This window comes from Poecilia mexicana, unplaced genomic scaffold, assembly GCF_051168715.1.
Source record: "Poecilia mexicana isolate PSO_F unplaced genomic scaffold, ASM5116871v1 scaffold_16, whole genome shotgun sequence".
Taxonomy (NCBI): Eukaryota; Metazoa; Chordata; class Actinopteri; order Cyprinodontiformes; family Poeciliidae; genus Poecilia; species Poecilia mexicana.
Genome location: NW_028263385.1, coordinates 26,915,935 through 26,988,023, shown reverse-complemented (window position 1 = coordinate 26,988,023; position 72,089 = coordinate 26,915,935). Strand labels below are relative to the sequence as shown.

General features: G+C 40.3%; 2 protein-coding genes across 2 annotated transcripts; one reads left to right on the top strand and one right to left on the bottom strand.

The window, feature by feature from the left end:
* Window positions 1–31,968: 31,968 nt before the first annotated feature.
* On the bottom strand, window positions 31,969–47,073 carry trhra (thyrotropin-releasing hormone receptor a). Its single transcript, XM_014990415.2, has 2 exons — window positions 45,299–47,073; window positions 31,969–34,410 (listed from the first exon to the last, which is right to left on the bottom strand). Exons 1-2 carry the CDS (start codon window positions 46,157–46,159, stop codon window positions 33,985–33,987), a joined length of 1,287 nt encoding a protein of 428 aa, XP_014845901.2. The 5' UTR covers window positions 46,160–47,073; the 3' UTR covers window positions 31,969–33,984.
* Window positions 47,074–65,815: 18,742 nt separating this feature from the next.
* tmem74 (transmembrane protein 74) lies at window positions 65,816–67,767 on the top strand. The gene has a single exon (XM_088013866.1). The coding sequence runs from the start codon at window positions 66,864–66,866 to the stop codon at window positions 67,722–67,724; it is 861 nt and encodes a 286-aa protein (XP_087869992.1). The 5' UTR covers window positions 65,816–66,863; the 3' UTR covers window positions 67,725–67,767.
* Window positions 67,768–72,089: the final 4,322 nt, after the last annotated feature.

The window sequence follows — 72,089 nt, the reverse complement described above, 5'->3', positions numbered from 1 at the left end:
TTCCTGACACCATGAAAAAAAATTAAAGAAAAAATTAGGAAAGTCGCATAAATGATTGGTGATGATTTATGTTGTGTGCTGGTTTTAGCAAACCTTCATAACTTTAAAAAAAAAATATTCAAGTGATTTAATAATGAAGTATTTTCCTTTACCCAGTCAGAATGTTTATTTTCTCTTGTGATATAAAAAAGTATAACATTTTTTAATTTGGTTCCAGTTCCATAAACTCTGAAACTGCATATTTCTCCCAGGAAAGTGGGTGATGTCTGAGGCTGAACTATAAGGATCTGAAAAGCTTATTGCTCTACGAATAAAATTAGCATGTGTAAAAAAATAAAATAAAATTCACATCACAATAACCTGACATTTTTACAGGGGTGTGCAAACTGTTGAGAGACACAGCGTACCATGTTACTTTAGATTTATTTTTGCTACATGTGACTCATCAGATTGTTGCAGGTTTTTTTTTTTTGTAGTCCAAGAATTAAGAAGAAGAGACTTTCTTTAATTAAAGTGAACTTTTTGAAAAGGATCAAAAATAAATAAATAGGAAAACAGGATGACTGGGTTTAAGCTGAGCGACTGATTAGCTGTCTGGTTTTCTTTTATTTCTACTTATCCTGAGATGCTAAGTGTCTTAGCCGTCCGACAGACGTGTTCTCATTAATCAGGCATGTGGGCTTCGAGGAGAACAGGGGGCGGCTAACCTTTTCGCTGTCAGGACCCTCCTACACTGCGTTCATGCTCGCTTGCGTGCTTACTCATCTTCCTACCTGCTACCTTAGCTGTCTGCGAGCCTGACTGTAGGTGGCCACGCACCAGCGGGCTTTAATGAGCCTTAAAGGACAGCGGCTCCGACACGGTGCTCCGCGTCCATCTTCCCCAGACCTCATTCTCTGGGATTTTTACCTCACTCACTCGCAAAACTACACGGTTACTCTGTGATAAACTGGGGTGACAGGCTTATAAAACTCAAGAATTGTCACAAGGAAGCAATGAAACGTTGAGGAAGAAATAAAAAGGAGTTTTACCTATGCTCTATAAAAAATGCGGAAGATCTCGGACGAGCTACCCTTCCTCTGAAGGGAGCTAACACAAAATAACACATCTCACTTCCCGAGGCGCCAACAGCAGCAGCAGCCACTGAGAAAGATGAATGGACGGGTGAGGAAAGTGAAAGCTGCTCTGGGCATAAATGCTCAGGTGGAGCAAAAAGAGAAAACCACCGACCTGAATGTTTGGGTTATTTTGTCCAGCAACTGTCAAAGCAGATCATGCCTTTACATGTTATTCCTTGAATTAAACATGAAGGGGATTTCCCCGAGGTAGGCTTCTCAGCGGTGGACAACAAGGTGATCATGACAGTACCTCAGCCAACACTCACAGCACTGAGAAACCAATTAACCTGATAGTAAGGCTGCTCAAATCCCCCCTTTTTTGGACATCGAACTAGCTTTCCTCACGATAATAATTTGTTTTCTGCGTGAGGCGCTTGAGATAAACCAAAAAAACAAAAATGATTTATTCCATCCAAAGAAGTAATAGGAGATGTGTGCAAATTAAAGCGATCATAATGAATTAGTATTAGGTAATGTCGCAATCAGTGATGATAAATCTGAAAGGAATATCAACAGAACAGATTCTGCTCGATATTCAGTCATGTCAGAACCAGAGTTTTCTCTGTTTTGCAAGAAAAGCCAAATATCAAAATGCACACTGGGACAATAAGGCCCATTATAAGTTATTTGCTGCTATGCTCATCTTTCTGATCGTCTGCCTGTCAAATTTCTCGAGTTTTTTTTTTTTTTTTTTTTTGCTCCTCAAAGTGGCTTAGCCAGTGCAAAATGGACATTTCTGACAACCAGGCTGAAGGAACCGTCCATCAGCACTGCTGCGAAAAGCACGAAATGACAATCTAAAATCAGAAAGTGTGAGGCAGCATTTATGCTAAATGAATGAAATAATCATTGAATAATGAGAAAATATAATATTCCAAAAATTTCTCTACATATTCTATACCACTGCATGCCGGAATCCCTGGCTAAGCATGGAAAGGTTTGGGAACCTTTGACTAGGCCTGTCGCTTTAAACAATAAATCAATTAATCGCATGATGAACTAAAATGAGTTCAATCATTTCCATTTGCATTATTTATCATTTTTCTCTTTTCTTTCTCTCTTTCTACTGAAAACTGGACATCTAAAGTCTTCCATCCGGTGCTTTGGTCTCAACTAGACCCTTTTCTTGAAGGACAGTTTTGTTTGCAGAGACTTTATAATTAATTTTGTTTGTTGTTTCTGTTGTTTTGTTTATTTATTTTGGACATTTAAAATGTCTTCCAGTTCCAGTGTCAGATGTTCATCAGGAATTAAAGTTTATTGATCGTAGAAAGGCTGTACTTGCATTATTATGCCATTACCATTTTATTCCTTGAAAATAAGCCTCAAATCAATATTATTGTTTATTGCAATAACTACTGGGTCAGTTTACTGTCCAGCGAAATGTGTTATCGTGACAGGCCTGACCTCTGACCTGGTCAACGTCTTTTGTCATGTAATGTTTTGAAAAGTCGTCTCTTCTGAAAACAGAGACACAACTTGAGTTAGACCGACTCCAGTTCACACAAAGACAGCGGGAAAGTACAGATGATGCAATTAGTTCAATTACTGATCTATCCGTGAAACATCTAGAAAACAAGCAGAGTCCCCTTTTATGTTTCTACATTCGACATGAATCAAAGGATCTTGTCCTTGTGCTGTCAGGCTGAATTGGGGACCGTCACTAGAAGGAGTTTGACAGCGCGGTGCGGCGCTGCTGACGGATACAGCAGGACTGGAAACTCCTTCAGGAACAATCTCTTCTCAGGTCGGCACAGAGAGTTTGATCCGATCAATTTAAGAAAATGAACCTGGAAAAATAAGTATTTTTGTCCCCCATTTCTATGAAGTTTTTAAATAACATAAAATAACAGTTCTGTTTCTGTCTTATAAAGATATCTAAGGATATAAAACTTTTGACTTTTTGACTTTGGAGAAAGTAATAAAAATGACCTTAAGAAACTCTCTCACTTCTTGTTCTGGTAAAAATCTGTAATTCTAATTGACCTAAAACAGAAAAAGTTTATTTTTCACCTCAGCGAGTTAGAAATAAATACAGATGTTGTACGTAAACTTCTGGTTTCAACTTTACATATCCATCTCATGGGCTCATTGGGTTATGTTGTACTGTATGAAACATTATCAAGGCAGTTACTGTAACAACACCAGAGACCAAAGCATTAAAGTTAATTTGATTCCAGTTGATCTAGTCAAAGTCCAGACCTATGTACAGCTGTGATCTGTGAGAAAAGGTTTTGTTATTCCCAAATATCATCTGTCCATTCTGACTGAACTTGAACTATTTTACAATAAATTGCTTTATGTTTATGTTAATTTGAATGAATTTCTGCCTGCAGGTAATAAGACATTGACTTTCTTAGAATATTGGATCAAATCAATAAAAAAAGACATTCTAAATACAAAAATGTGGGCTTTGTGAAATGTATATACCTGCCTAAGGTAAAAAAGCAAACAAACATAAAAGCCTCGTTAGAATGCATATTTTAATTTATTGGATATGTCTGTATATGGCCTCTATGATTTACACCAAAATAGTCTTAATGATCAAGTGTTTGTGTTACAATGCCATATGGATCATCAGTGGGTCATTTCATATCCATGATAAATTTGCATTTTATTTATTTTTTTACATGACACTGTTGAATGTAGGTTTCCTCCCTACAACACCAAACATAAACCTTAAAGTTTAAAGGCATCAAACAGAGAAAACACTCTTTTTTTGTCCCATTAAGCTAACACTCCCTCTTGTTTAGTGGTAAATGTTAACAAGAGACAGCCTGCTTTTTTTTTTTTTTTTTTTTTTTTTTTAAGTTGACTTTGAAATTTTCAGGTCTTTCACTTCTAAAATTCCTAATTACTATGGCAACAAGCTTTTCATGGTTACTTGCTTGTCGTAAAAGCCAATTAGCCAGCGTTATGTCCTTGCTCCCGTTCATTTCTGCCGGGTCCCAAAGCTGAAGGAAGCTTTGACAGACGAGTCCTCTGGGAGGCCGGAGCAAGGGGAAGGAGCAGCGATGCGCCGGCTGAGTCCGCAAATTGAAAGAACTGCATTTTGCTCATCAGAGGAGCACTTAATAATTTTAGTTGCAGTTTTGCAAGGAGGTGCAAGTGTCTAATTTATCACAAAGGAGCGTCCTTCAGATGAAGTCGACCATTTTCAGGACGACTGTTCCTTCCTGCCTTTTTTTTATTATTTCTAATAGTTAAGACTATCATCCTCCTTTAATAGTGACAGTCATCAAATGAGTAATTACAGCTTTTTTTCTGTAACTTAAACACAAAGAAACTGGTTTAATCACAGTTTCTGGGAATGAAAAATTGCATTTACAATAATATATATTTTTAAATACACTACACTTGTTTTGGCCTGAATTAATTAATCAACATTAGGACACACATTGATGACGCTAAAGCTCCATATGTGGGTCTGTGCTTTCTTCAGCATTATACACAGATTAAATAAAAATGAACAACTTCTTTTGTGATTGACTCCCTCAAAATCACCAATTATCGTTTTCCTTTTTTTAATTTATTTATTTTTTTTATTATGTTCAGATGGTTCACTGGTTTGTCTTGACAACAGGGGCCTTTTGAATGTTTCATGGGTCAGAAAGACAATCCACCGAAATACTAACAATTACACAACTGGGTTGAGATAAGTAAAAAAAAAAAAAAGTAGCTATTGTCCGAACTTTAAAAATCCTTCAAGCAGACCCTCAGAAATTTAGCATCAAACCATTTTGAAGGTTTCCATGACATGCGAGTGTTTTATAGTCAAATACTGTCAGCTAACCCAACTAGCAGCAACTGGATATTGCTTTCCATTAGACAGACTTCAGTTTGTTGTGGCGTTTCAGTTCCCAGGGATCTTGAAACTGGGAGATCACAAGATTCACATTATCTGGGTCAAATTTCAGAAACTTGTGCTGGATGTTTTCTAAATATTTTTCTTTTTTTTTTGCCATCAGCTAAAACAAACAATTGTGATAGTGAAAGAAAAGTCTTCACTAACCCTTGCATTGGTTACAAGTATCATAAAAAATAGATTTTAAATACTCTAATGAAACAAAAAATTTAAGACAAACAGATCTGAAATATTTAGCGGATGATATTTAAACAAGTCTGTCAGTATGTAGGTGTGTTAGAACTTTTTTTTTTTTCGCTGCCACTTTAATGAAATGTATGCACCTTGGGAAGCCTGAGCTACACTTTTCAACTCCTGCAGATTATGTAAATGCCTTTTGAAGAAACAAGGTGTTATTTCTGTAATGTCAAGAGGGATCGACTCTTAATATTATATTTTTACATAAATGATCAGTGCAGAAGCTGTCATGACATTCAGTGCATCATTAGCCGTTGTTTTCTGCACCCAGAACAGCACAGCCTTACGTAAAATCCACTTATTGTACTGCTAAGTAAGATTATTACCTTCTGTGGTAAGACACCATTTAAAACCTACTGCATATTAATAGGTTACACTGTAAGTCAAGGGGCCGCATTCAAAGGAAGGCTTCATGGGATCAGTACAGGGCCAATAAGATTTTGAACTCATAACAATATGAGTTTATGGTTTTAAATCGGGCACAGTCACACAGTGGAATAATAGTGTAAAGAAATTTCATTTTGTTCAAGTGAGAAAGATGCAAAACAAAAAAAAAATTGCAATAATCTATAGATACAATGAAGACAGCATAATGTACAGTAATGTGTCTTAGACCACTGAATAAGTCTACTGTTTGAAAAATGGCAACTCGAAGAATGCACGATTGTTAAATAGACCCAGAGTTCAGTTTCTGTCATTCAGCAGGGCGAAGTTTTCCTTCATTGTATTGGCAGCTGTGGACGGCGCTCAGAGTTATATCACTTTAAATCAGGGAGGAATTCGAATGGATGAGGAATCCACTACACTCCCATTAAGGACAGGGTCACTTTAAGAAGGAAGTCCTGCCATCTAAAGTTCCTGAAATAAATTAACTTTTCAATGATATTCAAATGTATTGAATATTATCCGTATAGCCTGAAGTATTGAACAAGAATTGAACACGTCACTAATTTTCAAAGTAAATATCGTTTGAAGATTAAATTTACATGACATTCTTTCACTGAGTCCAGGCAAGAAAGGAAATGAAACCCTAGTATTATGGTAAGAGAGTCAAAAAAGTTTTTCTGTTCAAGAGACCAAAAACTATAGGTGACTTTCGTAACCCCGGTTCTCTGAGTAGCATGAGTGAGTGTCTATCTATCTATCTATCTATCTATCTATCTATCTATCTATCTATCTATCTATCTATCTATCTATCTATCTATCTATCTATCTATCTCTCTCTCTCTATATATATATATATATATATATAGATACATAGATATATACATAGATAGATAGATATTTGTTTACTTATTTATATATATTTATATATATTATTTTTATTGAAGAATAATAAAGAATAATATTAAAGAATATAGATAGATAGATAGATAGATAGATAGATAGATAGATAGATAGATAGATAGATAGATAGATAGATAGATAGATAATTATTTGTTTATATATATATATATATATATATATATATATATATATATATATATATATATATATATATATATATATATATATATATATATATATATGCCTGAGCACTTACCTGTGCGTCTCCCGGTGCTGATGATCCATCTGCCGGTCGCTCCATGTCCTCCTGCCACCCCAGCCACCCTCCATCTCTGCGTCTTCATGGTTCCATGTGGCCATTCGGACGCCCACCTCTGGCTCTTCAGTAGTCCAGTCTGCGCTGTTGCAAGCGTCCGGACAGGCCACAACTCCTTGACAAGATAGTGGGTGGAACACGGCCCGTGTTCCACCCACTATCTTGTTGATCAGTTGTCACTCTGACCCCAACACTGTACTCGTCCTGTCCTTCTGTGGCCTTTTCGTAGATGTAGATGTACCCATTACTGCAAATGTCAGCCCCACAGTCGACATTTGCCAGTGATACCCTCTCATCTTCTGCCTTAAACACCAGCTCTCCACACATTAGGTATGTGTAAAGGCTGCTGGTGTCAGAAGTTGTTGCCTGCTTCCAGCAAATAACTGAGGACAGATGGTATATCTGACTCCCAGTTTTTACAGGAACTTCAAGGGCTGGGTCAGGTATCACAGGATGTCTTATATCGTCTGGACTGTCTGACCATGGCAGTATCAGGGTCATCACATCTGTACCATTTAAGAAGCAATCGATCTTTGTGTTGGACTTGCAGGTGCCACAATTTTCTGAAATCCTATCCCAATATCTCCCTAGAAGAGAACATGTTGTATCACCTCGTTGTTCCTTTGGAAGAGGAATGACAGGACCAAGGGTATGGATAATTTGTGAAGACTTCTGGCATCGTTCACAACTGTCAGCTGTGTACAGCTTACAGTCTGTGGTGATGCCAGACTGGGCCAGATAGTGCAACATGTAAAACATCAGGACTCCTGGCTTGTCCTGATGTTTTACATCCCTGAACTGCAGAGTTTCAAGGAGTTCATTCTGAACTGCAAACACTCCGTGTGGAGGAAAGTCTCTACCTGGATGGTGGATTGCTTCAAAGAAGAACCTTGCAAACAATGGTGTCTCAGCAAAAAGATCAGCAATCTGCTCAGGAAACTGAGCCACAAATCTTCTGACAACGGTCAAGTTCAGGACGCTGTGCGTGGTGGCATTCATCCAACAGTTGAAAAATGAGTTGGAAAATTTGCAGACGTACATAGCTGGGTCAAGATTTACATCCATCTGGATGAAATCATCTGTGTCATTTTGATTCCCATCTTCAGAGTTTTCCTCATCAGAAGAAGATTCCTCTGACGAAGAAAACTCATGCACTTCTCCAAAATGTTCCCACATATTTCCAGCATTTGCGCTTCCCGAACGACCGTCCTCATTCTTAGAGGACACATCCAGTTCTTCAGCATCCATGCTGTAAATATAGTCAGGATCATTTTGAGAGTCATTGTCTGAGCTTTCTTCATCAGAAAACCATTCTTCTGATGAAGAATACTCTGAGAGTTCATCAAAATGCGACTCAGCAGTCCCAGCATCTCCTTTATTAAAGTAAACATCACCGTTTGTAGCGTCCATGATCTCAAATCGGTCTGTGGAATTTTGATTGCCATCTTCAGAGTTTTCTTCTTCTGAAGAAGATTCCTCTGACGAAGAAAACTCATGCACTTCTCCAAAATGTTCCCACATATTCCCAGCATTTGCGCTTCCCGAACGACCGTCCTCATCCTTAGAGGACGCATCCAGTTCTTCAGCATTCATGCTGTAAATATGGTCAGGGTCATTTTGGGTGTCGTTGTCTGAGCTTTCTTCATCAGTAAACCGTTCTTCTGATGAAGAATACTCTGAGATTTTATCAAAATGTGACTCAGCAGGCGCAGCATCTCTTTTCTTAGAGGAAACATCATTGTTTGCAGCATCCATGGTCTCAAAACTGTCTGTTGAATTTTGAATTTCATCCTTATTGTTTTCATCAACTGAAGACTCTTCCTTCGTTGAAGAATCAATAAAGATTTTTTCAAAATTCATCAGACTTTCCCCACTGTCACAGCTTGCTTGAACTGCCAGGTCCGTGTGTTCATGGGGAACATCAACACTTTCAAAAACATTAAAGTCTTCAAAATGTTGTCAGTATCCCCAGCGCAAACTTCCAAGTGAGGCTCTGTTTTGATTTCATTAACACTTTCCAAATCAGCAGTGTCCTCAGACGTCAAATCCTCCTCGATGCTTACTTCCTCAACTTCAGAGGAAGTTTCCATGTCTTCTGGCATGATTTCCTCAAAACCAAAGTATTTCCATCTATTGTGCTCTTTGCTTTTCACTAAAAGTTCTTCGTTTTGTGCCGAATCATCTCTGTGGTTTGAGTTTTCCTCGACGACATCCTCAAAACCAAAGTATTTAAAACGTTCGTCAGAAGGCCTCGCGTCTGGAATGTCTTCATCTTTAGTCTTATATCCCAGGAGTTTTTCAACTCCCTTCGTCACGAGATAACCAAGCCCCCAACCGATTGTAAGAAGCATTTTTACTGCACTGGAAATACTTTGTAAAATCAGACTTTGAAATCGTCTCTCTCGAAGTGTTCTACTGCCAACCAAGTTGAAAAGCAAACTGAGGATTCTTGTATTCCAAATTATAATAATAATCTTTTGAACCTTTATGACATCATCGATGAGAACACCGACGACATGATGATGTCAAACAACCATGTGTCAGGTTCCTGTTTGTTTTAGTTGCTATGGAAACACAATGAGTTATGTATGATGTAAGACTACTGTCAATTAAAAATCCATTCGTAGACATCTAAATTCATGAATGTAAGTCAATAAATGTGCATAAATTTAGGTTTAGTATTTGTCCTATTTTCCAACTCATACATACGTGTTGAAATCAAAGATTTTACCTATGAGAATACCCATAAACAAATAAATTAATGCAAGTGTTTTTGATAGGTTTTATAGAGAGAGTAAGTATTTTTCCAGAAGTTCGACATGCATCAGTCACATTTGGAAACTGGCTCTAAGCCATCTGCTTGGTCTATTATGAACTGAGTGAGGAGGATCCTCTTAAACTTATCATGTCTTGCCTTAATTGCTTGCTCTGTTCATAAGGAAAACATTTAACAACATCTAATAATTACATTATTATTATTATTACTATTATTATTATTATTATTTTACATTTGAACTCAGTGACACGGATGATTCACTAAGTAGATCATCAGCCAAATAATTTTATGTTTAATCTCACCTTATTTATTTTATTTTTTTTACCTTTTCTCATTCTCTAACACCCCCTATCTCAGCCTCTTTACTGTGTGTTTATGAATAGCCCCTTTGTGAGATCTTCTGTTTACTCTTTACCACTGCAGCATAAAGCGACACTCACACCCAAAACTGACACCCAAAACATTTGCAATGGAGGTTTTGTTCTTAGTTTGTTTCTTTGATTCATCTCCAGCTAATGTTTCAGGCAAGAGGCAGGGTTCACCCTGGACAGGTTGCCAGGCAACACAGAGACAGACAGGACACTTTAGAGCAGTGTTTCTCAACCTTTTTCGGGCCAGCGCCTCCCTAGCTTTTATCCACGTCCCTCACTGCCCCCCACCAAAGAATTTCTAGGCCACTTTGCACTGACTATTATTTTATTATTAATATTACTATCACTATTGTAGATGTTTTGATTTTTATGCTTATTTTTCATCAAAAATAATTTCTCAGAGAACAAAAAAGCAATGTGAATAGAAATTATTTTCACAGGTGTCTACGAAAAATGCAATAAACATTCAATTTAAAATTGGTAGGCCTAACAGCAGCCAATCAGAGTGGAAAAAATATTCTTATTCTTTGCCATTTTCTAGTTGTTAAATATTGCACAAAATGATCAGATAAAAGATGAACAACATGCCAGTTTAAACTTTGATCTATTTGCAAAACGACTGAGCTCTGCAGCATTAAAACATGGATAGAACTGTAACTACATTAATCATAACTCTTCTTCTCTTCAGTGTTTCTGTCGGTGCAGCTCTGTGCTGCCTTCAGGAGAATGGGACATCAGAGTATCATCCATAAAACTTCACCCACATGGCATTTATTGCGCAAACCAGAGCTTTCAGTGGAAAAACTAAAGTTCCAGATCATTTTAATGCCATACAAATATGAGACAGAAACATGGATTATATATTTATATAGACCTGTCTATTGATTTATAGATTAATAGTTTTACTGGACAGAAATTACAAAAAACAAATCTGGTTCTTAATCAAATCTAATGAGTCAAACTGAAAGTGTCATGGAATTATCAGCCTCATGACATTAACACTGACATGAAAAATAATATTGAAGAAATAAATATATCAAACTAATTAAAAACATAAATAAGTGATAAGTTCTTTACTGTTATGATCTGTAGGATATATTTAAGGATATATTTATTCTCAGTATTAGATATGGTCTCAACATGGCACTTCAACAATATTATTTTACCTTTTATCTGGAAATAGTGTCTGTTTATTCTTGTATTAAGTTTTGCTCGAAAGGTCGACCCATACCAGTTTATTCCACTGGATTTACTTTAGTTTCTTAGTTTATTCTTGCATTTTGTTCTTCATTCATTTCCATTTAGTTTCCTTTGATTAGTATTATCCTCTCTTGGTTTATTGCTATGCCCACTTTAGTTTCTTTCCTGTTGGTAGATTTATTTTATCGTTTATTGACGCTCACCATCATTAATCTTCACTCATCACCTGCTGCGCCGCCTAATCGTCATGTGTTTCACATCATGTGTTGATTTTTTCCCCTGTTCAGCGTCGGATTCTCTGTTTTTATGCCATAATTCACATCTACTTCGTCGCTCCGTTTTATGTCCCGCTTCTCCTGTTTCAGATTTTGCGAAATGTGCGCGTTGTTTTTTTTGTTGTTTTTTTTTTTAAACCCCTAAGGTGCAGGGCGGTCGGGAAGCGTATCGATGGGGAAAAGGCAGACTGACATAATTTTTTAAAACAACGGAAACAATTTCTGCATTCTGATTATTGAAATTTAAAAGTGCCGTGTTGTTCTATCACCCCCGTTTCATACCGGACCACTTACAGCTCCGGTGTTAACGCTATAAAATGAACGCTCTCTATCGTGGTATCACCATGGAGGGATTTCTTTATTTAAATGGGTTCATTTTTCAGAGGGATACCCAGTGAGGGTATCGTGATTTTAGCTAGCAGGAGAACGGAGCTGCGCCAAGAAGCTAACAGAAGCTACAAACACTGAATAGAAGAAGAGCTGCCATCGATACAGTTGCAGCCAAGCATGGTTTAATGTTAAACAATACAGTTTTACCAAGTTGCTCAAAGTCTAAACTGGTATTGTTGTGCATATAAGGTGTAAAGTTTACCTTCGACCAAAGGCATCCCAGCGCCCCCCTTTTGTAAAAATGTCCGCCAGCGCCCCCTGCCGTCCTCTGAACGCCCCCTGGGGGGCAGTACCGCCCACGTTGAGAACCGCTACTGTAGAAGTTTCATTATGTGTGTTTTATTTCTCAGAAGTTTACGGTAAATAATAATAAAAAAAGAATAAATAAGAAAAATCTAGTTATTTCCACGCAGTGTCCAGGTGTTGTTCTGCGTGTTGCCTAACAGCTCCGGTCAGCATCCAGCGTTAGTCATGTGCTTTTTTTTTAGGACATATTCCGTGCTGTTTTCTAAAGAGATATTCAAATTTTAAAAAGGTAGATTAACTATAGGGACAAAATATCCCGCGGGAGACCAAGTTTGTAGTCAAACAGTATTTGCAGTAATAGTGACGCTAAACGGGACTAATGTCTTGTTTGCAGTATGGTAACGATGTTGGAAACAGCAAAAGTCATTTATGTTCATATGTTTGATTAACATATCAAGTTAATTAAATAACATTTACCGTAAACGTCTGAGAAATAAAACACACAAAATGGAACTTCTACAGGTATGACGGAATTCAAAGTGCTCTACATCATAAAAAACAGAAAAATAAAGGCATAAAAACAACGTACACTAGACAACTGAGAAGCCAGTGACCAACATTGATCTTCTTGTATTGACCAAGTTGATCAGACTTGTTGAACCAGCGATGCTGCCCTTCTGTCTGCATGGCTCCACTCATTATATTGAACATTACAATAATCCACCCAGAACCAGAACTTCAGGCTGCAGTTAGGCGAAATACAGGCAACAGAAAGAAATGGAGCTACATCGTTTAAAAAAAAAAAAAAAAAAACACACTCTGAAACGAACTGTTTCATGGCGCTTTGAAAATGTTTCCACTCAGACCAGAAATTATAAAGATAATTTCTGGTCTCCTAAAATGCAGGATTCTTGTGAACACATAACCAAACAAAAAAAAACAACTTTTTAGATACATCTAATCTTGCCTCTGTGTGAACTTGTCCTCAATTTAACTCCTAAAACAGAACCTTTAAAACAATGAGCTACTGTCTTTTAAGCAATGCTGTTGTTGGCTCTTATCTGTGACATTTGGGTCTCAAGTACATTGATTTTGTAGCATCAGCAACAAAATCTCTCTGGAGACTAAATTATGAATGCTGAAGTGTCACATCTTCCTGTGCCTTCCGAATGAAAGACACACATGCTGTAGAGTGAAGAGAGTTAAGTTGTTAATTTATACATTTTCACAAGTTTAGGGTAAAAAAAAAATCATCGTACTCATATTTATTGCACTCCTAATGATATGTGAAGTAAAAATGTAAAAATTCTCGCTGTGTGACTGGCATGGGACACTTTGGTGCTGTCAGAATCCGATCCAATTACAAAGACCAAGTTTAGTTTAGCATTCTGAACTTGAACTACGCCTAATGAGGTTCTGGGGGTGTTTGAAGTAAATGGGTGGATACTCTTTGGTGTAAGTGCTTCAACTGAACGTCTTCTTTTGTCTTGTGTTTCAACACTCGTTCAAAAGGGCCGCTTCGGTTCTACATATTATTGTGAGTAACGATCTTATCAGCTCTAGACAGAAAAATGACAAAAGAAGGGAATACTAATGTCTCTAATGGAGCAAAAGAGGAAAAGTGAGTCATTGTTTGAGTTGTCGCAAAGTGATCCAAACATGTCCTTAGCGATTCCATGTGAGTTGTACTTTAAAAACAAATGAAAGATGAAACACCTCCTCTGGTTTCTCGTGGCTTCTTTCATTTGGCACAAACCACACGTCTTCTCTGTCCTAAAGGTGCACAGTTCTGCCTTCGCGTGTCCCATATCCCCGAGAAGTAAATGAACTGGCGTGTCTTGAATCGATGACTTTTCTCTTTTGTGTCCGTTTTTCTAGCTGCTGTTTATTTTATCTGCTCTTCAGAGCTCTGAATATTCCTGGCTGAGCCATTAAGCGTGTTTGGGTGTTTTAACCTTGGAGTGAACCAGTCTCTGTCCGAGACGTTATAAATATGCTACTTAGCTTCCCGGATGCTCTCACTATATGTGGAATGACAATCTTCTTCTGCCTTTTCTCCTTCACTGGACTGAATGTTTGAAATCTTCTAAATCTTAACATAAACCAAGCTACGGTCCTATACGGTGAAGTGTTTTATTGATGAGTTTGTGTTCCTATGAATAAACTATTTGAAGTTGACCATTTTTCTAATACTTTCTTTAAGCTATATTTATGTTTCTAACGTTTACTAAATCATTTCCAGTCATTTCCACATCGTATTGTGCTTTTTTTTTTTTCCTTCATCCAAGTTGTTTGAGATGCTCTGAATCAGATGCTAACTTCACAGTTTACAGAATGAATGGTGCTTAGCTGGTAGCTGTGTTTTCACAGTGTAGAAAAATTATTTAAACCTTCCGCCTCTCTTTCCACCAAGCATGCATAATTCTGTCCCACAAACAATTTACAAGTAATGATGAAATATTTACAACATTGCAAATACTCATGAATTATTATGCTTGGGAAAAAGCAATCTGTTAAGCTGAGATACAGAGGATGGAGCTGAAAGCGCCCAGCTACAAATCTTCTCTTGGCAGACTAAGTCCCGTAACGACATTAACTGGAAAAGTGACATGCTTTACTTTGAAGAGAAATATTGTGATGCTGTAATTTCAGGCGGTTACTCTGGGTTTGCTGAGAGCTTTTGTTTCCAATTCCACAAACTCGGATCACTTTGACAGCTGCTGACTGCAGGTAAGACTCCAACTGCTTACAGCCACGCCACATAGCCCCACTTCAACAATGTCAAACTGCATTTAACAAGTTGTGACACATGAATGATTCAGAGGCAGCACGGCTTAAACAAGGGAGCTGCCAGCTGTAACCGTGAAAAAACGGCCTTGTTCGATTAATTACATTTAATAGTGTAGCGAAAACATGCAATGCGATACAGTGAGACAAATGTACAAAGTTACCAACCGAGAAACTGTAACTCTGTAAAGTTTCTCCACACGGAAATTAGCAACTAAGATATTCATGAATGAAATTTGTTCTTCATGGGATTCAACCTGCAATTTAACTATCAATGTTGATTGTAAGTGAGATTATCATACCTGCTTATTCCTGCAGGGAATAAGCAATTAGTAAATACAGTACAGAGTTTTCATTTGTTTCTGAATACATGGTTTGGAAAGTGATGTATCAAGAGGCGTAACAATTATTGGAAATGAATTGAATTATGCCTCTGCACCGCTCTACTGTCCGGACTGTTTCAACATTTTTATTTATTTATTTATTTTTGTAGAAAAAAATGTTGGATCCAATAAGTCATTTTGACAAATTATCACTGTGGTCATATACTCTGATGAGGTACGATCTTTAAATCCCCGTTGCATGTAGCAGACGGAGTTAAAACTTTACGGTTTAGAAAATCTTGTACATTAAAAATGATCGGTATAAGTTCAAATCTGACCACAGAAATCATAGTTTAAAAGACCTAAGTGCTCATGAGTTCAATCGTCTTAAAAATACGATTCAAAAGAGGTTGATTATCGCTAAAGAGGAAACTCTTTATGAGGAGGGAATTAATAAGTAGCCTTTACTCTGCTTTTTTTTGTTTTCAACATAAACGCAGTTAAAATAGCCCACTAAAACTACAAGACGGTGTTTTTCTAAAAGTCACAAAACTGTCATTTCCCTCTGCTGTAACAATGAATTTTTGGACATTGAAACAGTGGAAGTTATGTTTTAATCGTAACCTGTAGCGTTTTTTGGATTTGGATCCTTTTCATGTATATGCTGCCACTGGTCTTACCGATACAGAAGCAACCCGGCAGTTCTTACCCAAGAGGCCACGCCTCAACGCAACGTGCCCTAAACTTCTGATGCAGACCTTGTTAATCGAGGTCACACTCGAGCAAACTTATTCCAAACTACGGTTTTGAAGACAGAAATGGGAAATTAAAACTGTCCGTTCTAAAAAAAACAAAACAAAACAAGACCTCCGTAATTTTAGAAGTGGTTCATATGTCGTGACTTCAAGACTTACATGAACATTTGCCAAGAAAATCTTTATAAGCAACATATTATCCAGTGTTAATCACATTTTACAGTCGTAATATAATCTGACTCACTCATCTATAAATGGTTTAAAAACTCCCCAGGCAGTAATAATAATAAAAAAAATCTTTACTAACATTATAAATACAGTACAGCAGTGCTCCTGTTGAGGTATTTCTTGCCTTATTTGGTCGAGGTCATATGTTAGAGTGGATACAATCACTTCTGTTTCCTGTCGCTGATAAGCTCCTAGACTGGAATGTGATGTTTTTCTTCCTCCAAACCCGACGTTTGTGACTTTCAACAGAAACAGAAACAGAGCGACCACACGGTTGTCAGGCTGCCATGATTTGCTCTGGACTGCCGGCCGTTGACTTCCTCAACTCCTGCTGGAAATGTTTGTCGTGCGTACCTCGAAGGTGCAGCGATGCTCGATTAGATTGTGGATGATTATAAAAATAAAATTAAAAAAGTATGAAGTTACTGTGATAAAATTTAGTCAGTATGACATGGCAACCGGAGCTAATTTCCACCTGAATCATTAGATCTCAGTTATTTCACATGGACAACCCAGTTACATTGGCTTTGTTGGTTCAGAGATACTTTGACAACTTTGGAATAAGTTTAATGTGCTTTATGACAAGACTAAAAAAAAACTGCATGATTAAGTTTGTTGTTGAAAACTTGCCCCAGTGTTGGCTGCTTGTATCACAGCTGAAGGCTACAAAAGCAGAACGACGCCTCACCACATGTTGTCGTTCTCACTCTAGCGACCAACTCTAGCCTCTCTAAAAGACCCTGGGGGCCCGGAGGGGCCACACAACTGAAGCAAATCCAATACATCAGGTGGCCTAAGACCATGCAGGGGTGGCCAAGTCCAGTCCTCGAGAGCCACCATCCTGCAACTTTCAGATGCATCCCTGCTTCAACACACCTGAATCAAATGAATGGCTCGTTATCAGGCCTTTGTAGAGCTGATCCCGGTCTGTTGGAGTAAGGATACTTCTAAAACTTGCAGGATGGTGGCTCTCGAGGACTGGACTTGGCCACCCCAGTGAGCACATTCCAATCAATTCTAGAAATGGACAGGTAGTCATTTAAAAGCCTTTAAAAATGAGTTGATGTGAGCTTTCCATCTGGTCGCCGTCTGCATCGCAGCCGGATTCTGAAGCGTTAATGGAGCTGCGGTTCTTTTTGGAAAACGTTAAAACAGAGGATTATAATGTCTTCCACGAGTTAGAAAGGCTTGAGTTAAAGTCTCTGCACTTGAGGAAGCGAGAAACAGTCGCACTCTGACAATGTTCAGCGTTTTTCATTGAGGTTTGTGTGACTTAACATCAAACACGACCCTGAGGTTTTTGACCCGATTCGTCGCTGTGTTTGAAATTCCCAAATGACTTTCTCCCTTTAAATGTCTTTGATGATGAATAAAACATTCAGGATACACAGCAGAGCAGCCATGCCCACCTGGAGAACAGGAGCATCCAGGAGAATGAAAAACACCCGATAAGGGAGTGTGGTTTAAAACTATGGTTGATCCTGTCTGTCTCCAAAATGAACATTTGAAAGTTAAAGTACACAGAAGACAGGAAGTATTTAAGGGAGACAAAGCTCCGCCCCAAAGGTTCAGGGTAACACTAAATGCTTTGTCTAGATAGCAGGGCTATTTCTGACAAATTTCCACCTAGTTACTTTCTTTTCACTCTGGTAGATGCAGTGGAAAGTGGGATGTATATCAGCCACAGAAAACTAGCCTGGTTCCCAAAGTGGAAACCATCAGCCGTTCAGCTGGGAGGGAACAGTACTGAGTAAATTTAAATTACACAGTGTTTCAACAAATGAGACACATTTCCACTATTAGAACCAGATTGCTGTTTTTACTGGAACTTATTTTCCAAGGGTTTTCATTTTCCCTGGCTGTTTTTGAGAGGACTTTCCGACTGTGGATTCTAAATCACGGCCACTGAGGGAGTCACTTTTCCCACTGCAGCAGTGATGACTGATGTCCCCTCAGCTTTGCAAAGTGTGGGAGAGAAGCTCATCAAAAAGCCTGCAGCTAAAAATAACACCTTAAATATAAGCAATCAATTTAAAACTACTGATTCTGGGCATCATTTACTAATTTGTAAACATTTCACAACATTTACACGGTAAAGCTGAAACATATTATGTTGAACTCAGGATTTGCTCCATCTTTCACAGATGGAGTAAATTAGAAGTACACAATTATTATTATTTTTTTTTTTTCAAATGCGGTAAAATTCTGGCAACTACAGCTGCTGGTATTTCACTGTAAATTAGAGACTTTTTTTTTTTTTTTTTTTTTTTTTTACAGTGTATGTTCCAGTAAAACTACTCCAAAAATATTATCAAACAGATACGAGTCATGGTGTTGAGAATAAATAATTCTGTTTGTTTCTTTTATCTCTTTTACCTAGTTGCAAAGCTAAAGCTAAAGGATGTTAGGAAACGCCCTCAAAAGCTAACATTAAAGGAAGTGACACGCTAGGGAACGCCCTCTTTAGGGAGTAGCTTAGATAGACACTAACAAAGGACATTACCAGCTGCTGCTTGATGCCATTTTGTCCTGCTAGCTCCTAAAGGTAGCATGAGAAATGGACCAGCTGTATTTCAGTCTTCATAAATGGAATTCATGAATTCAACTCACTGACTCTTCTCCAACCTCACACATCAAGAACGTAGCATGGAGGATGGATAAATTCTCCGCAATAGACATTTCTATTTACCTACTTTAGCCTCATTTGACCTAAAATCTTTGCAGACCTCCGACTCTGTCAACACGTCAGTCTCACACACAAGCAGCGACACTGACGCAGTCGCTTTCTGCTCAGAGGTAAGGGAGGGTGTGGACGGACTGACTGCACCACGTCAGAGCGCTCTGGCAGACGGGAGCTAAAATGACCCCGGAAGATCAATACTCATCCATGTGACAGTTTTCACACGTGAGGACCAGAATCTGGAGCGGCGGCTCAGAAAACGCTCCGGCCCTCCTCGTAAAAGAAAGACGGTGTTGTTTTCACACCGGTGACACGGATTCACTGCTGCTATTTTATTTTTTTATTTTGGCCGTTTTGATTTATGCTGCTGTTTTTTTTTTTCATAGCCCTCGTTTTACAGGATTGTAGGCTAATGTTTTAGTCAACCCTGATGTCTAAATAATAAAGTACATGTCTGCTAGACATATTTGAAAAAAAAAGCCTTTGAATGAATTATTCTTGCTGCTGTCAGCATAAAGGGAACTCTAGAAGTCTTCTCGGCATGCGAGGGAGCAGCTGTGGGATTAGCGGCGTGGGTCTGCGGCGTGGCCGGGCTCTTCGGCTTTGATCCGCGGTGAAACGTCCTCGGCCGCTCTTTGTATTCGGGGCTAATTAAAAAGCGTTCCTCGCTAAGAAGACACAAAGCCTTTCCTCATAATGCCGCGCTCTCTCGCGAAAATCGTCACTCGCAGAAGGAAAAATGAGAGAGATGTGCAGCTCTTCCTTGAAATCTAATAGATTTTTTTTCTCTTTTTTTGCGATTGGAGACAAAAAAAAAGGAGAAAAGAGTAATGTTTTGGTTTGTGTTTCTCTTTCAAATGAACCATCAAAGCGATCGGGATAATCAGTGAAACCGAAATTTTTCATTGGATTCATCATGATGATTTTTTTTCGGAGGCTTACAAATGCAACATCAAAGAGGATTTTTGCTTGTTCTCCTGATTTAACGCCACTTGATCTTATTATGTGTTTATTCTCTGCTGTATTAGATCCTTATTAGCAGGAACAATAGAAAAGAAAAAACGATTTTTGCAACCAATTAAAATTGGTTCAGTTAATAAGCTACAGTTTCATTAGACGACTCTGATTTTCAAAATGTTCTTTTATTCTGACATCAAACCAGTGAGTCCCGTATCTCAGACCTTTACACCCCACAGGCCCCAAAAGTGCATCCCAGTTAGGATTTGTGGCCCTCATTACGATTTGTGTGACCTATGACCCCCGCTTCAACAACGGTTATAAATGTAACCTTGTATTGGTTTATCAAATAAAAACAATTTCATGGACAACTTTAAGAAACTTTTACAAGAAACGGTTGAGCATACCGTCACCTTAAGAGGTGGCACTGATCATCAGTTTATCATATTTGTTGTGGTTGACTAAAAATGTAACAGAAAAGACAGGATGGACTTACCAGTTTGGTTTTCCAGAGGAAACGTGTCAGTGGGCCTGCAGGTACCGGAGGGACCCAAGGGAGTTCTCCTTCCAGCTCCTTCTTTCAGATTCACTTATTCTCAGCCACTTCTGACAGGCATTTGAAATTTCTCCTGCAGCTCAGTCGCTTCAAGAAAACAATAGTAATAGTGCAAAATAAGTGTATTTTGTTTCCCTGATATGCATTAATTGATGCTTTGGGTCAAGCTGACTCAAACACAACAGTTTAGAGAAGACGAGTGGATTAAAATTCCCCAAATTCTTGAAAAATGAACTCTGTCTTTATTGTGGTACTTAGCAAATAAAGAACCACAGTAACGTGTTTACAAATTGTTTCATGAAGACTTCATTTGTGTGTTATTATGTGTTAATTAAACTGCAAAATAATTTTTTATGATATTTACTTGGGCTCATTGTGTCAAAAGAATACTTTGTAGATTCAGAACGTACAGTATGGGTCATTTGTAGCCATGCTGACTTTTGTAAGCTTCTGACTGCGGCTGTGTGAAAATGTGCATCATGTACAAATACATATGCGTTACAAAAACAACGTGCAATCAAGTTCTCTGTACTTATTCGGTTAACTGAACGCAGCATCACGCATGATGCGTCCTACTCTCTCCTCTGCCCCACACTGTTCTCAGCCTCCCCTGGTTCAGACTTATCGACCGCTGACATGTTTCATTAAGGCTGCACTCCTGTGCGAGAATTCCTACGACGCCCAAGAAACAAGCTGTGATTACATCGCCTCTGTCATGCCAGGGTCTTTCTCTCTCCGTGAGCGCTTCGATTGGCTGAGGTGATGGGAGCATTATCCTGAAGCGCTCTGATCTTCACCTCCTCAGGCGAAGCTGTTTGTGCCTCGCTTGATGCTGTCGTGTCGATCTCGGGTTTGTCTCGCAGCTCTTCAAAGCTGCAGCATGTAGTTTTTATTATTATTATAATTTATTTTTTTTTTTTTACATATTTGTTAAAGCTCTCACCATGTTGTGACCTTATGACATGAGATGGATAATCTGTTAAAAAACTCAAGCTCTTCCACCTCCTCCCTGTGTTGCTATTGCCGACTGAAGACAAAAAACAACCAATCAGAGCTGGGAGGAGGGTCTTAGCGCTGTCAATCATCCTTGTGAACGTGTTGCTAAATGTACTAAAGGTGGAGAAACAACTTACCGTTTCAGAAAAAAGAACATCTATGTCAATGTTTGCCACGCTAACTAGCCTCGGCGTTCCCGACAGGGCATGACGGGGCAGAAGCTGAGAGCAAATGGGTGTGGTTGACAGCGCTAAGACCCGCCTCCTGGTTCCAATTGGTTGTTTCTAGTTTCACTGGGAGTACTGGGAAAAGACAGAGCAGCTAAATGTTTCCACAGATAATCTGTCAAGTACTATACTAGCATAGCTACAGTTTCAGTAAATATGTAAAATAATTTTTTTTTTTCATAAAAGTTAAATGCTGCAGTTTTAACTTCAGAGAAAATACTTTTTAATCCATCACACATCAGGATCTTAACCAGAGCTTGCAAAAGCTAATTTATGAGACATGTAGTGACTTTAATACAGATTTTTTCCTAATTAGTACTTGCTTCTTAAAAAAGAACAGCAATGAATTATTGGCCTAAGTTAAAATATATTATTTATGATTAGACATAGGGGGAAAGAAAACACCCGGGGTCACCGAGAGGGTCAGCTTACAGTCCCATGAGGTCTGTCTGTGTGAGCTAATCAGCAGCAAATGAAAAGTCACACTTCGGCGCTCCCTGGTCTGGGAAAAGAAATGCCAGCAATTTGTACGGCAGACCGTGTACCACTGACCTCCTTCACCCTGCCGCAACTGTCTGAGGAGCAGGTGGTTGTACATTTGGTTAATGTCACTTAAACCCTTCAGCTTTGCTCTTTCTTTTTCAATTACCAACTAAAAATGAAAAATAAAAAAATACAGCAACCCCAAGGGAGCACAGGGAGCCGTATGCTAATGCAGCAACATTAAGAATCAGCCTGCTTGTGACTCATAAAAGCCGGTGGTCTGCTTTGCGAGTTTTCCAGAACTTTTAAACACAACACGAGCTTTTGGGTCAAAACTGAGCTAATGTTGTCCTACTTTGTAATAATTAGCCTACAATGAGTTTCTAACCTTCAAAATGGCGGCAGTGTATTTAAAAACAACTGAGTAAATCTCTAATTTAACATTTTACCTGTTACTCTAAAAGCTAAAATGCAGCACTGCACAGCTTTTTACCAAAGAGAAACATAATTAACAATTAACCAGAATTGTTCACGCTCAACAGAAAACCAAGAAACGGGATTGTTGGGAGGCGCAAAAACGGAATTGTTCTTAATATATAAAAGCATTTAATATATCTGTCATGTATTTTAACAATTCTTTTTGTACGATGTGTGTTTTTAATGAAGGATACTGTAGTTAGGTGTGAAGCCCAGATTGAAAATGGAGTTTTCCTGTCAATCACAGCTACATATTTAGCTGTTTAACTGCTGTTTCTAAACAGCTTCATGCTACATGGTTGCGTCTTGTTCTTGTGAGCAGGTATGAAGTATGGTATGAGAAATGGACTACATTTCCTGGTTTTTGCTCTAGAAACAGCAGAATTGAACATTTCTCTTGGACTAAGATTCTGTGTAATTTGTCTGGTGGTTACTTCTGTTAATCTCGTTGGTCTAAAACCAACCTGCTGGTTTCCTGATGTGTTTGGGGTCTTTGTCTTGTTGGGACACTCACCACGAGGGGAGTTTCTTCTACATCATAAGACAAAATGACTTCCTAAATGCATTCAAACTGAGCCATGATCTCTGTCAAGCCCATTTATCCCGTAGGAAAAACAGATTTGACAGCATGGTATGAGAAATATCCCTGCATGGTGACTCAATTCCAGCAATTCACAGAGCACTGTGACTTGAATTCAGTATTTATGATCGTCTGACAATCTGTGTGTGGCCCCTGCCTTAAAAAGAAAAAAAGAACAATATTACTTTCATCAGTCCATAAAATGCTGCACCGTTTCTCTTTGGGGTAGTTTATGTTCCCTGTCGAACTGCAATAACACGACGTTTTCAGGGGGGGGTTTGCCACAAGCTTGGTTTTATATAGACAACTTCCATTTTTACAGAACTGACATCAGCTCTCATCACCGTGCAACAGGTTTTTTTTTTTTTTTTTTTTAAGGAGTTGTTACTAAAGGTGTGCGATACTGCATATTTTTGTTTCAATCTGATACCAAGTAAACTGATGGTGATACTCATAACGATACCCATATTTTTTATTCAAGTTTGCTACATAATCAAACGCCTGACCTTCAGGTGTTTCCGTATTTTTTTTCCTTTGACTTATTTTTGTTTCAAATCTAGAACAGAATTTGGACTAACTTTCTACAAAAAATATGTAATTTGAGAGCAAATCAAAACAAAAATGTTTTTTTTTGTTTTAGATATAGTTGAGAAACCAGATTACAAAAATAGAAAGGCAATCTGAAACTACAGTCTCAGTCTTCCCACGGTGGTATCGATACTTCCTTGGTGTCGATATTCTGGATCAATCCACCCGCCTCTACTTTTTACCATTCTGTCTAACCTTTCATTTTATTAGAATCACAGTTTCCATTTTCTTCCACATCTTTCTGGTTTTGGTTTCTGTACAATTTGAGCTAACTTTACCGGAGCAGAATATAATTTCTGTTCTTCTTTTTTCTATGTTTCTCCAATCAGCTTTTTAAAAGAAATCTTCTCTTCTCCTAAATTATATCCATATCAACCCATTTCTTTTTTCAGATCACCAGAGATTAATACATGGTAACCAAATTGAGTTTCACACTCCTATGATTCGGAACAATTTATTTATAAAGAAGAGTTTATCGTTTCTCTGCTGCATATACCTTTTTACACATTCTTAGAGATGTTCTTTATCAACACTGACACTGTACAGCATCATTTTACAGTTTTATTGTTCCACTTATTATTTCATTGGATGAAAGAGGTTCAGTGACATCCGATTGGGTCGTTGTCATATCGAAAATGGCGGCCTGTGAAGAATGAGTTTCAAGTTTTGACCCAATGTTTGGTCAAAACTCCCCAAATCATGTGGCAAAAGCCAAAATCCAGCATCTGGGTTAGAAAATGATGGACTCATAAGATGGTGATGTTTTCTAATGCCCAACACCAGTACAAGTGCAACCTGTGATTCCTTTAACATGCCGATCTGTTGATTCCAGGCTCAGTCTTCTTGAGTGACTGACATCAGATCCCATTTCTCAGGTCAGAGCCAGGAAACAACACAGCCTGGCCTGAGGGAGGCCTGCGGGTAACGCACGGCCGACACCACCACGTGTCCACAGTCGAGGCAGACGGCTCCCAAGGATCGAGCGTGAGAAAGCACTTCACACTTACCTCATGCTCTCGCATAAAACATTCATCTTCTGAGTGAAAAACTGACAACATCTTGCTGCAAAAAGAAAAAGCCATGATTCTGAGCTGGAAGGAACGTCACCGCATGGCGACAGCAAGCTTTATAGACTAATAGCTTTCTACACCAGAAACACAACAATTATTTGGTCTTTAACTCATCATGGTGATCTCAAAAATTAAGATTTGGTTTTATTTTTAAAGTGTTTTTGTAGTAGTCAACCAGGGAGCCTGTATTTTTAAATAATCAACATTTAAAGGTTCATGCAAGTGTCTGTGTGTCCATCTTGGATCTATCAGCTTCATCCCTTGATCTCCCCCATACAGTAAGGGTAAGAAAACGGATGAAAAATGATTCTGGAAGTATTGCTACTATGCTTTGGTTTTGTAAACACAGATGGCTTTTATTGCAAACTTATTTGTAAAACTTTCACATTTTTAAGATGTTGGAGTTTTTTTTTTTTTTTTTTTTTTTTACTGATTTGGGATGTCATTGGAAAACCAAAAAATAAAAAATGAAAATCTGATTTTCAATTGGGATTTGAACTAGAAATGAAATCCAGTGTTATTGCCAGCAGGTGGCGATAACATAAAAACAACATCAAAGTTCAAAATGTGAAAATACGGCCTTGTAAGGCTAAATGTTCTACAAAAATAAGTACAGCTTTTGCTTTCTTCAACATTTTATCAGATTTTTCTCCTTGTCATGAAATTATTAAATACTAAATACAAATTAGAACTTAATGAAAATAGAGTCCGGACAGAGTTGTCAGGCTCGTGCTTTTGGTCTAAGTTATCATTTTCAGATTTAAATTTCTAGAGTTAACTTGGCATTTACACGTCAGTTTATACATCAGTTCTCTTAAGTACTTTTGTTTGAAATGATTTACTTGAAATTACCTGCATCTTTTTTTCTTCCTGTGTATCTTTTCAACTTTTCAAAAATTTGTATTTGAGCCCCAAAAAATGTCCAACAACCATGACAGGTTTCTTCTTTCCCAAAAAAAACAAAACAAAAAACACAACAAAACCCCACCCCCTGAAAACTCCAGGCTAAGTTTTCTGGGGATGTTTTGTATTCAGACACATATACATTTTATTTTTCATTTTATAAATGTATGTATTTATGTTTGGGGAATTTTATACAAGATGACAGTACATGCAGGGTTTTTTTTCCATGTCCTTTCCGTAGCAGCGTCCCACAGCATGGTGCTGCCACCGTGTTTCTTTGAGATGTGCACAGTGATGGACAGTGTTAGATTTCTGCCTCATAAACGTTTTCTTTTCCGAAAAGCCCTGTCATTTGCGACGTAAAGTAAACGATGAGCCTTTCATCAGATATTTTTAAGGTCGGCTGTTTTCCTGGAGTGGAGCGGGGCCATGAGGATAAACGAGAAGGTGAGGAACATGTTTGAAAGCCTCCTAAATCTCACTTGATCTCCGTGTTTTCCATTTGTGCGCAGGGACTCTGTGGCTCACACTAAAGTAATAATCTTTGCTGGTGCTAGTCTGTTTGAAGTCAAAGATAAATGCCTTTTCTGCACAAAGGATTTATGTTGAAGTGCAGATAGTTTCTTTTTTTCTTTGCTAAGCTTTGCCTCCTCCTACGGTTTATTAAAACTATTTTTCAGGAGTATTTACATCTTTCACGGCTGCTGTTGTGTTGACGGATACCCTGCTATCCATGTTGAAATGTTGATGTTGAGGGACAAGCCTTCTAATAACTAACTTAACATGTGTCCAGTATAAAGTATAAACCTCTGTAATTATAGATTATGGATTTCTTTCTTGTTTGAAGCGGCTGCTACTGTTCTTGCTTCGGCTCTGAAGTTGCAGCTTTTTTGACCATGTCAGTCCAGCTCAGCATCTCATTTCCAGCAGAGTGAAAAACCTTCGCAGGATCGGCGTGGTTCTCCCGAGGCAGCAAATCTTTATCAGTGTCAATCCACTTCTCAGAATTTCTGGGCATTTCGAAACGTAAAGGGGAAGGACATGCAGCTTGACAACAGCAAGAAACACAGAGCCTGTATCTTGTTTTGTCTTCTGTTCGGTGAGCTCCAGAAATATGAAATCAAACCCTCCGTAACCTGTTGCATTTGCAGAAACCTGCCTGTCGGCAGCACCTGCTGAGCCGTTTCTTTATCGACTCAGTCTTCCCTCTACAGGTTGTAGTTAGTGATAAATCGTTAGCTGGAAAGGTCATGCATAAGAGGCTCTAAATAAATATCTTGCTTCAGAACTAATTTTCATAAAAGTGATTATTGTCAGCGGATATTTGAAACTACGCAGCTTAACAACAACGCGTATCGCATTTGAACTCCATGAATATGGAAACACATCGGTGACCTTTTAGCAGTATATGTAGTGAAATGTCAGCTACTGAAAAGAGTAAGAGGTTAAACCGACCCTGATGGGACCGACAGGCACTTTGAAAAAACTTGTAAGATAGCTGTCCTCAGATTAGATATAGGATGGAGCATTACATATAGTAGCATATATTATTTATTTAGCAAGCATTTTATTATGCTCCCTTGAACAGCTTAGGACAGTTCTATGGGCGATACAAAACATGTCCATTTAACATATTATGCTCAAAATCACTCCTAGATATTGAGATGTTGGTCTGCTGAGCTCCTTTCAGAATGAGCCGTCTCACTTTAAATCCAGATTAGCTGCTGCTGGCCACGCCCCCCCGGCGGCCCCAAACTCAACGTTTACACTCGCACTTGAAAACGGATGCAAACAGCTGCGCAACTATACAACAGTGCATCTTTGAAAAGCAGATGTGGAACCTGCTGCTCAACCAGCAAGACTGCAGCAGGCGGTTTCTGGATGGTAAGTCAACGACAAAACACTTGTCTTTTCCAGCGGCCATTGTACAGCGCTTAACACCGGCTGACCAAAAGTGCTGGAGTTCCGCTCAGGATGCTGGGTGATGGGCTGAGCTCAGGTGGGGTTGCTAAGTAATGGCACAGTGCCTATTGACTATGACTCAACAATCGGAAGGTTTTTGAAATGGCTTATTTTCCAGACATTTTCCACTTTTATTCCTGAAAAACATCGACATGATTTTTTTAAGTGCTTTGGTTTTCAGTGGCGTACGGAGATATGATGCCCTAGATAAAACATGCTCAGGCATCACATCTGGAAGCATTCTGTACTGTTGCATACATAATTTTATCACTAACTGTTTGTTTTTTTGAATATGAAGAAAACATATGCATAATAGGCTCACAAGTGCCGCACTTGTGCACCACTACTTTAGAACAATGCGAGTTTTGTGCCTTTTTCTGACATGCTGTGAGCCTCAAACAACCTAAGAGTGAACAAAACCTGAAATCCCATATTCAAAATGTATTTTCCTTAACATATCAGTGATTTTAAAAACAATTGCTGTCCTCTGTGTGGAACAGATAAGACGTGCTGACGTAACCCGGCTCAGAATAAGTGACACGCGCTCGTCAACAAGTGTTTGCACAGCTCCTTTTCAGGAGGCCCATCCAAAGCTTTAAGAAGATGAATTTGTTTGGAGTCAGGCCACCACATGCTGAGTGACTCCAAAGTGAAGCCATCAGCCGTAGTGATTGATGCTCCCCGCCGGCCGGTCCTCGCCTGGAGCAGCTCTGCGTCTGATTCATGGCGGAGTCTCGGATGATTCAGCGGCTGAACCGACTGCCGGTAATGACTTAGAAGTGGGTGTAGGTGTGGAGAGCCGAAACGCTGAGAGAAACTCTGAGGATGTAACACTCGCACACCATCCACGGCCAGATGTAATTACTGTTTATTATTGACAAATAAACAATACAAAATATTCAAACAATCCATGAAGCAGCAGAGGAAAACTACAAACGTGCAAAAAGTCACTGGATTTGCCCACATGGTGTGTATGTGTGTGCCTGTGTTGCAAGTTGTGTGTTTTCTGCAGCAACCTGCATGCAGAACACAAAATATCTCCAATCACAGCTGTTTGCTATTTGTCAAAAGTAGGAAAAAAAAATTAATAATAACGAACAGAAAACAAAATGTGCATGAACCTCTGAGGTACTTTACAAACCACAGACTTGAAACAGCTTTTTGTTTCCAAATATTCTCATCTATTCTACCTTAGCATCTAGCTTTCACCCACTGCACTGAGACACTTTTAAAGAAATGATCAAAACAGGGTTGTTGTTTTTTTTCCTTTTCTTTTCAGGCACATTTAAAAGTACAATACTCCATGAAGTTCACATTGCACGGCACAAAAGTTTTCAATTAACTTTACAATATAGACACAAAAAAAGAGAAAAAAAACATAGCTGTTCATTTTAAAGTGTGTCCCTTTCAGTAGCTGGTCTCTCAGGTCACATGCAGACACTGCAGAGTTCCTCACCATTATTTCATAGGTTTATGTTGTGGTGAGAGAAAATGGGCTGTTTTAAACAAAAATGGGGTCAAAACATTTTACTGTGTCAATGATACGACCTCGTCTGACTTCACCAAAGGACATCTACATGATGAAAAAGCTGAAATTTCTTTCATTTGAACCCATTCAGCTAAGTTAAGCCCATTCTGCAACCCTGCAGAGTTACACCAACCCTGGGTTAGGCGATCCATTTTTGACCCAGGGTTGTTTTTACCAAGCAGCTTTTCAAGTTCAGACAGATTCCAAAATCCCTCCTTAGAGAAGCAATCTGTAACTGTTATGAAAAAAAAAAAAAATTATATCCCAGAGCCAACTGCAGAAATACCCTGCTCTGTCAGACACAACCAATCACAGCCAGGAAGAGGGTCTCACCATAATGCATTTTGCCACGAATGCTAATGCTAGTTACCATGGCCACCAATGACTGCAGGTAAACAGTTTTCCTGTAATGGTAAGTTGTTTCTCCATCATTGTCATCATCAACATCAAGTGGACGTACACTAGCATGAGGGGCAGCACTAAGAACCTCCTCCTGGCTCTGATTGGTTGCTTTTGACCGGGAGCGGTGAGTTTCTTCAGACAGTAAGAGTAGCTCAGGGAGGACGTGGAGGAGATTGATCTTTTCACACATTGTCTCAGATTATACTGACACAACGTAATGACAATTTTAACAAATCATGTTGCACTCATCAGGGTGTTCAACTCGCTAACACACAAAACAGAAGTTCAGAGATAGTGTGAAATTCCTCCTCAACAAGCAGGCATGACTATGCGGTCATATTTAACAAATTAGAATATTCTTGAAAATGTGTTTGATTTTAATGACTAAAGTTACTAAGTGAAACACATTGTGTAGATGAATTATGAACAGATTAACCTAAGTTGTGTTCTAGATTTGTTTTTATTTTTTTAAATCCAAAAGAAAAAACACAAAATTGCCTAAAGTTCTGATGTTTGATGAATTCATAGTTAAACAATAAGTATCTGTACTGGTATCAATCAATATCGGCGATACTTTATTTGGTATCGGATCGATACCAAAATATGAAGTATAGATCAGCACTAATGAGAAGTATGTTTAACACCTGCTTATAGGTTATTTTCAAAATGTATTTTTTAAGCTACCTCATCAATGGGTTTCATCAAGCCATCTTGCTGCTTTCTACATGTGCCGTCACTGGTTTGTGGAGACTCCTGGAACAAATAACTCAAAGAAAAGGTGCTGCATTCTGCCAATTGAAACTGAATAAAACGACTTAATGCAGCAGCAGTAGAAACACGTTTCTCCCTCGCTGCAGCAACAAGCTCTCCACACGCCGGTCCACTTGATGGCAACCAAAGCAACGTCGAGGCTGTCTGTCACGTCGGAGGACTAATCGAGCAACTCCCTGCGGGAATCATTAGCATTCAGGTGGTTCTAAATTGACACAGCAAGTTTAAGTGAGTGTCTAAATGCGTCCGCCTCTTTCTTTGCCGAGTCCATCGTTAAAGGTCACGTAATTCGACATCTGCGTTCTGCCTCCGGAAGCGAAATTAAAATGTCACGCCGGTGTACGTTTGGATTAATTTAGATTACATGGCTTCAGGTGGAGGAGCGGGAAACGCAAAGAGGGACGAATTCTGCAACTCCAGTCGAATCCCAGTTGAAGATTGGTTGCAAAATGAAATATGACGTCTGTACGATAGTGACTTCGAGATATGAGTAATGAATCAGAAACTTGGATTTCATCAGTGAAACGTTTGCAAACAATATCAGATTTTGTCCTTTGTGCTTCAAGCATTTTTTTTTATTCTCAAATGAACAAAAAATTGATTTAACTAAATGTATTGGTAAAAATTTATGAATCTGACATGAAGTCGTCACAGTACAAACTTTTTAAGCTTGATGTCGAAACTAAGAGAAACATTTGGTACCTATTACTGTATTTGACATTTCGGGAAGTTTTTAAAACCTTGAGGAAAACACATACCTTGCATTCTGTTGAGCCAGAGATCGTAAAAAACAAACAAAATATTTTCTTACTGTTAAAGATCTGACCCAAGCAAACGTATTCAGCAGCTATTGTTCACTTTGTCTCGTTACGTTGCATCGTATATCCTCCAGCGGTTGCATGTTTATGTATTTTCTTCATTTAGTTTTACTATCCGCCATATTAGCCACTAGTTTGTTTTTTACCAACCAAAGCACTGACTAACGGGGTTTTGCCAGGTTATTTTGTCCCTGACAGACCTGAACCTGGACGCCTCCCTCCATCAGTTCATACTCGCACTGACAGCTTAGAAATGGTGTAAAAACGCATCGTTCAACCAAGCAACCACTGTAATTGGTCTGTCAGCAGGTTGCTTTTACTGAAAAAGATAACAGCTGCTTTCTGCTTTAAAACTTTGATGTTGCAGATACAGGAGCTTCATCGACACATTTAAATTCCTCAAACATCGGAGCGTCTATCTTGAAAATGCGTCGGCGGCATTGCAGAGTTATACTTGGCTCTGTAAATTCGCTCCCAAGCCAAATAACTCTAAAGCCTTTTCACCTAAAGACGGTCACAAAAGACTTTTCTCCTGATGAATGTTGTCTTGAATTGGATTGTTAAAATTGCACTGAATGGATTTTGAGCCAGGACAGTTCAGATGAGTTGCTGAAATGGAGTGGAGCTGCTGGGATCCAATGTGTTTGCATTTCTGTTGTGCAAAGTTGTGTGTCAACGGTTAAGTTTTTAGTGATTTCAAAGCAAATGAATATTTTTAAGAAATTTATTTCTCTGTTTATATGTTTAGGTACAATTTTGTCCTGTTGTGGATTTGAAAAAGCCACAAAAATGTCCATTGGTGCTGCCAATTGTATATTTTATTATGTGATCATTCTTGAATAAGAACAAGTCAAACACATCCTCCAAAGCCTTAAATTTGATTAAAATTTTATACCAATGATGAATGCTTGTGAACTTTTTCCGTGGTCTAGTATTTTTTTCCCCATATGACACAGTGCTAACTGGTTGAAATAAAGCAATCTCAGCTAAATGGACAAAACATTTAACTGGAACTTCAATGGACTAAAATCCTCTGTGTTTAACACAGGGAGAAAACAAAAGTTAATTACTTTCAACCAGCTGAAGTATTCATTACATCTCAAAATTCTACCAAAGCTAATTTGTTTCAAGACATCAAAATTTTAAGCTTGATGAAAATGTCTCGAAAGGTTCTGCATCACATTTTCATGAGGAAGTTAAAAACGCAACATCTGCGTCTCTGATTCTGTGTTAAATAAAACATTATCCATCACACCTCCTTTTAGCTCCAGCGTTTCTTTCTCATTAGCTCAGTGAATAATGCATCTATTGGAAATTGATTTTTTTTTTAGTAAAAAAAAAATCTGCAAGGCAGAGTTGGTGGCAGTGGTGCTTCCCTTGGCTTGGTGCATCAAACGTGCAGAGTGTGTAAATGATGTTCGCCTAAGGTCAAACATTAGACTGTGTGCCCAGAAAAGGGAAGTGAATGCATAAGTGCCTTGAGCAACACTCTTTCAGGGGTGTATTAAAAAGTTCAGAGGCTTAGACAAGATTCCCAACAATGTAGTGGTTTAAATCTTTGCTTCTTGTTAAATAAGCCACACACCACCTGACTTATCTGTGCAAACTATTCCATTGGTATGAACAAACTACTCCCATACCGTGGTGATTAATGCTGAATGTCACTCCACAGGGGGATCAAACAAACTAAAGACAAACTTTTCTGGGTTCCAAAAAGCAATAACTGTAGCCTAATGACAATTTGGAGGCCATTTGGAAGAAATTATTTAAAGCAAATGATCTTTTGGAACCAGTAAATTTCTGATTCTATAGTTGGTAATTCCTCCCCTGTGTGCTCAGTATTAGCATCTGCAAATGGTCCTACTGTTTTATCTGAAGCTGAGGAATTGTCACACATTGGGCGGGGGAAATAAGATTTCTGTTGTGGCAGTACGACTGAAAAGTACGATTGTTAATAAGGCTGAAACATCACATAAAAAGGCCCCCAGTCCCATACAATCACCTCTATATCGACCATAGTCATCAATCCATTCATCGTGTGAGATGAATGGCAGGATAGGGTAAAGAGGTGACCAGCTTTAACCAAACTGGTCATGTCATTGCTAAATTTTGCCAGTGGATTCTCTAAATATCTATTTCAAAAGAATATTTTGACTGTTTTTTTACAGAAGAGCGTTGCACAGTGGCCCAGTGGCTCGCAGCAAGGAGTTCCTCAGTTCAAAGTGCAGCTGGGGTCTTTTCGGTGTGGAATTAGCTTGTTCTCCCTGTGCATGTGTCTCCAAATTCCTCACACATCCCAAAAACATGCATGATGGGGTAATTGGGCTGTCTGAATTGCCCGAAGGTAAGAGTGTATGTCTGTTTCTCTTTATATCCCTTTGTTGCCTATATATCACATATATTAGGCACTGTACTCCACAAACACTCTCCAAATATGAAGCGGCTACAGAAAATAGATTGATGGATTATCATAGAACAGAGTTGCTGTGTGCAGTAACTCCTTTAATCAGTAATCTTCCAGTTTTTCCCTGTAGTCATCTCATATGAAGCTTTCTCAGAATAACTAAGCATAACTCCATATACCCTCTATTTTGGATTACGCAAAATTGTTCTCTTAATTTATCGTGTGCAAAATATTCAAAGCCCACAAAACGTGACAGCAAATGGACTTCAGTTTCATCAAACAACATATGTACAAGAGAGAGAACTCAAGCTGGACATGTCGGCGCGCCGTCAACTTAAACCAGACCAAACTCAACAATACGTTCAGTTGGAATCTGATATCTACTCTGGGTGCAAAAGTTGTCTCTACTCAGGCATTCACTTCTCTGCCAGAGAGCGAGGCATCCACCACGTACTGCATCTTTCCGGCAGGTATGCACTGGTCGCACGGCGAGTGCAGCTCGTCCATTTCGGTCGTGAAGTGGTCCGGGCTTTCCCCGTTGGACGTCTCCTTGATGACGCTGTAGGTGAGAGCCACGCTGTAGGACGCGGGTTTCTCCATGCGCTGGGGGCCACAGTGGCACAGCTTCTTGAAGGCGGTGCGGAACTTTTGCGACATGGCGTTGTAGATGACCGGATTGATGGCGCTGTTTAGGTAGATGCAGAGACGGCAGAAGAGCAGGAACCAGGTGTCCAGGTAGGGTTTGCCTAGGAAGGAGTTGACCACCACTAAGGTCCGGTAGGGCATCCAGAGCAGGGCGAACAGGATGACGACCACGGCAAGCATCTTCGTCACCTGGTGAAACATCAGTCAGTCAACATCGGTTAGAACGGACAGGAAGAGGGCTGAAACATCCAAATTGGCAAGCAAGACATTTTACCTAAGGTATCTGCTCATTAGGAAATAGTCTCTTTATACATAGTGCTGTTACAGAAAATGTTATTCTGTGCAATGTCAAGCAAAAGTATTCATAGTCCTTCAACTTTGTCAAATTTTGTCATTTTGAAACCACAAACCTCAAAGTGTTTAAGAGCTTTGCTTGTGACAAACCAACAAAAAGTTGTACATATTAGTGAAGTGGAGGAAAAACACTCATGGCTTCCAACTTTAGTTAAAAAGAAGAATCTAAAACCACCAGTTGTTTCAAAGGCATCCATCCATCACCCAATCAAAGAGTATGGCACAACTGACTCACAAGGCTGAACACCTAAACTGATAGAAGAAAGTTCATCGGAGGAAAGGGCAGTAGGCCCACGGTAACTCAGCTGAGATCCACAGACGAGACAGTGGATAGTTTTACACTCCACAAAGGTTGGTGCTTAAGAAGACTGAGAAGAAAAAAAACAACATTGCTGAAAGAAAGTTGTAAGGAGAAGCCCCTTTAAACTTTTCAAGACACCAAAGAAGGAAGGCATTCCAGTCAAATTGATCGAAATGTAACTTTTTAAAATCAATGGCAAGACTTGTCAATTTCTGTTTACAGATAACTCTCCAGCCAGTCTGATGGAGACTGAATTAACTACATTAACTGTTAAAATAAAACAATAATAATCAGTGTCTGCCAAACAGAATGTAAATAATCTGTGATACTGGAATTAATGGTTGGTATACATTATAATGGTATTATTTCCTTGGTGTGGACACTGTAGATGTGAAGACCCCAGACCCACATTATGTTTGTCCTCACATATCTATTTATTGCAACATCTTGCATCTATTAGCCCCACACATCCAGTTGCTTTTTAAAACCATGTGTTTTCATCTAAGCCTGTCCTATCAAATCCAGCCAGGTGTCGATAATGCCCGGCTCTCTGTGCCTAATGCTCCTGATTGGCTGTAATGACTGGCTGCTGGTTGTTCCAGCAACTTTCTGGCACCGTGTTCGCTTCATCCCTGATGCCTCCAGTTATGCCCTCTGACGCCTAAAAATGCAATTTCGTCTCATCTTGATTCGTTCACACACACCCCACTGTTCTCATTCTTAAGCAATCGTATGCAAATTGGAACAGTCCTTCAGGGTTTCCTTCTGGCTGCTTTGACTGTTTCTGTCAGGCAGTGGGATAATTCATGGAAAATCTGTCAAATATGCCCTCCAGTGAGCAGCTGCAAGAAAATAAAACCAGTAATTCCAATTTTACAACCTGTAAATAGTATCTGAAGTAAGTCATTAGCTTGTAGTTTGCAAAAGCTATAATACCCCATAGGCATTTTAGTTTTTGTCTCATTAAATATACAAACTAAATACATTTTCTGAGGCTTTTACTTGGTAGACCAAACATTTAAATTAAGTGTAATTGTGTAGTGGAAAGAAAATCATAAGTGGGTTTCAAATTAGCTTTAGAAACAAAAATCTGACAAAATAGCTCAGACTCAGTCCTGATGGTTGGAGAGTGCGTGTAACCATTAACTGGGATTTAGGCCTGACCTTTGACTAGGTCATGCTAACCTGTGAGCGGACTAATGTGTTTTCTGATGCCTCAAAACACAACGTCTGTGTAACATTACCTGAGGAAAATTGGTTACATCACGTCATATCTTGTCCACTTTTAGCGACTTCAGTATATAAAATGTCAGGTAGTGAGTAAAGTAGCGGAAATGTCCAGTGGAAAATGAATGTCCACTTGCTAAGTATATGTCCCAAAAATATAATGGTTTATTTATTACGCTATATCTGAAAAGCAATGCCATTTACACCAAATATTTATTTGCTCTTTTTCTCAAAATTACATGATTTTGTTTAATTTACTGGGTCTACAATCACACAGTAGTTCAGATTTTGAATGTATTTGACTAATTTTCAAGTCCTTCTCTGTAGATTTCTTACACTACCAGACGTCCAAAAGGAGATTTTCTCACTCACCTGAACATGTCGTCAGCAGGCATTCGGATATTAGACTATAGCACCACTTTCTCCTCATAACTTTATGTTAAATAAACACTAAAAAGTTAGCTTTAAGGCAACGGACTCAACTTCATGTTCAATTTTTTAACATCCTCAATATCTGACTGTTTTATTGGTTCCTGTTCAACTAATAAGTACATTTTAAATAATGATGAACTCACACAGAAACTGAATTTATATCTAATGTAGCCCTGGGTTTTGAGAACCACAAGAAGTGGGGGGGGGGGTGAATGAATTCCTATGACTGAGAGTAACTGAGATTTACGAGGGGAAGTGAAGTGTAAAAAAAAAAAAAAAAAGAGACAGAGGATTCTGGGAGAAAAAAAACGAGAAAGAGAGAGGAAGGAGATAGGGGAATAGAAAGAAAGAGGGATTGGAACAATACGAAAAAAAATCGTGTTAAACATAGTTGGCGAGTTAGAAATAAGATTATACGCAGAGTATAATTAATAATCGAGTAATGAGGAGTGTGGACCTGTTAACGAGGACTGCTACTGCTACTGTTTAGAGGACACTGCTGCAGGGCACGTGTGGGGGGAAAGCAGCAAGATGGCGGGGACGTTTCCCTAAAGATAAAGAAAGCTACAAGAATCCTGCGTGGAGACGCTAAAGGGAAAGAAGAAAAGGAAAGTGGACTCGCTAAGCAGCGGTGACGGTGAGGACGTCGGCGGTGCGAGCCGGTTTCGCTGGTCCATCCGGTTCCAACAAGAGGGAAAATAACAAGGACTTCTGCGTTCGTTTTGCGAACTCAAACGTCAACAGGCCTGCAACGGAAGCGTCGACGGGTATTGGACTGTATGTGTGAGTGTGGGCCCTGGTGCGGATGTGTGTGAAGTTATATGCTGAAATGTGAAGTTGGTGTAAGTTTAAGAACTGTTAATGTTTGTAAATGCATATAAGGGGTTATAGAAGCTGTTATGTGTTAATTTCCTACCAACGTTCAGGGTAGAATAAGCCAGGTTAGTTTGTGGGATGTTGAAGATAAATAAGAAAAACAACTTTGTGTGGGTGTCTGGATTGTTTTACTGGGAAGGTAAAAAAAACAGTAGTGGAGTAATAGCTACTTACATGAGGTAAACCTGCATGGTATCTACCTGAAAATCACGAACCCAAGTAGCCACCCTGCAAGTGAGTTAAAGTTCTGCCCTGAGAATAGGTGATGGAGTAGTGGGGTGCTACACTAAGGTAACAGTTTTGGTAAAAAATACTAAAAATAAAGATATCTGGACAGTATCACATGTTTCTGGTTATTATACAGCAAAAAAACCTGACGATTGATGAAAGAGCTCAGAGAAGGACTTTCTGTCCTTGGAAAAAAAATCTGACTTTATGCAGCACACAGCTTAGGTAACTGACAGCAAGGTACACTGGAGTTGCTTATCAGTAAAAAGGTATGCCGCCCGTCATCCTAATGCCTTTTACTCAGTTTGGTCCTGTCAGAAGTACAGTACAAGCATGTCTGGGGAATGATAATGTGGTGAGGAATATAGCCAGTGACCAATACTCTGTTTTTTCAGTGTTTCACAACAAAGAAAAACGGAAAAACAAAACCACCAAATGTTTAATTCATCTGACAACTTTTACTGAGTTAGAATAGAAAGTGCATCACTGATGTAGGTTTAAATGAATGACAGAATGCGTAAAGAGCATAACTCTTGACTTGTTTGGATTTTATCATGTCAGAACCACAGAAATGAATTTGTTTCATGGGGGTTTCATGTAAAAGACCAGTGCTAAAGGGCACATAAATGATATAGACAAGTTTTTATAAATAAATTATCTGAACAGTGAATACTTAGAAGCACATCCTGCTGCAAATTTGCTGCATTATGTCTCCTGCTTTGCCCGTTTAGATATACTGTTTTTTTAGATAGATGTTTTCATTTGCCAATTGTTTGCAAATTACATTAAAACATGACATTATAGTCTTCATTCATAGGGGAACGATATAATATCGACCCCGACCCTTTGCAACTGCAAAGAACTTCAAGTCTGTTGGGAAGATATTCAACAAAGTGTAGAAGTGAATTCAATACATTTTGGTCCAGAAGCCCATTTGTGAGGTCAGACACTGATGTTATTTTATTGGGTTAAAGCCAGAACCCTGTGCACAAAACTCTTTCACACCTGAACTCACTCAGCCGTGTCCTCATGGACCCGGCTTTATGCACTGGTGCAGGAAAGGGGCCGTCTCTAAACTGTTCCCAAAGAGTCGGGACCATGAAATTGTTCAAACAAGCCTAATATGCAGAAGCATCAACAGATACTGTCACTTGAACTAAGTGACCAAGTTCAACTACTGTAAAGCAGCCCCTCCCCTCATCATGACTAGACCTGAAACAATGAAGTCATGCAAGTCACCTGGCTCTTACAAACCCAGATTTTTCCATTAAATTTCCAGAAAGGAAAAGCATTACAGAGAACACATCTCCACTGCTCCGGTGCTGCCCTGCTTTACACTATGGCCCTGCTGATGTAAGGTTTAAATGCAGTTTCTGGCCAAAGTAACCAATTCCTCAAAGCTCTCTTTGCACTGCTTTAGAGCTAATGTGACGGCCACATGAAATGTGTAAATTTGTAGTTTTTTGACACTGCAAAAAGTTGGTGACCTCACAATACACCATGTGCCTTCAGCATCTGCTGACCCCTCTCTGTGGTTTCACATGGGCTCCCTCACCGTGACCGAGTTGCTGTCATTCCCAATCACTTCCAGTTTGTTTTAATTCCACCAAAAGCAGACTGTGGAATTTCTTTAGTCGTGGTTAAATTTCACAACTGCGACCACGGCACAAAGCTTAAATTTCACATACCTTTAGAGAGCGACTCATTCTTTCAGAAGTGTTTGTTGAATCAGTGTCTATGCTTAGGTGTTGGACTAAGCATGTAATGTGAAGCCAATTTATCTAACTCATGTGCAGTTGAAAGTGTTTATAAAAGTTTCACCTTGATTTTCTTCTAGTTTGAATAATACTTGCACACTGGAGTCGAGGCTGTGGAAATTCCACACACTTCCACACAAATAAGACATCACTGTCTTATTTTTCACATTAAAAGATCACATTTTAGTATTTCAGTGCTCTATGAGTTCCAAGTGGTCTGATAATTATCCAAAATGATCAAAAAGTAGAGCCTGCTGCCATTTTCAATTTCAGGAATTCAGCATGCTGAGGTGAGTGAAGCACCTGCCTAGTTTAGGAAGACTATATAGAATGTTACTAATGGTAATTGCTGCAACAGTAGAGTGTGTGTTGTGCTGGTATTGTAGCAGTGTTGCACATGTATGATATACTTGGAAACTCTGGCGCTCATTCAGTAAAAACCTCCCCAACCATCTTTGAAAAGACGGAGCAGTAGGTCACTTTTTCAGTTTCCCTTCTTAAGTTCTCCTGGAATGTTTGCTCCACGTAGAATGGACTCTCTTTCTTATCCGGAATCTTGCCGAAGCCTTTGACAACACGCAATTACTCCAATCCCTTCATGTCATTATGATGAAGACTTCAAAAAACTGTTCCTTTGATATCTCTTGGTCCACACCAGGGGAATGTTTTTCACCATTTTATGTGACAGTGTGGAGAATAAAACCAACAATGGTGCTCGTTTTTAAGGAATACACAGATGACTTATCTGTCAGGAACTGTAAGGACACAAAAAACTGCACTGAACCGTTTTGTCTTACACACCAGCGCTATTTCCCCTATCAAGATTTAGGGAAAACTGTATATCTCACAGAGGGAACTGAATTAGACTAAAAATAGCACCAATATGGCTGTCTAATCGAGTGTGACATTCATGAATTTGGAGAAGCATGTCCAAGTCCAGGCTGAGTCGAACCAATAAACCAACTCTACTTTTTTTTTTAATTCAACCCCGTCCATATTTTAACCTACACTTTGTTGGCAAAATAACCCAAATTGGCTTATTTATTTTTAACCCAGCAGCTTTTAATAATATATGTATATCACCTCAGCAAATGACATTGATAAGGAACTCTATAGAGGCTGTGCAATGTGGTGTAGTGATAGGAGGAAAGTATTGTAATTATTCAGCACTGCTCTGTTTGTGTCTCAGCTGATTGGCCACTCAATCAGGGCCTCTTTGTTCCTTTGTGAGCCAGTGGATCTCCACGGCATCTGCTCAGTGGTATTTATCCAGGGGAAATTAAGGACACTGATATGTGGATCCCTTGCTAAAAGGCTCACAAGCAATCAACCTCACGGTTTTCATCAAGAAAGTTTTAAAAGCAGATCATTTGACTTCTAATGTAGATCCTTTACTTGAACACATAAACGCACACAGGTAAAAGGCAAATCCTCATTACTTCTTGACCTTCAAGTAACGTCGTTGCGTGGCTGGGATGGACTGCCGTGCTTGTCCACCACGAGCACGTTAATGCTGATAAACAGAATTTGTCAGCTAAAGTGATGGTGGAGAGAAAAAAAGAGTCAGCGTAAAGCCTGTTTGAGTTGGGGTCAACTGATTTGACTATCCAGCTAAGCCTGGAGCTCCCTCAGGGGACCCCACCCTCTTCATTCCAGGAAGGCGTCAAACCTCATCTGATAAACAAACGTCTCCCGCCGCTGACTGTCTGAGACAGCCTGGTGGGTCTTTGCCCTTCCAGCTTTCTGCTTCGTTTTAAGGAGAGTGGCAAAAATAAAATAAAGACGACACACCACTGGAGGAGTGTTTTTTTGTTTGGTTTTTTAAGAAGGATAAAATGATAGACTTGGACCAGGGTTTAACTCCTAACAGTGTGTGCAGAGGAAGTGAACATGACAAATATAAAGCATTTATACTTTGAACTTACACTACTGTCTTATCACTTAAAGTCAAAAATAGAAACCAAAAATAAAAGAAAAGAAAAATGGGCTGGCGTAATGTTAAAGCCTCACAAATGCTGGAACGGCGATTGGGTGGTTTTAACCAAAGACTGGCTCACAAACTGTGGCACAGTTGGTTTTGTTAGAGAAGAAGTGAAGATATGTCCAGGTTGAAACGTTTTCAATACTCTGTAAGGAATAAAAGACATATTAGGATGGTAAAACTAGGTTTTAAGGGGTGTCCAGTATGACTTTAGTTCAAACTAAAATAATAAATTTGTTCACCTAAAGCAACAGTCTGCAACCTTTACACCTCTACAATTTGCTTAGAGTCACAAACGCAACATGCTAGCTTGTTTTTATGCCATCTATACAAGAAATTTGCTTAGTCTTTTTAAACTACATAGCAACAATACAATTTTTGTTTTGAGATTGAACATTTCCTTCAGAGGGACATTTTGCTTTATGGAAAATTATGTCAACAAGGAACATAGTTTTGCGTGATAGTGACAAAAAAATGACTTGATGAAAAGAGGAATCCTTACGCTACAAACGTCATTTTTTTGTGTTATGCATGAAGATGCCTCGGAAAAACTGCTGAAGCGATCCTTCCTTATTGTATTCACATTTTAAGATATTGCTCAGTTTATTAGCAAGTTACTAAGAGCCACAGTTAGCTGTCTAAAGAGCCACATGTGACTCCAGTAGCCACAGGTTGAAGACCCCTGACCTAAGCTAACGGTAGTCTTGCACCTGCTGAGTAGCCAACGCGAGCTAGCTCCTTGTTTATTCACACGGAAGAATTAATCACAAAGTCTTACATGTAGGGTTATTTACTGAAGTGCACAGTTTGCAATCAGAATTCAAATGTTTATAACCAAAAGTCATGCCTCAGAACAATGTTTAAAGTTGAAATGTTGCCTTAGATGAAGGAATCACTTCTCTTTTAACTGAACGATGTTAGTTATTTATATTAATTACAGTTAAAGTTAACAAAGAATGTATGTTGTAGTTTACATTTATATGGTAAACTCTCTATCTACACAAAATGCATCCAAAATTCCTGCAGAAATTAAGTGCTACCTTTTGTAGTGCAGTCTTTCAGCCCCATGGTTCCTGCAGTTGAAATGTGAGTTTTGTAATTTGGTGTAACTGGGTTGAATTTTTTTTTTCCTTGAGTGTATAAAATCTTTCTGAAAGTGAACAATGCCTCCTGGTTTAGTTTCCAAATGACAGATTACAGTTAGACCAAAGTAAAATTGGCGGATTGTGGTTGGGTTGTCGCAGTTCTTCCAGCTGAATATCACAAAGTTAGAAAGCAGAAGGATGTAAAATAAAATGTTCTAAAAAAAATCTATTTCTTTTAGATGACACTTCATTCAGCTACCTGTCTTTGCAAATATGGCATACAGCCTTCAGGAAAAGAAGCCAAACAAGTGGTGACTAAAATAGAAATGGCATTGGTGCTGAAGAATTGGACTATCAAGGTTCAATAAAATCACTGTTCAGGAACTGATTGCTATCTTCCATCCTATCTCAAAGTGTACATTTGGGGTGTTTCGTTTTTAAAATCCCCTTGCAACTCGTTCATATGGGAGGGATTATTGTGTTTTAAATTCTCCCAGGTGTGACCTTATCCAAAAAGCCCAGGGTAAGTCGTTTTGGCTTAGAGCTGAGGTATTGTGTTACCGCCTGGATTTATTGATGTTTTTTCAAGTGGAAACTTCAAAATAATTGTGCACAGCTAAACGGATGGCCTTCTCCTGTCAGAGTCCTGATATGCAATTTTTTAAAAGTTATTTTGTATTTATTTATTTATTTGGGACAAAATAAAATTATTGATGTTTCAACACATTTTCCTTCGTCTGTGATAGTAGATTTGATTATTGCATATAACATCCTGGCGGATTGTTCATAAAGAGCTTTTTTGAATCCCTGTTTCTTGTCAAAAATCATTTGAAAACAAACAAAAAATAAAAAGGAGAAACTATAAAGTAAAAAAGATCGCATATGGAGAATGAAAAGTGGTAATTTAAAATTAAATGTATGAAAGGAATTATATTGCATGTCACTTGCTATGCTTAAAACAGATCTTGCATATTGTGATATGCAAGATCACAATATCTACAAGATCTACATTAGGCACACTACATGTGTCTAATGTAGTTAATCAGAGGGTGAACTTAATGGTATGTTCCTGCAAGATCTGACATTTATGGACCTATTTTTATTGCTGTTTCAGGTCAGGGAGTCATTTTCTTTATTAGCCCAGCATATATTAAAAATTTAAAATGTTTGGCCTTATTTCCTACCCCAATTTAACCAAAGCCAGTAAAAAATAAAGTCAAGTTTATTTATCTCATCTCATCATCTCATAACAATTAGCATATGGGCATCTTTCACCCATCACTCTGCTGTACTTATAAAACATGCTGTTTGAATAAGATAAAGTATTTGCATGGAAGTTTTTAATCCATATTAAAGGACAGTGTTAAAAATAAACAGCTAAACTACAACCAGCTAAATTAGCTAAGCTGAAATGATCAGGATAATTTTTGCTAATATTGGGGTGCAATCCACGTCAAAAAGAAGCAAGATAAAGAACTGGTGTGTGATAAAGAGAAAAATGTTTTACTGAAATTGAGATAATTTTTTTTTTTTCCATTCTAATAATGTGGTATGTAAAGTCTCTCCCTGACAACCTCAGCTAAGATGTGTTCATTAGCATGTAGTTAATCAGGATCAAGGAGCTCAGCTTGCTACCAGTTTCGGTATTAGCATTAGTGCGGTCGCTAAGCTAATATAAGATAGATACAAACTTCTATTCCTGCTGAATCTTTCTCAACTACAGGTCGTATAATGGCTCTTAATTTTTACTGAGCAACTATATTTAGTTATAAAAATGCATCTAAAATTCTGAACAAAAAACAATTGCTAAAGTTTTTAGAATGTGAGCATTATAAAATATTACCTTAACAAACTAATGCATTTTATTCAAAATTCTATTATTTTAATGTCAAACATACTTATTTCTCTCCAAAATTCCTTTTGGCAGAATAGTCTGAGTGTAACCTAGGATAAGCGCTATCGCTAAACCAGATGGAACTTTAACGTAGAAACTTTTTTAGCCACAAGTTTTATGATAGATTCTCAAAGTTATTATGTTGATATATTAATGAATTATTTTATAAGGCTTAAAAGCACATCAGCTTTATTCTAAAAAATGCTAAATAAGAGCCATGGACGTTTTGAAACATTTTTGGGTCAAACCAAAATGCTAATTTTGAACAGTTTGCCAAAACAAAAGTAGCTAGCATCAAAATTCAACAATTAATTCATGAGCAATACATCATGAGCATTACATTTAGAATCTACAGTAATATCCCTCCTTATATTATCCCACCGTTATTGGGATGACGGTATATTTGTGACACTTATGTACAATCCATATCACGATGGATTGACATTCACTGCAAGACTCCACCAATGAGAATAACTATCCGACATTTTTTTTACAAGAATTTAGCTTAATTCGTGATTTGCTAACAAATTAAAGAAATTAACATGGTCGGAATTTGTTATTAATAAACATTTCCCCTTTTTTGTTGGAGGTGGCTGTGGGAGTCATTTTATTGGCTAATTTTTTTTACTCTCTCTATTTATTTATTTATTTATTTATTTTTTATTTTAGTGCACCTGACTTTCTAGGTGTCTTGCCTTTTTCCGCTTAGAGTAAACTCTTAATGAGTCACAAGATATACATTCAACTAACTTTTGCGCATCTGTTTTCTTTCCCCCCCTAATTCAAGAACATACGAAAGGCCACCGGAGAGGATGAGACGTTTCAGTCGACGTTTCTTTCCGGTTGTTGGGAACAAAGGTTTGCCCATCTGACCTGTGGCACCTGCCGGAGCTGCCGGAGCTCGTCCACATCATTACACAGAGAGAGTAAACAGGAGCCCACCTGTCTGCGGGAGGCAGCCGTGGTGCTGCTGGAGGAGCTGCTGCCGACCATCCTGCCGCCCTGGCTCGCCTCCCTCTTCCACTTCTTGCTGCCTCCCTTCGGGTCGGACGGCAGCGGGTTGAGGAAGAGGATCCTGGCGATCAGCCCGTACAGGACCGTGGCCAGCATGAGGGGCAGCACGTAAAACACGGCGAAATCAGTGAAGTAGATGGGCAGGTAGTGGCTCCTGGACACCTTGTAGGCGCAGGTGAGCAGCGCCACGTTGTCGTACACCAACTTTTTGGTGTCGGACAGAAACAGCCACATGACGCAGTAGACCGAGGTGAGCGCCCAAACCAGCATGATGATCTTCTTCGCCCGGGACAAGGTGCACAGGAACTGGGCTTTGATGGGGTGGCAGATGGCGATGTAGCGCTCCACGGTGAAGGCGGTGATGGAGCAGGAGGACGCGTTTATCCCCAGGTACTGGAAGTAGGTGATCCCCAGGCAGCCCGCGTAGCCGTACACCCACTGCCCGCACAGGGCGTCGCTGATGTTGGGCAGCCCGGCGGCCGTCAGCACCATGAGGTCGGCGGCAGCCAGGCTCACCAGGTAGCAGTTGGTGGGAGTTCGCATGTGCTTGGTGGTCAGGACCACCAGGATGACCATGACGTTGCCCACGATCCCCACGCCGCAGATGAGGGACACCAGGAACACGCTGACCACCTTGTATTCGACAGAGTAGTCGGTCCAAACGCCCAGAGTCTGGTTGTCCGGCACCGACGTGTCATTCTCCAGAGTCATGTCATCCACCGTGAGGTTTTCCATGACAGAGGGAGGTTGTAACTCTGTGCGCTTTGGAAAAAAAAACACATTAAACATTGAAGAAGAAGAGGGAAAAATACTTTAAAGTATCTAACAAAACTGAGATAGAATAAAAAATTTAAAAATATATAAAAGAGAACCCCCCTCCCTCTAATTACGCATAAAAATGCTTCATATCTTCCCTCCTCGTGGAATATATCGTGTGGTGCTAAGCGAAGCCGGTAAATAAATCTCCAGTACGCGTGCCATATGCAGCCAGAAAAAGCTTGCAAAACGCATCAGAGGATGTGCTGCGTGCAGCAGCTCCTGCTGCTCCTGCCTCACTGGTGACTGAGACGCTTTCTGCAGAGCCCCTCTGCTCCTGAGAGCCTCACGGTGACGCACTGGGACCACCAACTTCTTCCTCCCATGCCAGGGATTCCAGACAAATACATCACAACTCGGGGGGAGGGGGGGGGGATAATAATACATTCATGTCTTGGTACTTTTAAGGCCTTATTTTGATCTTTTTTTGAGTTACTTTTTTCCAATGTGAATCAATACTTTTTTTCTTTTTTTTTTCTTTTCTTTTTTTTGCATTAACAACTGAATGGAAAACGGAGCGAGGTTTCATTTAACACGTCATGCGCCAGCATATTTGTCTCAATTAAAAATAACATTACACCCATATGATGCTACACATTAATTACTGGAGAACTTTCCGCTCTTTATTGTAGCTGTCAAGATGTAGAATGCTATTGACGTGATTTGCAGCCAATCCTGAGAAGATTTAATAGAGACAGATATGAGGGGTGCCCCGATTTATCGCCTGATTTCCTTAATTTTCTGGCGATGGTGATCGGCCGATACCTGCATGGGAAACCGATCTTTTCTACCTCAGCAAATGTACACATATAAATAGAATGACCTCTTTCATGCTGCGTCAAAAGTCAAGGAAAAGAAGTAGACAATAAAAGTATGCAAATGAATTTCCTTTTCAACTCCTTTGGTTCTTCTCACATTTACAGAACCTGATTTTGTTTGTTTTCAGCAAAAACATGAGAAGATATAGTTAATCCGTTATGATTCATAATTAACCTAATGATTTGATGGTATCTGAGAAAGCAAAAACCTGTAGAAATTGTTGCAGGTTTATTATGTAGCTTCTAAAAAAAACACCCACCAAAACGGTCTTTTAATTCAACCAGAATCATTAGCAGCAGATGAAACAACAGCTTCATAGTCATCACATAGTGATATTCAGTAGTTACATTGTGCATATTAGTAGGGAATAGAGTAAGTAATTTATATTGGGTCATCTGGGCAGTTCCCCAGGGCAGCATCAGAAAGGGGAACACATAACCGCCATATTAAAAATTGTTATCATGGTTTTTTTTTTAATTGCTTTTATGCCATACTGCCATTATAGTTTCATAGTGTACATTTTGATCACTCTATCATGTATGCATGTGTAACTACTTGAATTACACACCAGATGAATAAAGTCATTTATCTTATCTTATGCATGTGGTGCCAATTGGAAATCGATGTCCCCTGCTTGCCGCTAACAACAAGGGGACATACTTTGTGTGGAGTTGCGGTGCATTATCTGGAAATTTCCTGCTTTCTCGCTCGCAGTAGAAGTAGGGAATGGCTAAAATTGTTTTTCATCTGAGAACAAATACCACAAACTCACTTAGAAGGCAACTCAAAAATAAATATTTTTTCTATTTGCCTCATTGCATGCCCCCCCAACCCCCAACCCTCCGCCAGCCTGTGTCGCCCTGGGTGGAAAGTCATATTGCAAAACACCACTGAGTCATGGTAATCATAAGACAGGAGAAAGCAGAGGACTTTATTTTTAGATCCTAAAGGTGTCTTACTTCTGGTTCATGTCCTTCTCAGTTCATATACTCATATGTTCATTCGCGGTTCTGGACAAATACAAATGGTCATGGCTTTGATCCACTTTGATACTAAGATCACTACAACATGTAGCTTTGGGATTTTTTTCCCCATAATATTATTTACAAGTCTTCGTTGTAGTCTGCTCTCTAACCCAATAAATTGTGTCCCAGTTATTGACACGTTGTTTGGTCAAAACTGCCCAACTTCTGTTCAAACACTGAAAACTCAGAAAACTGTGTTTTTATTGTGTGTAGTGTCGCTCCTCACTTCCATTTTATCTCAATCTCAATTCCACAAGTGTGCGATGCTGTCTTTAAAGGAGTCTTTCTATTTTTCGTTCCAGATGTGGGAGGACTGCTGTGCGTTGACCTGATGACCTAAGGCTCACCTCCATATGGGTTCAGAAATCATTTGGTAGCAACTCACTTGCTTTGCTGCTGTTGTTGGAATAACAAGCATCCAGTACGGTGGATCTTTGCAGGGCTTGGTCTAATTTCTACACGCTTAACGTCAAACAGACTCCTGGACGTGAGACAGTTGAGAAGAACTGAGCTAATTTAATTAAAACACGGGACCTTGAAAATTTTTATCGTGAAACTATCACCTGAGTGTTAAAAGCAAAAATTTACACGGCATGAGTTTGGCGTCTCGTCCTTACAAGCAGCGCCGTCGTCTTTCTCTCAGAAACTCGTGGCGTCTGAAACGGGTCTGGGATGTGGTGTTCAAAGACAAAAAAAAAAAAGTAATGTTTCACGCACACACTCCAGACACACACTGGATGAGCTCCAAACTGAAATGTAAACACAATTTTCCCAGCAGCTGACACCTTGACTTCGCTGTGAAAGGTTATAGAGCAGAACAGATGCTGCTGAAGGCGTGGAACCAGCTGCAGAGCGGAGAACAAAGCAGCTCCGACTTTCTTGCAAACATGAATGTTTGCCTTGCAAACATTCATGTTTGTTACTTCAGAGTTTATGTAATTTGTTTAAAAAGAAAAAAAATGGACGTACGGAGCGAAAAATGATCAGATCTTGGTTTTTTGGGTATTAGACAAATATCTTTGTAGACATTTTATAACATTGTTTTCAACTGCAGCAGTACTTTAGTAACGCTTACATTTTAGTAGGTGTATATCTAATTATGGTTATCAATTATTTACTGATCAAACTATTGAAGATTTCAATCAACTTATCATTATTACTACATTGGGAGGAGGGATTGCTGCAGAGTCGTTTATTTCATTCAGTGAGGTTTGGCTTGTTGGCCTCATGAACTCAATGCAATTGCACTGCATTACAGCTAGAGAGCAAGTGTGCAACTAAATTTAAATGCGAGTATGATTGGGTTTTGTAGTTATTTGATTATTTCTGGATATGACGTGTTAGACGTGCAAAGTGTCTGTCTGTTGTTAATTTATACTACATTAATAAACTGGATTGATAAAAAAAAAGGTAGTTTAATTGGGAGCATATGTCATGAATCAAACTCAATACAGCACCGAAACAGAAATGTTAAGAAGGAATGATTGAATTTGGTGCAATACAAACACTCACCTCTTTACATCTTATAAAAGAGAAGCCATATTTTTATCTGTATTATTATTTTTGCATGTTTTTTAAAACTGCTCCGGGGCAATAGTTCTGTGTTCTGAATGTCTTTTTTATCTTTGTCTTGTGTAATTATTGTTTTTTTTTTATATTCTGTTTTAAAAGTTAATTGATTTTAAATTGCAGGTCCTTGTAAGTTAACAGAAATTAATTATTTGTCACTTAACACTGGCTCGTAAGTTATTTATTAATTAAGATATTCTTAAATAAGGAATGAGCAAAGAATCAGTTTTTAATTCTATCCTCAATGCTCTTTCAGACTAGCAGGCTGAAGCAGAAACTGGGCTCATTTCTTCATCTAATCTGTGAAAAACAGATGAAATGGATAAACGCAGAATAATGAGGTTTTTCTGTTAAACTAGGTCATTTTCAAAGAGGTATCAGCTAAAATATTTTCACATTGTAAGAATTAGATTAAAATCTTTATCTATGTTTTTTCCCCTCAATGTTTTAATGTGAATTTCAGGTACATTTCTACCACATGCAAAATGCAGTATTCAAGTTTGGTGTTAGTGTGGTAAAATCTTGGAGCGGTCCACCACTCCACTCAGCGTTATGTGTTTAGCAGGCACAATGACGTATCAGCGCATTTAATCGATCATAACACGCTTTTTTGTTACTGGAAACCATATTCAAACATCTATCAAAGCTACATTTATAAACAATTGTATTTTTAAGTATGTTTTTAACACATAGTTCAGCATATTTAAATATACTTAGTGGCTATAACAATAGAATATGAATGGAATATTCTGATATTGATGTATGATGAGCATATTACAAAGCACACAGCCGTTCATAATTTATTTAATAAATTATTTAGTAATATCATTATATAACTATACAAACACAAATAAATAATGATTAATACTGAATAAAATATATTGGATGTTTATATGTATGTATGTATGTATGTATGTATGCATATACACATATATATAGCTATGTGTTTTGTAGCCGACGAGTTCTATCTTTAGTGATTCAGCAGCTGAGATTAAGTCCAAAATCCGATGCAAGATTCATCCGTGCTGCAGTGAATCCGTCTCTCTTTATAGATATCTCCCACTTCTTCCTCACATCGTGTCTTTAGGAAACCTTCAAAACAAAAATGGAAGATTTGGGACGTATCTTACTTTTGACAGAGTGAAAGAATTACACATAAATAATCATCTTTACCAACTGTGTAAACTTTGCTGGTGAATGTTATAACACGTAATATAAGTTTTATAATATGTGTTACATTGCTTCATTTCTAATATAGGCTTTTGTGTCAGATAATCTAAGTCAATGTTAGAATAATTTGTTTTAGATTTACGGAATCTCAGTTAGCCTTCATAGCGGGGCTGAACCCGTATTACACCAAGCACTGTAGCTAATGTTAGCTGGTATCTCGCCAGTGGACAAAAATACAATAAAGTAATATTCTAATCACAAAATATACACAATAATATGTCCATCTTACTTGTGAAATGTTGTCTGTGGAGCCCTCACATCAATAGTCCAACCATCCAAACAACAAAATCCCTCAGAGCTGAGGCATCTTCTGCTGTTTTGGTTGAGCAAAGTAGGAGGAATGACAACTCCAAGATGGCCGCCGTATTTCCTGTGCCGGAGCAGCCAATGCGGGGTCTACTCATATGTCTATGGCTACAACACTTGCGCTTGGTTTACACCTGTGCGGCAGTGAAGGAGACCTGCTGCTGCTGTGCAGAGCTACAGGTGTGTTAGGATCATGGCAGCAAACCAGCAAAACGCAAAGAACTTTTCACAGTTTTTACCCCAAACTAACCGACTGAGTTGAGTAAAGCTGTTGGATGCAGGTAAAGTTAGCTACAAGATGACTAGCTAACATCAATACAGTATCTTAAGCTTAACAAGTAGCCTGTAGGGTACCGATGTTGTTGTCTATGTTCAGCTACGTACATTAATTTTGCCCCCCAAAAAGTCGATTGACATCATTTGACATCATCTGAGCATTGACGCAGATCCTGTGTGCTCATGTTCCCACATTCCCGCCCACCTTCCTGTGTATATTCACGGCACACGCTGCCAATGGAGACACACTCAAGCTGGCTAAAACCAAGCCAAACTTTAACTGGCTGGAGTGAGACTTGGCAATGGATAAGGGGCTTAATTAGTACCATTTTTGCCCAGCCTTTGAGTTTAGGTGAATGGTCATGTTTTCATAGGCTTACTCTACATTTTTAGGTCATGTACTGAATCCTCCAAGAGCTATGAATAGCTGAGCAAGGCAGCACAGGAAGATGGAACAGTTACACCAATAAGTGGCAGAAATCTACAGCTACAATTTAATGGATCCATGCTTTTCCTCCCCAGGTGCCTCCTCCACCATTTGCACCTCATCTTACATGACCTAAAGGTTTCTTCTGGATGGGTAGGTAGGTCAAAAACACATACGCGACTCTCAAGCTTGCGTCTTGAGAATCAAATGTACAGCCTTTAAAGCCGGGACCTTTGCTTAGAAGCCGCTGTTCATTTAGAGCAGACGGAGTCTCCTGGATGAGAGGTGGAACGTTTCTGAAAAGAGGAGCGAAAACTGGTTCTTGCCTTTTTCTCCTCCCTACTGTTTGTTGCCAACCCTCCGTTTTGGGGTGAGATCTGCGACATTAGCTAAAGGAGCTGGAGGAGACGCGGCCCTGCCAGAGGAGCTTGCCTTCTGTTGTCTGAACGGACTAAAGTGTGTGTGCGGAAACTCGCCGCGGAACAACAGACTGTGACACGCGTGTTTATGATTTGTCTGATATGATAAACATTTTCCTATCCCTCCCTCCCCCGGCCCTCTGGAGTTTCAGATCCAGTAGCTACAGAGATAAACAAATCGGTGGAGGTTTCAGGCAGTTTTTTTTTTTTTTCACCAGCTGTCCAGATTGGTGCGATTGTTTTTCTTATGGGCGATGGAGAGGATGGAAATTAGAATGATCTCAGCACAGCAGGGGGGGCGTATCTGTTTATTACTGTGTTCATAACCTCCCCCAGAGGCCAGTCTGAGCCATAAAATGCTCAGTGTTCAGCAGGGAAAGAACCGCTGCTCTTCTTTTGGGGTGGAGGATAAAAACGCTACATCATCTGACGTCTAAGGGCATTTTAGAACCTGGCAAAGAATTATTACGGCCTTGAGCCTCATCAGCAAGTTATATAATCCCCGACTCCCTCCAAAGCTGCTACAATAACTCGCTGCCAGTCATTTACACCTCCGTATCGATTCTCTCTTTGCCATTATGCCACATCACGGGAGGTTAAGTGAAGGGTTCGGCGGCGGCGGGGCACCGTGAAAGAACATCATTCCAACCGGCCCGGGAGGTCAAGAGATAAAACGACACAATCCCAGGTGGGGACAGGGACTCAGTAATTGCTCCCCAGGAGGAAGCGTCACATGCAGCAGGCTTATATGTCATTTTATGTAACTATCGATTCCATTAATGTGAAGTGTTGCACCGTGTTTGCCATCACTCATTACGGATGCATCGGCCCTACTCATGTGGGATCCCTGGGAAGTGTACACCTGTAGCGCCATCAATAGCAGGGTGATGTACGGTCGTAATTTTAATGGCATTGATTCATAGCATGCAGATGTACGAGGGGGGGGTTTCGCCTGAACACCCTGTACTGCAAATGTCAGCACAAGTTTCCTTTTTTTTTTTTTTTTTTTTTAAAGTACTTATTTGTTTAAAAAATGTCTTGTTTGACATTTTAGGGAATTTGCCTATTTGATGCATGAGGGAGTGGATGGCGGTGGAGGGAGTGTTTGAAATCTGACATTAAGTCCAAGACATCTTGCTTTGGACCATAATAAATGGAAGGCAGACCAACATATTCGACGTATATCGATGACGGCGTTCGCCAAAAATGTAGTGTTTGTCACTGCTTTCTCAGTTGCTCACCCTGTAAATATATATGTAAATATGTGGCAGAAGAAACACACATCATATTAAATAAATATGGAAGACATCAAGCAGAAAATTGGACAAGTAAAGAACTGCAAAAGACTGGAGAATGAGGCAGAGGCTCAACTTTCAGCAGAAAAACAACCCTAAACATTCAGCCTGAGATATCAGGACGTGGTTCAGTTCATATGGAAGTTAACATTAACAAACTCTCTTCATCCATTGGCTGGAAATCCTCATAATATTTTAGCATTTGTAGTTGTAAAAGCATAATTTAAATCAATCCATTCTGTTCCCTTAACAAATATAAACAACTTTATCTCATAAAATCCCTAAAAAAAATGGATTGAAGACTGCAGTTCTGAAGACGCAACGGTGGAAAAATAAAAGTGTATCTGTTTTTTCCCCCAATACATTTACATTTGTTGAAAATGTATTTATTTTTTTTAACCTACTGGGTAATAAGATGCTAAATATGAAACTATTGCTCACTAGTTCTTCTCACTGGTTCGTGTGCTGATTAGTGTGGGTGGGTCTTCACTGCCATCTCGTGGTTTTGTCCTGCTATTACAATAATGAGAAGGACGATTAATAACTGAATCAGAAAGTGAAGTGTGCTGTGTGTGTGTGTGTGTGTGTGTGTGTGCGTGTGTGTGTGTGTGTGTGTATTTTAATTAGCAAAATATTACTGAATTCAGCCCACTTTTTTTTTAACCTAAGTGGTTTTGAACATTCATTCAGATTCATAATGTAAGTCATCTTCTTTCACCAGAGAGAATAAAAGAAACATGTCAGTCTGTCACCTCTATTTCTCTCACTGTCAAGGACAACGTAGAATTGATTTGCTGCTACAGATGTGTTGCCTCCTCATTGAGAAAGAAGCTAAACCCTGAAACGCCACCAGCAGCAGCAGCAGCATTTGTGCCAGTAGACCACTTAGTGTTTGGCTCATTTGAAGATTAATAAATGTCTTCGTGCCAAACTCCAGACTTTCTTATTTACCTAATGAATGAAACTCATCCCATTTTTGTTTAGTCGCTGCCTTGGACATACCAAGCAGCAACTTGAACCCAGACAAGGATCAAGATCCCTCTGCATGAGGAGGAAGATCAGCATCAGAGCACTGTTTTCATTCTGAGTATTGCATCGTGTCATGTTGAAACAGAAATAATCCCAAATAAAGAATGGCAGCTATGAAAACTATATGTAGTGGAACAAGATTGCATCTTATTCATTGTGATGAAGTGATGATGATATGGAGGATTGATGGGCGCAAAGGATTTCTCAAACATGCATGAAATAATCAAGGCAACACTCCAGGTATGTTTGTGATGAGGGAACGACATTATAACATGATGTAAAACTTAAAAAAAAAAAAAAAAAAAAAAAAGTCGATCATACTGCCCCTTTAAAATAATATCCATGCTTCGAACAGTAAAGCTGCTCTTATTGGACTTAACTGCCCCAACGCTGGATATTTTTGACTCCCAGTCCAACAGTCAGTCAAAGAGGAAGGAGGAACAAATCCAGACTGAACCTCAGACGGCCTCTCTCCGGTTCTTCGACAGCACTCTCATCTGAAATGCTGCTTCAGAGCTCCTGGGTGGGGCCGGGGGTGGTTGCGTGCCAGACTTTCCAAACAAACCCAGGGGACTGTGTACACCTGCTTATTAATAATCTACAGGACTGCGCTGTCGTGGCACACTTTCCCCCTCAGAGTCCTCGGGATGAGCTCAGGCAGCAGGAGGAGAAATGTGCTCCACTGAGGGCTGCTCATGACCTACATGCTGATTGTTTTACAAAGGTGGAAAAAGAAATGGGTAAAGAAACATCCTCAGCTCTCATGTGCCATGTAGAAGAACTAATAAGTTATGCATAGTAATAATAATAACAATAACAACAACAACAACAACAATAATAATAATAATAATAATAATAATAATAATAATAATAATAATAATAATAATAATAATAGTTGTTGAATTCTTTCAGAAAACAACAATTAGAACATCACCTGGAGTTTTCAACCTGTAGTTGATACATTAGACATTTCTGATCTTTATTTTTTAGAATGAACACATACCAAATACATGTTCTGTATAGCAATAAGAGGGGGTGAATACATTTTATAGTTACTGTACAGGGTTGCATGGAGCTGTAAATTAAAGTGATGCCTAAAATGGTGGTTATTAAACAAATATCCAAAGAAATACTTCAACCATAATTTATGGCAAGCTTTCTTGTTTTTGTTTTTTTTAAGACCCTCACAGTCTCGTGAGGGTCTTAAGACATTTGTAGGTTTCTGGTTTTCTTAAAAGGGCAGTACTATGTGAAGCTGAGTTTTTTTTTTTTTTTTTCTAGCTCTACATCATGTTATCATGTTATTCCCTCATCAGAAACACACTGGAGTGTTGCTTTGTTTCTCTCGTGCCTGTTTGAGAATCTCCTGCTGCGACCATTCAGCTGGTCCAAACGCCTGGGTGGACCCTAGCTCCGCCTTCGAGGACGAAGCTCCTCCTCAGAGCTGCAGTTTAAAAGCTTCTGAGCTTCTGGCTCACAGAGCGGCCTTCACATGCAAGAAACTCTTAGCAAACAGACCAAGTTTTAAGATTTATTGGCAGAGAATTAATTTAAGTTCCGGTCTGGAGATGCTTCTTGAAGTTCACAAGCTGGAAGAGCTCTGAGGAGTTTCTCCAGCAGATTTCACAAAAGCAATCGCCAGCAGGAGTAAGAATGAAAGAAAACATCACAGGGAGTAGAACAGAGGGCTATCTGGAGTTAGTACATTGATTGACAGAAGCTCAGTTTCCATTACAAATGTACGCAAAATTTTGTCAACATCCCACATTTTCATAATTGTGGTGTTTCTGTAAAATAAGAAATGCAATTAAAGTCACACATGATTAAGTTTGTTCATGTGCCATCCTCCTGCATCTACTTCCTGTCATCTTCTTTTTTGTGGTTTGCACCAGTGGCAGCATCCAGTTGTTGATCATGTGACCCCTGTGATCCAAAAAAAAAAGTCTTTCCATTGCAGTTTTGCGAAACAAACCAATTTCGATACGGCCATAGAAACCACATCTGTTAGGTTCCGTGTTTTTGTGTGTTTATTTTTGAGTTTTCTGTGTTCAGTCCTGTTTCCCTGTGAGTCTCTGTCCTGTCCTCCCCGTTGATTGTTTCCCTGGTGTGTCTCATTCCCTTGATTACCCCGTGTGTATTTAAACCCACCTGTTGTCTGTGTTCCTCGTTGGGTCGTTGTCGTTGTCTATTGTCGTAGTTTGTCTCTCGCCAGTAGAACTGTTAAGTCCTGGTTGTGTTTGTTCCGTCCGGTCCGTTTGACAGTTGCTACCGGTATTTAGCTGCGTGCTTGTTCCTGCCGTGCTGCCTGCCTTGGACTGTTTGTGTGCCTTATCATCATTAAACATCATCATCACCATACCTGGGTCTCAGCGTCTCTCCTCACCACCATCAACTACACCGCTCATGACAGAAGGACCCGACCACGACCGGTGAGGAACGCAACAAACATCATGGACCCATCAGACGCCCGAAACCTGATCGGTGAGATCAGGAGGTACCAGGCTGAGTTGGCCAGGCCCTACTCAGCGGCCGGACGGCTTAACGCAGCCACGCGGATCTCGATCCACCTGGAGAGGTGGGGTCCGTATCTCCCTCAGGGGCAGCTGATGGAGATTCTCCAGGATGTGGAGCGGGAGTTCCAGACAGCAAGGGAGGTGCTGTCCCATCCTCCCAAGCTGGACTTTTGCTCCACCGCCTCCGTCCGCCCGTCTCCAGCCGCCTCCGTCCGCCCGTCTCCAGCCGCCTCCGTCCGCCCGTCTCCAGCCGCCTCCGTCCGCCCGTCACCAGTTCCCATGGTGATGGGGTTTTAGGCGGCCCGACTAGCCCCGGGACGACAGGCGGCACGGTTAGTGGCATGGCCTTCCCCCGGGGTCCCCGAGCCCGCTGCTGACGAGCAGCCGTCTGTTCCTGAGTTCCTCGAGCCCGCTGCTGACGAGCAGCCCCCCGAGCTTCCTGAGTTCCTCGAGCCCGCTGCTGACGAGCAGCCCCCCGAGCTTCCTGAGTTCCTCGAGCCCGCTGCTGACGAGCAGCCCCCCAAGCTCCCCGAGTCTGCTCCCCCCGAGCTCCCCGAGCCTGCTGCCGGAGCGCAGCCTTCCCCCGAGCCCAAGTTTCCTGAGTCTGCTCCGCCCGAGTTTCCTGAGTCTGCTCCGCCCGAGTTTCCTGAGTCTGCTCCGCCCGAGTTTCCTGAGTCTGCTCCGCCCGAGTTTCCTGAGTCTGCTCCGCCCGAGTTTCCTGAGTCTGCTCCGCCCGAGTTTCCTGAGTCTGCTCCGCCCGAGTTTCCTGAGTCTGCTCCGCCCGAGTTTCCAGCCGGCCTTCCTGCCGGCCCGGCGGACCCGCCTCCACGTCTCGGCTTTCTGCGCCGGAGACGCCGCCCGCCGGACCCGCCTCCACGTCTCGGCTTTCTGCGCCGGAGACGCCGCCCGCCGGACCCGCCTCCACGTCTCGGCTTTCTGCGCCGGAGACGCCGCCCGCCGGACCCGCCTCCACGTCTCTGCTTTCTGCGCCGGAGACGCCGCCCGCCGGACCCGCCTCCACGTCTCTGCTTTCTGCGCCGGAGACGCCGCCCGCCGGATCCGCCTCCACGTCTCTGCTTTCTGCGCCGGCGGAAGAGACCGCCGGACCCGCCTTCACGTCTCTGGTTCCTGCGCCGGCGACGCCCGCCGGACCCGCCTCCGGGATTCCGGTTTCTGCGCCGGCGACGCCCGCCGGATTCGCTCCTCCGCCCACCTGTTGGGTTGTTTTTTGTTTTGGACAGTTTCTGGACTCTAGCCCTCCTGCCATCGCCCCTCCGCCCACCCTGCTGGGTTGTTTTTTGTTATTGGACTTTTCTGTTTTTGTGGGCGTCTGGTATCCGCCCTTGAGAGGGGGGTACTGTTAGGTTCCGTGTTTTTGTGTGTTTATTTTTGAGTTTTCTGTGTTCAGTCCTGTTTCCCTGTGAGTCTCTGTCCTGTCCTCCCCGTTGATTGTTTCCCTGGTGTGTCTCATTCCCTTGATTACCCCGTGTGTATTTAAACCCACCTGTTGTCTGTGTTCCTCGTCGGGTCGTTGTCGTTGTCTATTGTATGTCGTCTACACACTACAGTCGAACTGCTAAGTCCTGGTTTGTGTTCGCTCGCACGAAGTCCTGTTGTTCAGTTGCTACCGGTATTTGGCTGTGTGCCTGTCTCTCTGCCGTGCTGCCTGTTTTGGACTGAGCTTTATTTTCATCATTAAATATCATCATCATCACCATAACCTGGGTCTCAGCGTCTCTCCTCACCACCAACAACCCCACCTTATGACAACATCATCCTATCTCCAAAACGTTTAATTGAAAAACAGAGTTTTTCAAAATTGTATTTATTTTTTTTGCCCAGCTCATTCAGAAAAAAATAAAACTAAATAAATTATGCAGCCACAGCAAAAACCCAGATCGTTGAATTAACTGATAGCTTGCAAAATTACAAAACGCATGCTGAGCAGATTTCAGATAAAACCTTGTCACAGAGCTAAAACACAAAGAGTGAAACAAGAAGCAAATGGAAGCTGCTCAGCTGATCATATCACAGCTAAAGGGAACACTGGCAGCTACTTTTGTACAGATATACATTTCCAGGTCATCTTGTGACAGAAAAAGAAGAAACATTAAGATTTCAGAATATTCTTCAGAATGTGTCGAACTGAAGGACGGCGGGTCAAATCTCTCTAGAGCGCCACGTTTGTGCAGCGTCAGATAACACCACCATGAAAGGATGTTAAATATTGATTTTAAGAACAATAAAATGCAGAGGAAGCTATAATATTTTAACAGTTAAGTTATCAAGGCATTCTGCCGTAACCGGCCCTTTGAAGACATTTATGAATATCTACGCAGTCGGGAATGAAAATGACTTTGACGCTCCTGCTTTAAAAGGTGGATAATGACTCATTTTTAAAAAATTTAATAATTGTGTCAAGTTTGGGTCAATTTTTATTTTTTTACCCTGAGAAAGCAGATAACGGTTGAGGGTTCCATTAGGGATGAAGAAATAAGACTGGCAGGATATTCAGACTGCAATCTGTTGCAGCTCTTGGAAGACGAAAGCATTAATAAGTGATAGTTAAGTTGAGTTGTGATGAGGGGAAATGTTCCAGTTGCTTCCTGGAAGATTTGGATTGTGGTGCCTGATGGGCAGATGAGCAAGAGAAAACTAATAATACAGTTATTACTCGAAGCTCCTGCGACAGACTGGCGACCTGTCCAGGGTGACCCCACCTCTTGCCCGGAACGTTAGCTGGAGATGGGCACCAGCAATCCTCCCGACCCCACTAAGGGACAAGGGTGTAAGAAAATGGATGGATGGATGGATACTTGAAGCTCCAGTTGAATTTTGGCAGTCTGTTTGTTAAGAAGTAGAAATAGCCATCTGTTCCAGGGAAAGCGAACACAGGAATCGTCACCGGATGGCAAGAAACGCAACAGAAAACAATTCAAAGGACAAGAACGTGAACGTAGATTTATCATTTCTTGTTGATCAACTGGCAGCTGATGAGCTGCAGGTTTAGGAGCAGATCAAGCAGTGGCCACGCCCATGCAACCAAGTGAACGCCAGAGCTGAAACTGAAACTGTCTCTACTAGCATTGTAAACGTGTTTCCATTACACAAACATTTCCATCCAGACTTTGTTGATATTCTGTTACAGTTGGATAAAAAAAATAAATAAAAAATCACAAACACACAATTTTGCAATTGCTGTGTTTCCATCAATTAAGAAATGTAATTAAAATCACACGTGAATAAGTCATTAAAAACAATGCTGCGCTGTCACCCTCATATCACTTCCTGTCGTCTTCTTTGTCGTTTCTTACAGTGGTAACTTCTGGTTGTTGATCACGTGACTCGTGTGGTGTGAAAAAAAAGTGTTTTGCTAAATAAACTAACTTCAATACGGACAAAAAGAAAAACACCACATGATCATTTTAGATAAACAAAACAGGTTATGAGGGTCAATGAAGCCTGGAAAGATCAGTCAAACTTCCAGTATTTATCCACTGAGCTCAGACAACAAGGCCTGGCGAGTCGTGGCTCATCAGGAAACAGGAAGTGGGGATGATAGAGGGAGGGAGAGTTCACAGACACCCCACCACCTTCAGGATGATGGTGATAAAGGTTTGATACAAAACTTTAAATAAAAAAACGTGTTTTTTTTTTCTAAATTGGTGTCAAATTGCACAACTGTAAGGCTAACGGAAACGCAGCGTTGTGGGCCGTGTGCAGTACAGTTGGATCTTTCCAAACACTTCTAGTTTGCATAAAATTGTGGCCCTGACTTGGACTTAAGTAACTTCTTCTGTCTTTTTTTGTTTTATTTTTTTGTTTTTTTTACCTATTGCTCATTGTATAGGCTTCACTAAAATTCTCCACAATACGAATGCAGGGTTTCTGAATAATCCTTGTTCTTGGACACTCTTCACAACTCTTGCAAGTTTACCAATTTTCAATTCAATACTGGCAACAATCATGTTTACAGCCCAATGCTGCAGTCATAGTTCTTCACTCAGTGATATTTCTGATATTTACGTTCCCAGTTGGAAGAAGAGTTAGCATCCTCCCAACCCAGTGGAAACTTAAAAATTTATAGAAATATTATTAATACGTTTAATGAGAAAAATCCTTGGCATTATCACGGCAGATTTTTCTGGAGCTGTCAACTAATGACGCTGCATGGTTTTCTGATTCGCATGTAAGGAACCTCTGGTAAAGAAGGGTACTGGAGGCATTTTGGATTTTCAGTGTTGTATTAATGTTTCTTAAGTTGCTGCACATCAGTGCTACAGAATCAGATCATTTGTTTGGCACACCTGAAAAACAGAGGCTTAAAATACATCCTCCCTTTTTTTCAATTAAAGTAGCAAAATCTCACTGAATTCTTGAGAAAAGGCCAAGCTTAACATTATTTATTGTATTCAGTTATTTTAACATAATCCCCAGTCGGCACCCATAATAACCCCTTTCAACCTTACTTTTCAGAGGTAAGAGTTTCTTTTAACTTCTAATCAGTAATTTATGATTTTCTGTTTTCCTGGGAAGTAAATAAATACTTGACTGTAGAATGGATGAGGAGTCATATTATCTTGTCACTACGCACAGTGATCAAGTCGGTAAGTAAGGTTGGAAGAAAAAAAAATCTACAAAGCTGACAGTTAAGAGATTTACAACAAACAAGACCATTTTAAGGTCACCCAGTCTCCACAGCAACCAGTTGTTTCAGAGTGAAGCCAGGAAAAAAGACTTCTCTTTCCTGTTATCATTACGTATAAATATGGTTGCTAAACTCTACTGGGCCCTGAAACTGAATGCTTTTATCAGATGACAGTACGCTTGAACGTTTCAGCTGCAAACTCTCCCGGTGGGTCATAATACCAAACGCTTAAACATCAAACAGAGTGATAATGACAACATGAAAACAACAGTATAATGCTTTTATCTAAAGTACTCTGTGTTTTTCTTCTTCCAACCATTATAAGATTATTCTCTTCAGGCAGTGTTGTTAGTCAATCTGATTTGTGAATAAAATCTCCAGACCCCACCCTGCCTGTTGTGTCCTGATTCTAACTTTTAGACCTTACTGTTCTGGAGAGATTGCGCAAAAAGAAAATGAAGAAGTCACATTGCATTTTGTGAAGATCTAGCTGAAAGGCTTAGTGGTTTGTGCTCCTCCACAAGGAAATTAAACAAAAGACAGTTATTAAAGTGTTAGGACGGCTAGCGCTGCATGTTCTAATCTTATTAAAGGTGTGTGTTTTTACATATTTTTTTCATGTTGTGAAATCATGCTGCTGCAACAAAAAGTGCATTTATTTCAACAGATCTTAACTGAGGTTGTGACAAATTTCAGCATTGATGAAAGAAGTGCTGACTACCATTAGCTATTGGCCAGTTAAGTCACTGGTTCCCATGGAAACTTGTGGACACAGGTTAGCTATCTGAAAGGTCCTGCAGGGAAACCACCTACATACTCAATTGCCGGAAGATCACAAGATAACATGTGATGTATGTGTCACATAGTGCAGATACACACTAATGTTGCTGGTAAATTGTGTCTTTTCATAAACTTGAAGAATACATTTTATCACAATAGTAGCTCCATTTCTATTGTCCACAAAACTGCAGAAATTGAAGTTACGAAAATAAATGTGTTACATGGAAAATGGCAATTTAAAAAAATATATATATTAAAAATAAAAAAAAAAAAATAAAAAAAAAAATAATAATAATAATAATAAAAAACAAGTTGATACACTCGATGAAGTTGTTCTTCTGCCGTATCGAAATGGATGTATTTTGCAAAACTGCAACGGAAACCCTTTTCAAGCATCACACAAGTCTCGTGATCAAAGGCCGGATGTTACCACTGACAGAAACGACAAGGATGGAGACAGGAAGTAGTTGGAGCATGATGGTTTGTTTTTGGATAATATGTAACTAGCTCCACCAGAGCTCTCACAGCATCTCGCAGTTCATAAAAGGTTGTGTCATTCGAACGCGTTGAATTCATATCTCGTCTGTAAAATCACCGACTACAATGTTCCCCCAAAACGCCGCATACGTAGCCACTCCCAAGTATAAGCGTCTCACGAATAGCTAGTGACTGAATTATGAATATGTCTCATATAACTGTTTACATCCATCGCTGCAATGTTTTTTAATGACTCATTGCGTGAACAAGCTTGTTCATATGTGATTTCAATTTCATTCTTATTTCACGGAGAAACAGCAATTGCAAAATTGCGTCAGCAGCAGAATATAGACAAAGATTTGGTCACTTAATTAACGGAAACGCAGCTACTGTATGGTTTACATCAGACAGAAGTAAAGTTGGAGCTGGTGTTGCTTCGTATCAGCCTGGTTTATATGCTCATACTTCCACCCAGCTCACATTCCAGGTTATTTTATGTCATGCATCACTTTTGCAGCACAGCTGGACAAGCAGTGTTTGCATGAACTGGAGGTGAAGCGAGTGCACCCTTGGCCTCATTCATTAGTTCACTTCATAACTTCCTCTCTCTCTTACATAAATATACATACACACATACACACACTGCTGCATCTCTACCTTCCACTAGTCCTGTATGCTGCAGCAGTGTCACATCCATATTCTCTCTCTTTTTTATTATTATCATTCTCAGAGGGGGTGGTGCATGCTTGTGTCAGGAGACCTTCTGTGAGGACAACTGTTAGACATGCTGACTCTCCAGGCTGCGCCTCCTCGTGCGAGCCTGGTGTCCTTGCCAGCAGGAAAAGTGGTGCACTGTTGCAGAAGGATGGCATCTGATAGTTGGCCGTTGTTGCTTCCTCTGAGAGGAACGCACGGTCGGATTTCAACTGCCTCCAGCCGCCTCTCCCTGCGTCGGATTGACCAGTGTTGGGCTACAATCTGGTCAAGCGCACCATAAAGCATTATGATCCATCGTCGAGTGAGACACAAGCGTCCTCGCCCTCCTCCGTGTCCCTGTGAACTAATTCTGGTATCCGAGGTATTAAATCTCTTGCCCCCGTAATTCTTCCCTCTCCTTTTCCTCTTTCCCTCCGTTTCTGCTCATCACGTTAAATGGAGTCTGGTCGGGACGCGAGCCAAGAGCCGTTCACCCAGCCACCAGGACTCCCAGGAAAAGCAGCGACTGTATTTATAGCTCTGGTCCGCCTGTGCCAAAAAAAGTTGGAACAATCAGCAAAGGAGCACAGAGTTCAGTCTGAACATGGATTAAAGCACTTTGAAAATATATAGCGGACGATACTTAAGAGTGTGCGTTTGTGCAGTGCCACTACCTGGGATGAAAACAAACCATCAATGGATGGCTTGGGAAGCAACGAAGACAAGGGCTCAACGTCTACATGACACAAAGCTCCAAAATGATAATATGAGGCGGGTCACAGAGAGGGATGACCCGTCAGATCTCTGGATTAAAGATGGATTACGATGGCTTTGGCCTACTGACCATGTGGTCATCTGAGAGGGCACAACTGAACAGACGGTGCGCAATGCACAGCTGGATACCTTTTTTTGTGTGTCATTGTAACTACATTAACTGACAGCATTTCCACACAACAATAGTGGCCACATGCTCTATATTCATCATGTATTGCATATTCCATTGTGTTTGACAATGAGTTAGCATCCCGTTGCCTGTTTCCTCTATATTCCATTCATTTCAAAACCAGTGTATTCTAGTTTCAGAGAAAGACAGATAGGCAGACAGATCTTTTCAGCTTTTCTCATGTTAAAGGGAGCATTTAAGAACACTTTTGAACACAGAGGCATGGCGAGCAGATGATTGTTAAATGAAAAAAATGATGAAACAGAAAACAAGGTGATCACAGGGATGTGTGCGCCTGAATCAAACTGTCGGTAACAGAAGAATCCAGCGAGGAGTGGATGGTCAAATGCTGAGGGTGTGACTGATGGAACAATGGACCTGGAGAGATGAGTGAGTGCAGCTGTGAGAGGAGAGGAGGAGGCAGGCTGAGGGAAAGACAGAGAGAGAGAGAAAGAGAGAGAGGGTAGAAGGTAGTTGGGGAAATTATAAATCTAACAGTAACAACAAATAACTAAACACAAGAAATAAACATGATCAGAGACAAGCTTAATCATGTTCTTAAATAACTAAGAGCAGACTTATCTACTTAAAAATGGAGAATAACTAAGGTGAAACAAAGAGAAGGAATGATCCGAGATCTTGACAAAAACTTCCTTTTTAAAGCGTAAAACTTTTACTCTGAAAACAAAGGACCAAACAAAGAATTCTGGTTGTGTCGTGAATATTGCTGAGATGTTGTATCTAATTTTAAAAGAGACCAATACGTGCATCATCGCCCCGTCTTTTGGAATCTGGATGTTCTACACTCCTTCTGCTGCCAACCCCAGGGAGGGCGGAGGGGGGAGGAAGCCACCTGTGTATTTTAACCCTAGAGACGTCCCTGGATACAGAGACACACGGATACGCAGAGTGCTCATCTCATGTGACATCATAAAAAAAGACCCGACTTCATTGGCAAATGGGCATCTGTTGGGACTGTTTCCAAAGGAAGGAAGCATTCTGACCAGAAGGGAGGGGAGAGGGAAAAAAAAAAAAAATCAAGTTCCGGGTCTTCCCTCGGATCAGCCTTCAAATCCTCATCTCCGCTTGTGTTGACTGACTGGCAGTGATCTCAATCGGCTCACAGATAGCGACGGCGCTCCTTTCAGCGATTCATAGGCGCTCTCTCTCTCTCTCTCTCTCTCTCTCTCTCTCTCTCTCTCTCTCTCTCTCTTTCTCTCTCTTTTAGCGTGTGTGTGGGAGGGACTAAAGGAAAGCTCCCCTCCGCCACAGCATCGTGCATTAGAAGGAGGAGGGGAAATGGGGGGGAACTCAAAGCACACTCGCCGATAAGGTTTCTTTTTTTCTTCCCCCCTAATCTCTCCTCCTGGTTCTGTGGCTGGAAGAGGAAGAAGAAGAAGGAGTCGATCGGGATGCTGAGGTAGCGCGGTGAGTCCGTCCGCCTCTCTGTCTGTTATATCAGTGCGGTGTGCTGATGCGTTTTTTTTTTTTTGTCAGGGATTAGAAAAGAACAAATAAAAGCGGATTGTGCACGGTCCACCCTTATGCAGAGGGGCTTATGCCACATCCTGTGTCTGAATTCAGGAAAAGAAAAAAAGTGTTCAGGGGCATTCCGATAGGCTTTCTTTATGTTGCTGGACCTCAGTACTTTGCGTGCATTTCCCATGAATTGATGAGTTTTTACTCAAACGTGTGTGTGTGTGTGTGTGTGTGTGTGTGTGTGTGTGTGTGTGTGTGTGTGTGTGTGTGTGTGTGTGTGTGTGTGTGCGCGCGCGTTTGTGTGTGTAAGTGCACATCAGGTATTGTCCACTAGAGAACAAATGGCTTTAGCTTAAGCTCGGTTTAAACGTGGTATGTTTTCCTAATTGGATACGAAGGCTTTTCTGGCTAATCACCGAGCTCTGTAAGCGCCTTTCAGAAAAGCGTCCGTGGATTTCTTTCAAACTGACCCATCAGCTTTAAAGCGCTCTTTCTGTCTGAATCATAAACACGTGCACTTGCGCAACTTCGCCAGAATACACCCAAGTTTTTTTTTTTTTTTTTTCTTAAATAGATCTCGGGTGAAGGCTGCCATGTTCAAACCCTGAGCCGGCGTGTGTGTGTGTGTGTGTGTGTGTGTGTGTGTGTGTGTGTGTGTGTGTGTGTGTGTGTGTGTGTGTCGTCCACTTCTTAGGGATGCTGTGGAGTGGAGACGCCGTGGGAGGAAGTCTAAGAGAGAAACACGAATGGCTTCCCCGAAGCTGCTTCCCGCAAAGGAGGCAGGCAAGCAGTCCGAGCTGAACCCAGAAGCATTCGACCGGGTTTCCGGTGTGCAGCACGCCCGGAAGTCGGCCGGATCAACAGGAGACGGGCTCCCCGGGGAGGGCGGCTGCGCCCCCGCCCGCGGCAGCGGCAGCCGCGGCCGGTGCCTTTCAGCACCGAGGACAGCGCAGCGCAGGGCGGGCGCGGAGGGGAAGCTCTGCCCTCCCCCCGGCGGTGAGGAGAAGCTCCGGGTGTGCTGCGACGAGGAATTGGAAACCTCCTTCACCTTCATCGACGAGAACGTCAATTTGCGACTGGCCAGCCCGGAGATCGGCTGCAAAACTTCGCACAGGCCCGTCCGCAACGGCGAGCCTTGCTCCGAGACTCTGCCGGAGCTCTCGTTCATGTCGGAGGACGACCTCTCCTTCGGCGAAGGCTCCGGGAGCTCCGTGGACTACGGCTTCATCAGCGCGGTCACGTTCCTGGTGACGGGGATCTCCCTGGTGATCATCTCCTACGCCGTGCCGCGGGACGTGGAGGTGGACCGCGACAGCGTGTCGGCGCGGGAGATGGAGCGGCTGGAGATGGAGAGCGCCCGGATAGGCGCCCACCTGGACCGCTGCGTGATCGCGGGACTCTGCCTGCTGACGCTGGGCGGCGTCGTGCTCTCCACGCTGCTCATGATCTCCATGTGGAAGGGGGAGATGTACAGGAGGAAGCTCGTGGCCTACTCCAAGCGCTCGGCCAAACTGTACGGCTCCATCAGCCTGAAGACGAGATCCAGCCCCAGCCACTCGTCTGCCCGCTTGTCCCTGGAGGAGGAGATGGTGGAGACTTTGGCTTAAACCGCCGCTCCGCATAGAAACGTTTGTTTGTTTTGAACTATGATTAACGTCAGCCACGCACATTTTATAACCGCTGAACTAACTATTACATGCAAAACCCTCCAATGGTAGGAAATGGGCTAAACAACTCTCATTAAAAAAAGAATTTGACTTTTATTATTATTGAGTTTTTAAACAATAAGTCAAATTCTAGTCAACACTTCTAGGGACATGTGGATCCTACTTTGTGTACAGAGTTGATACTGTATAGGTAATGAAGATGAATCCACTATGCAAACCAGGGACTGTCCCAATACAAGCCATTTTGTCAGCCCATTTCCTACCTTAAGGGTCCCATATGTAAACCAAGTGAACTAGGCCTCAACCAGCCTCAACGAACACTTCAATTCATTGAGGAAAAAGAATAAAAAATCTAATTTGTGATTACTTTTATGAAGAATAACCTTACATTTATATTCGCATTCACAAAATTTACTAAGGATTAAAAGCATCAGCCATATGCTGTAATGTTTGAACTTTGAGTACAACCAGCTCATAATGACCACACAAGATTTTATCCCTTTTTTTTTTTTTTTTGAAAAGACAACTAATTCCCATTTTTTCCAAAAAATAAATTGGTCTAACAAATGATTTTTTTAAAAAGAATATCTGCTCTGTTTAGGTTAATCTACTCCAGATTTCACTTGTTTGCATTTTTTTTTTTTTTGCCTCATTTCAATTCGTTTCTAATGCCAAAAAATGCATTAAAATTTCCCGTTTTATGTTTTCACAATAAAATAAAATAAAATAAAACTTTCATGAATCTGAAATTGGTCAGTGTAGTATAATTAAGGTGACACTAATCTGTGCTTTGGATTTTGAAACAAAATACAGTCGGGAGTCATTAAAGTACCAAACGATGACGCTAACTCAGCATTTTTAGCGGTAAATGGTCACAGTTTCTTCGTGACAAATAGAATTTACTGTTGGTAGAGGTGCGGATGGAAATCCGTGTTTTCAGACAGCCGAACATTTTTATTAGTACAAATTAAGAAAACACAATAATATTACCTACCCACAACTACAAATTACAAAATACAACATAAAAAAAAAAAAAAAAACCCGGAAGAGTTGGGAAACCTGAGACATTGCTGATTGGACAACGTTTGCCACCGGAAGTTATTCTGACTTTTGTGCGTTTGTCGAAAATCTGAATTTCAACATTCTTAGCAGTAGGTACATGATGGAAACGTAGCTATCGCTATTGAGCCCAAAATGCTTCATTCTTTTTGACGGTTCAGGCAATACATGGCACGGTGATTGTCTGCCTACCTGTCTGGAGAAAGAGAGATCAAACGCCGGTGTAATTTCCGGTTCTAAAGTCAAAGGAGGCGTTGTCCAAGCAGCGATGTCTCAGGTATCTCACTCTGCCTTTTCTGTTTTGTAAATGTCATTGTGTTTTCTTCATTTGTAATTGTGCCTAGTTAATATTGTTGTGTTTTTGAACATGCAAAACACAACACAACTTCGTGGCCACCGTAAATTGTGTCGTTTTTTTTTTTTTTTTTTTTTTTTTTTTACTGTCGCGAGATCTCGAATCGTGAGATGTCTTGACTCTCCCCCGTTCAGAGATGCCAGGATAATTCCGCTTATTGGTCATTTGTTAATCGTTTCTGATGTTCGCCTTCGAGCTGGAGCTCTATTCTATTCAAACTGTAACCGCACAATAATCAGAGACAATTTTCTTAAAAAATTGTCAAATGACACTTATAAGCACAATGAAGCTAATTGGCGCCTCCTGCCGGATTCTATTGAATCTGCAATAAAAATCCGCAATCGGGAAATGACAAGAGTTCAATACATTATAGAAATAACATTGTCTTCCCCATTAATTTACTGCTTTCCACCCATCCGTGGTCTTTGCCACTTATTTAGAAAATAGAAACTAAATGTTGTAACTCATATCATTAAGGTCCTTCAAAGAGGCAGGGGATCCCCTTGATAACTCCCCAATACATTTCAGGGTAACTGGACAAACAACAACTATGGAACATTTTGAGGGACTAGTGAGGAATCTGGAATATCTGGAGAGAAACAACAAGGGGAACATGCGAACTCCATGCAGAAAGACTTCAAACCCTCAACCTTCTTGCTGCAAAACAGTGATACCCAAATGCTATTTACTGTATATATACTGGTGTTCATTCATTAAATAATGGGAAGTGAATTATGTGAGGGTCAGTAAACCATGAAATCTGACACCTTAAGTGTCCCTCCTACCCCCTCCCAAAAAAAAATCTTACTCAGGGGGCGCCATAAATTCTGTAAATTACAACCTGAATCTGTACATATCATTTATGTAACTTATCAAAGAAAGTCTCAAAATTCCAAATCACATACGCAATCCAAACAAACCACTCACAGGCTTTCTGTGACCAACGCTGAGGGCTTTTATTTATCGGAGTCATTCATTTTTAATGTGAAGGTTTCCAGCAGTGACACGGCAGAGCAGGGGCACATTTCAGTCCGTCCGTACCCCCCCCCCCCCCGTCCCTCCGGGCAAATGAGTGGGAGAAAGCAGAGGCCTGTGAAGCTTGTCCCTGTCTCACCGAGAAGGAGGAGAATCAGCTCAGCGGTTCCACGCCGTAATATCCAGTGACAGTTCCTGTTTGGCGCAGTGCTGAGGTAAGCCAGTAAGCCTGGCGGAGACACACTCCGGTTTGACTGTTGTGAGCAGTTTGACGTTACAGCTGATCATTTCTCGCTCCTCCTTCCTTTCTGTTCATAGCATTTGATCGCCCAGCAGATACATGGCACAGTCAGCACCAACCCCGTTCCGAACGAGACGTATGTGCACCGGAAAGAGTCTTTGGCAAAACACGAACCCGAGCGCCTGTAACTTTTCCTGTTTTTGATCGGCCTTTCTCTATGAGCCAGCTTTTCCTTTCTCCCCATCCCTGTGCTTTAAAGATGTGGTTTAAGCACAACTAATAACACATGAAAGAGTTGCCCTACTTCGAAAATCCTAAGCTGCCATGACTTCAAAGAGCCAATTATCTCTCTAATACGGGATATTATTACACTTAAATCCTCACGTTTCGGTGTGATTAGAGCGATTTGCTGATCAAATGGCAACGGGTAAAAATACAGATTCTGAGCTAAGATGTTTAATGCAAATTTACTAAAAAAATTTGTTAACCTTCCCTTGCAAAGCTGAAAATTTTAGGTTTTATGCAAAAAAAGCAGAATTTTTTTTCTGCTTAATGAGTGTTAGGTAATTTGATATGATTCTATTACAAATGATTATTTATGCAAACTGGTCTCTGTGTGGACAAAAGATAATGGAAACAGTGAGCCAGCCTTTTAGCTTTTAGCCCATAGCCCCAAAGCAGATCCCAACTTTATTTGTGAAAACAATAGAATCTTAGGGGAAAAAAAACTGGAAAAAAAAAACTATAAGTATGAATTATTTTCTCACTTTTTTAACCCAATACTGTGTGTTGCACGTGAGGGGCAGGAAGGGGGCTTGGCGTTCATGTGGCAACTTAATAATCACAGATATTTCTTTACAGCAGTAAAATATTGTTTTGCACAAGACGAGTGCTGACGAATTTCTCTGCAGCATCTCTGTAACCTTGGTTTCCATTTCTCTGACTTGCAGGGCTGCATGACCCCGTTTCATTGGCTTATGTTCACGACGACATGAGTCAGCCCGCGTTAATGGGAGACGTAGGCTGATCACTATATGCCAAAGCGCTCGAGGTCACAGTGTTGCTACGCTTTAATGCTTTTGAATTGCATTTATATATATATATATATATATATATATATATATATATATATATATATATATATATATATATATATATATATATATATATGTATATGTACGTACAAACAGCAGACTGCATAAAAGAAGTAGGCGCTCATCTGTGAAAAATATGTGGATCTGCTTTATCCGTCTTTGGTTTGTCTCGCCTTAGAGCTGACAAATGTTTGTGTATTTTTCTGAAAAATTGCAATGGAGCGTGCTCCCAATGGCGATGAACCGTCAAACGAAGCCATTTCCAGGAAAGGTAATAAAATTTAATAAGAGCGATGAGGCAGTGTTGTTGTTGAAGGAAGCAGTAAATCCAGATCCCACATGACAGCACTGTATATTGAAAGCAAAATTCAGTCAATTAGGAGCTCCGATTGTTGCTTTCAGTAAAAACAAGACCAAGTTGCAGGTTGTTTCTTCTTCTCATGCACTTTAACGTCAACAGCAGCGAGACCAGCAGTCATGCAGGATCTCTTCTGTTTTTTTTAATCACACATTTGTGTTTCAGTTTAATATGAGAAAAAAAGGATAACCAATTTAAATACAGAGAGGTATTCTCAAATGAC

Coding starts and splice junctions, on each gene's coding strand:
- trhra (XM_014990415.2), bottom strand. CDS start 46,159: ATGTTTAATGTGTTTTTTTTTCCAAAGCGCACAGAGTTACAACCTCCC. Junction 34,411..45,298: donor CGGCTGCCTCCCGCAGACAG/GTGGGCTCCTGT, acceptor ATGTTTCACCAG/GTGACGAAGATGCTTGCCGT.
- tmem74 (XM_088013866.1), top strand. CDS start 66,864: ATGGCTTCCCCGAAGCTGCTTCCCGCAAAGGAGGCAGGCAAGCAGTCC.